General features: G+C 37.5%; 3 protein-coding genes across 4 annotated transcripts; 2 read left to right on the top strand and 1 right to left on the bottom strand.

The window, feature by feature from the left end:
• Positions 1–31,717: 31,717 nt before the first annotated feature.
• LOC139877927 (putative disease resistance RPP13-like protein 1) lies at positions 31,718–53,846 on the top strand. 2 transcript variants are annotated; one of them, XM_071865328.1, is made up of 3 exons: positions 31,718–31,911; positions 52,132–52,390; positions 52,532–53,846. In XM_071865328.1, the coding sequence occupies exons 2-3, from the start codon at positions 52,150–52,152 to the stop codon at positions 53,689–53,691; spliced, it is 1,401 nt and encodes a 466-aa protein (XP_071721429.1). In that variant the 5' UTR covers positions 31,718–31,911; positions 52,132–52,149; the 3' UTR covers positions 53,692–53,846. The 2 variants fall into 2 exon arrangements, with proteins under 2 accessions (XP_071721429.1, XP_071721428.1); XM_071865327.1 differs by lacking the exon at positions 31,718–31,911 and having other exon boundaries at positions 51,976–52,390.
• Positions 53,847–53,946: 100 nt separating this feature from the next.
• On the top strand, positions 53,947–56,395 carry LOC139877926 (putative disease resistance RPP13-like protein 1). The gene is made up of 2 exons (XM_071865326.1): positions 53,947–56,049; positions 56,326–56,395. The coding sequence occupies exon 1, from the start codon at positions 54,092–54,094 to the stop codon at positions 55,655–55,657; it is 1,566 nt and encodes a 521-aa protein (XP_071721427.1). The 5' UTR covers positions 53,947–54,091; the 3' UTR covers positions 55,658–56,049; positions 56,326–56,395.
• Positions 56,396–65,285: 8,890 nt separating this feature from the next.
• On the bottom strand, positions 65,286–65,750 carry LOC139875730 (uncharacterized mitochondrial protein AtMg00810-like). The gene has a single exon (XM_071863039.1). It carries the CDS (start codon positions 65,748–65,750, stop codon positions 65,286–65,288), a length of 465 nt encoding a protein of 154 aa, XP_071719140.1.
• Positions 65,751–72,089: the final 6,339 nt, after the last annotated feature.

The raw sequence follows: 72,089 nt of genomic DNA, 5'->3' as shown, positions 1-72,089 counted from the left end.
CAATCTACAGATGATACATGTTATTATATTCAAACTATAGATGCACATGCAGAATTATTAGAAGAATTTCCAGAATTACAAGGAACAGGAGAATGTTCTTTAGGAGAAGGTAATGAACCAATTAATGAAGCTGAAATATTAGCTACACTTATAGCTAATGGATATGAACCAACAACAGAAGAAATTCAAATGCTAAAAGAAGAAGACAGATATTGATATAAATCATCGATAGAAGAACCTCCAAAATTAGAGTTAAAGCCACTTCCAAACCATTTGAAATACGCTTATTTACATGGTGAATCTGAATTACCTGTAATAATATCGTCTCCTCTTACTGAAAATGAGAAATCACAACTCATTTCTGTGTTGAAAGCTCATAAACCAGCCATTGCATGGAAGATTCATGATATTAAAGGAATAAGTCCTTCGTATTGCACACATAAAATCCTTATGGAAGAAGGTCATAAAATGTATGTGCAGCGCCAACGAAGACTAAATCCTAATATGCAAGATGTAGTTAAAAAAGAAATTATTAAACTGCTAGATACAGGTTTAATTTATCCAATTTCTGATAGCCCATGGGTAAGCCCAGTTTAATGCGTGCCTAAGAAGGGTGGCATGACTGTCATTACAAATGAAAAAAATGAGCTTATTCCTACTAGGACTGTAACAGGATGGCGTGTATGTATTGATTATAGAAAATTAAATGACGCCACCAGAAAAGATCACTTTCCCTTACCTTTCATTGATCAAATGTTGGAAAGATTAGCCGGAAATAGTTATTATTGTTTTCTTGATGGATTTTCCGGATATTTTCAAATTCCAATAACACCCGAAGATCAAGAGAAAACCACGTTCACGTGCCCTTATGGTACTTTTGCTTACAAACGCATGCCATTTGGACTTTGCAACGCCCCTGCAACCTTTCAAAGGTGCATGATGGCGATTTTTCACGACATGATAGAAGAATGCATGGAAGTTTTCATGGATGACTTTTCAGTCTTCGGTGATACATTTGAATCATGTCTAGTTAATCTGGAACGAATGCTTATTAGATGCGAACAATCAAATCTAGTACTTAATTGGGAGAAATGCCATTTCATGGTTAAAGAAGGCATCGTTCTTGGACATAAAATCTCAAAGGAAGGAATTGAAGTGGATAGAGCTAAAGTAGATGTAATTGCTAAACTTCCACATCCAACCAATGTTAGAGGAGTTAGCAGTTTTCTAGGGCATGCCGGTTTTTACCGACGTTTCATAAAAGATTTTTCTAAAATTGCCACTCCTATGAATAAACTCCTAGAAAAGGATGCTCCATTCATCTTTTTAGATGAATGTATCAAATCTTTTAATATTCTTAAAGAGAAACTTACTAATGCGCCGATCATGATAACACCAAATTGGAATCTACCGTTTGAATTAATGTGCGATGCAAGTGATTTTGCAATGAGAGCCGTTTTAGGACAAAGGATTGAAAAATGATTTCAACCTATATATTATGCTAGTAAGACATTACAAGGAGCATAAATGAACTATACAACTACTGAAAAAGAACTCCTTGCTATTCTCTTTGCTTTTGACAAATTTCGTTCATATCTCGTTCTAGCAAAAACGGTGGTCTATACCGACCATTCTGCTCTTAGATACCTATTTTCGAAACAAGATGCCAAACCAAGATTAATCCGTTGGATCTTACTCTTACAAGAGTTCGATATTGAAATCCGAGATAAAAGAGGAGCAGAAAATCTCGCCGCTGATCATCTTTCTCGTCTTGAAAATCCCGAATTAGAAGTTCTAAATGAATCGGCCATACAAGACAACTTTCCTGATGAATATCTATTGAAGATAGATTATAATGAAATACCATGGTTTGCAGACTATGCAAACTATTTAGTATGTGGATTCCTTGAAAAAGGATTATCGTACCAAAAATTAAAGAAATTCTTCAGTGATATAAAACACTATTTTTGGGAAGATCCACATCTGTTTAAAAGTTGTCCCGATGGAATAATACGCCGATGTGTATTCGGAGATGAAGCTAGTAAAATTTTAAACCATTGTCACACAGGACCAACAGGAGGGCATTATGGGCCTTAACTAACAGCAAGAAAAGTTTATGATGCTGGATTCTATTGGCCTACAATTTACAAAGACGCACACCTTCTTTGCAAATCCTGTGATGCTTGTCAAAGGGCAAGAAAAATAAGTCAACGTGATGAAATGCCACAAAATGTCATTCAAGTATGCGAAGTATTTGACATTTGGGGTATTGACTTTATGGGTCCATTTCCAAAATCTCATAATAATCTCTATATTCTCGTAGCCATTGATTATGTATCTAAATGGGCGGAAGCACAAGCTCTCCCAACTAACGATGCACGAGTTGTAGTCAACTTTTTAAAACGTCTTTTTGTAAGGTTTGGAACACCGAAAGCTTTAATAAGTGATCGGGGTACTCATTTTTGTAATAATCAACTTGAGAAAGTTCTTAAAAGATATGGAGTAACTCATAAAATCTCCACCGCATATCATCTACAAACAAGTGGACAAGTTGAAAATACCAACCGAGCTTTAAAACGTATTCTAGAGAAAACCGTAGGATCAAATCCGAAGGAATGGTCCATTAAATTGGAGGATGCACTCTGGGCTTTTAGAACAGCCTACAAAACTCCAATTGGAACCACACCTTTTAGACTTGTTTATGGAAAAGCATGTCATCTTCCAGTAGAAATTGAACACAAAGCATTTTGGGCTTTGAAGACATGTAATCTTGATTTACATGAAGCTGGATGTCTACAGTTAAGTCAACTAAACGAATTAGAAGAATTAAGACATGAAGCATACGAAAATTCGTTGATATATAAGGAAAGAACGAAGAAATGGCATGATAAAAGAATCAGAAGTTCAAAAGAATTTAAAGAAGGAGACAGAGTTCTTCTTTTCAATTCACGATTCAAGCTATTTCCTGGAAAATTGAAATCAAGATGGTCTGGACCATTCATAGTCAAAAGAGTTTTCCCATACGGAACAGTAGAATTAATAAATTCAAATGGAATTGAATTTAAAGTTAATGGTCACAGAGTTAAACATTACATAGATAGTCCAATGGAAATCGACAACGAAGTTAATCACAATTTCGATACCACAGCTAACTAAGTGTGGGGAGAATCAAGTCTTTAAAGGATAATATGTATTTCTGTTAGAGTTAGATTTTCTGTTTTCGTGTAGTTCTCGAAAATGGAACCCGAATGGTCTTTCCCTAGCAGACCCTAAAGAACTAGTCTTCTCCCCCCATTCTGAATTTTTATTTTTTTAGGAAATGAAGACTGCCTGTGAACTAAACCATGGTCTAATGCTACACGCTTTGATCACTAAACGTAATAATGACACACTTCCGAGTGAAATAGTATCAGTAATCAGAGAAAGATTGGACGGAGTAAGAAAAGAATCCAGATGCGAAGATAATAAGTTACAATTTGGTAAAGGAAAATCAAAATCCGCAGCGAAGAGAAAAGCACGACACCTAGAAAGATGTCACAAATGCGGAAAATGGTTACATGGAGGTAAATGTTCAAATAATCAAACCTATTCAAATACCGAATTTGTTACTTTATGCATAGACGGACCGTTCATATGTTTAGAAGAAAAAACACTGAATGCTCGAGGTTACGCCTATGTAGCCATGGAAAACCAATTAAACCGACTATCTTATGAATGGGATAGATCATATAACTAAAGAATACTATCTCACAGGTAAGTCTGTACAGTTTTTATTTTTTTTTTTTTTATTTTTATTTTTAACCTTTTGATAATAAACGCTAATTTGTTCGCTATAAAGTATTAAATTGGTATTGAATAAAATTAGGTTTGGCGACCGAAATTATTGATATCATTCAAAAATTTATTACATCACTGCGAAATTTAACGTTTATTCTTAAGGTATAAATATCTTTAATCAATCAACCCAAAATATTTCAAAAATTCGTCATGAGTTAAATTAGGTCATGGAACCAAAATTACTTTACCGAAAAGAGGGGCGCATATTTTTGATAATATTTGATTGATTAAAGTGGGATAAAAAGCCAAAAAGATTTTTAATTTTATTTTTACCATGTTTTTAAAATTAATATATAAATCTTAAATTAATATTGTAAACTTTGTAAAAACAATATATTTAAAATTGTAAATATTTGAAAAATATAATATAAGTTTGGTGTGATTTTATAATATGAATTTTTAAATTAAGTTTGGTGTGAATTTTTAATTTTTAAATAAGAATTTTTAATTTTATGCATTTCAAATTTTAAGTTTGGTGTGAATTTTTAATATTAATTTTGAATTTTATGTATTTTTATTTTAAGTTTGGTGTGAATTTAAAAACAAAAATTTACTTTATCTCATTAAGTTAAAAATATGATTTTTAAAATTCGTCGTAAGTTGAAGACTAGGTCATTGAACCGAAATTGCTTTATCCGAGGGAGGGACGAGAACTTTTATTATCATTATTTTTAATCTTATTGAATTAAAGTATGCCAAAAACATTAAAAAAACCTAAAAATCTTAGCTTTTAAAACAATCGCTACAAAAAGACAAATTTTAAAATTTTGTCAAAGGACGGACTAGGACATCGATCCGAAACGACCTCGTCCTAAATAACAAGGGAAACAAAATTTTAAAATTAATTACTTAATTGTTTTAATTAGTATAAGATATAAAAAAAAAATTAGCTGAAAGTACTGTAGCCGGCACCCCATGCGATCGCATGGGGTTTGCACTTGGAACCCATGCGATCGCATGGGGACCAAATGCAGGCCAGAAACAAATAGCTCAGAGAGCTGAGTTCTTCACACCACAACACACAAACATACGAAAATACTCCCAAATCACCTCTAAAATTCGCCATTTTTCACCGTAATTCGTCATTTTTCTTGCTCTAATCATGCCTAGATTCTCATTCTTCAGCAAAATGGTAAAAATTACACCCCTAAACTCTATAAATTCCTAGTTTTTGTGATAATTATCAATTTTTTACCTAATGCAATTTTGTTAATTTCTAGTGTAATTAGTGTTAAATTGTTAGTATTTTATGCATGTATAACCTAGATTGATGCTATTTAACATGATTTGAAGCCAAAAACTTCAAAATTTTTAGAAATCTAGGGTTAGTGTTCTTGAGCAATTTGGGGCTTTTTGATATAAACAGGTTATGCCCTATTTTTGTCATGAATTATTGCTAAATTGAGTAGTGTAACATGTTTAGATAGTTAAATGATCCAAACATTGATCCTAAACATGATTTTTCGAGATTAAAGTGGACTTTTTAAGTCCAAAATTCATGAACTTGATTAATTTGATGTAATTGCCATTTGAGACTTGTTTAATTATTAGTAATGACTATTTTGACATGTTATTTGAGTTAAAAGCTTATGAACTTTGTATACATTTTCATATGTGCTTATTTGAAAAGTATAGAATTGTGAAAAATAGTGAAAATGTGTATAAGTTTAATTTTGATTTAACATGTTATAGTGATTGTTTTAAGTTGTTATTTTGCTAACACTAATGCATATTTGGATGCACAAATTTTGTGTTTAATGTGTTTTGCAGAAAGCCGATACTGGAGGTTCAGGAGCATCATCATCTAGACGACCAGCACCAGCACCAGCACCAGAACCAGAACCAGAAATGCAACACGAACAAGAACCACAACAGGAATAACAACAACAGCCTGATCAGCACATACCTTATTATGATCCGGTACAGTTTGTTGATGAATTTATAGTATTCCCAATGAGGCCGCCAGTATAATTCCCAACGATTCCTGAGCACACTCTGCATCCTAATCTGAGATTTGATAGGAGATGGAGAGATTACGAGACATATCAAAGGAACAAATTCAAATTGGTAACAAAAAATGTAGAGGTGCCAAGGGTAATCGATTGGGCCCCTTTGGAAACGGTCCATCTAGCTGACCGTGTTAGACAGCTTTTAGTTCAAAGGTATGGCAGTTCTTCTTTTACAGATTGGGAACGTCTTTTCACCATTCGTAGACCTGTATATAAGGAATGGTGTGTTGAGTTGATGAGTACTGTATCACTTGATACAAATATAGTTAGAATAGATGATAGAAGATTTCTTAGGTTTATCCTTGGCGGTAGGATGTACAGAATGTCCATGCTGGACATGGCCAGGGCATTACAGATATATACTCTTGGGGAGTTGCTATTACCCGATTGTACAAATTTGATTCATTATGGTGAAAGGTTAGATAGTAACTTTGACGCTGACGCCATTTGGAGGCGTATGTCACATTTTGATGTTTTTACACGAGCAGGAGGACACTCCTATACACATATTGACAGAGCCGAGCTTCGTATTATTCATAGATTTTTGGCTAACTCGATTACACAGAGAGGTCATAATAAAGAAAAAATTACCTTACATGATTTATTCTACCTAAAGTGTATTCGGGATCCTAGAAGCTTTGTCAATATCCCTTACTGTGTTGCTTTTTATTTATCTAAAATGATAGAGGGAATGCAGGACGGGAGTATAATAGGAGGAGGTATTTTTGTTACTCTCATTGGAGAGTATTTAGGTGTTGATAGGAACCAAGGGGGTGCATTACAGCTTTGTAGAGAACATGTTGAGCCCTTAGGATTGAAAGTTTATGTGGGTGCTAAGGTATTGAAAAGTAGACGTAACCAGGCAGTACCCTATGAGGGATCTCATCCTCAGGTAGAGAGAGGCTCAGACGAGGAAATGGAGGAGGCGGAAGACATTAGGGATGTCTTTCGAGATGCTATTCTTGACGTCCACGTTCGTATAGATGAGGAAGCAATGACGAACGCGGCCAGACATAGTATGTATGAGTAGTGGAACTCCGAGCGAGTATACGAGTATTATAGGTGACGCCAACATGATAGCTGGTTAGTTCATCAGCACCAAATCATGAGCCAGCTATCATATCAGGTACCAAATAACTATGTACCTACTCGACCTGCTCATTTTCCGCCACACAGCCCCGATATCCGACCACCCTTTAACCGGTATGACTCTAACCAAGCCTATCAAAACACCTATAACTAACAATGGAACCCACCTGACGAGATGAACTGGAACCCATATCCAGACTGATTTAGTTCCATTTGGTTATTTATATGATTTTTATGTTTTTATCTTTTTACTTATTCATGTTTAAACTTATGTTATTGAATATACTTATGTAATCTTTATCATTTTTATTATTATTGTGTACTAATATTTCACATTTAGGATTTGAAAGTGGGATATTAAGTCCCATTTCAAATTGCCATGCATGTTTATATTTGTATGTATGTATATGGTAAATTGTACAAAACAGGGTAAAACAGCGCATTTTCAAAGACTGGCATTAAGTTCAGCAAAAGCTACTAATTTTGACGACAAGATAAATGTGATGTAACAACAGATGGAATGGACAAATGATATGTACCATTTATCATTCAGCAAATAAACGCCAATATGTTTGGAAACTTTGGTAAAATTTAATCATTTCTACGCTAATCACCCTCAATAATTTAAATTGTTACTGATTTCTTGCAAATGAGGGCATTGCAAGATCTTAAGTGTGGGAAGGGGTTAAATTCTTTCGGATTTTAAAATTTTTACTTTATACACTTGGTTACCATTAGAAATACTAGTAAAGTAGTAGTTGTATTAGAATCTAGTGCTCTCTGATAATAAAGAACAGCCCTAGTCTTATATACTGACTACCCAATTCTAGCAAAATTTTTCAAAATTTTCAATTAAATGAACTCAAAATCATGTTTATACATATTTATGAACGATAAAACTAGGTGTTAACACCAAAATTATTGTTACCTCGGAAAGGACATAAATTGAGAAACAAACCAAAATGTTAAAATTCATTTAAAATGGAATAGAGGACAATAAAAAGGAAAATAAAAGCCAAGTGTGGGAAAAATTACCAAGTTATCTTAAACATATGTCACATATTTCTGTAACAAATAACTGAAAATACTTTTGCTTTGGACTAAACTAAACTATTTTACCCGATGAAAGAAAAGAAGAGATGGATCTACACGATGAATCAATTCCATCGTTAAAAGGAAGTAAAGTCTTCCGAAAAAGAAACGCGCTTCTTGATTTAGGTCATGAAGTTGTCGTCCAGACCAGCTGTAGGTTGACGAAAAACCTAGAAAAGTCATCACTAAAATCAGCAGAAAATCCACGGACCTCAGCATTAAACAGGGTCGCCAAGTGGTCAGATTTATCCTAACCATGAGAAGGATTTATCTCGTAAAATGGGGGGGGGGCACCGTGCAAATTAGCTGGATAAGACTAATGAATCAGATCCCCAGAAAGGATAATCTCCTTAAAGATTAAAAATCAGCTTTTAAGACTGATATTACTCAATCCTAGAGATTGACCTTAAAGATTGAGAATTACAAACTCATGGAATTCAATGATATCTAAACTCGAGCTTGAACGAGAAAATATTTTGATCAAATTATAAACTGATTTGTTTTCTGAAAATCCATTTTTAATGCGTTTATTACCATTGAACGTAAAATCCTAAGAATTCACCTAGAATCCATTAGGTCACCTGAACCAAATCGGGTGTCAACCGTAAGAACGGTGGTTGCATAGCATGGTCGAAGACAGGACCTTGTACCAGACCGAAAAATCATAAGGATGAGCTTTACTATTGCTCCTACAAAGGATAGTAATTGCGTCCGACAAGTTATAGACCATAATTAAAAGCATGTCAGGGGACATTGCCTTAACAGTTGCTTGTTCAACGCTTTCCTTTACAACCGAACGGTAGTTTACCGAAAGGTAATATACGGAGCAAGTATACTGGATGTGTTGCTTTCCTAATACAAGATTAGCAAGTGGGTGACACAAAACCACAGTTTTGAGCTAAAATTTTCAAATCTGAAACCCACCAAACCCACAAAAATATTTTGCAAACACCGGTGAAGGGTTATTCCGGAAAACTTATCTAGGGTAAAAACTAGATTTAATTTTCAAAAGATCAAATGTTTTCATAAAGATCCAATTTCCTTAATGGATCTAAATTTTATAGTCATGTGGGACTGTAAACCACATCGTTACTACCATTGTTTATACCGCCGTATTGAAATCACTGATGTACAAAGTGTGAAGAATAAAGAATTGTTTCTAGTATTTCAAGACTATATTGCTTGAGGACAAGCAACGCTCAAGTGTGGGAATATTTGATAATGCTAAAAATGAACATATATTTCATAGCATTATTCCTCAAGAAAGACAAGCTTTTAGTTGCAACTGTTCTATTTACAAGTGATATTCGTTTAAATAATAAAAGGTGAAGACAAAAGACAGATTCGACGAATTGAAGACGCAAACGACCAAAAAGCTTAAAAGTACAAAATACAATCAATGAGGTTCCAATTATTGATAAGAAACGTCTCAAAATTACAAGAGTACAAGATTCAAAACGCAAAGTACAAGATATTAAATTGTACGCAAGGACGTTCGAAAATCCGAAACCGGGACCAGAGTCAACTCTCAACGCTCGACGCAACGGACTAAAAATTACAAGTCAACTATGCACATGAATATAATATAATATATAATTAATTCTTAAAATTAATATATATATTATATTATTATAAATAAACGTCGGCAGAAGAAAACAACCAAAAGTGGCTCTCCCCAGCTGGCCATGCGATCGCATGGCCTGAAAGGCATAAATCCATGCGATCGCATGAGCCTCTTTTCCAGATCACATGCCTATAAAAATCGAGCTTTGGTGTAACACAAATCACATCTTTTTCTTCTTCACTCAACGTAGTATATGTATATATAATTTATATTTTAATTTTAATTTTAATTTTAAATCCTAATAATAAGGATGTATTAGCGAATGTTGTAAGGGTGTAAGTCGAAATTCTGTCCGTGTAACGCTACGCTATTTTTAATCATTGTAAGTTATGTTCAACCTTTTTAATTTAATGTCTCGTAGCTAAGTTATTATTATGCTTATTTAAAATGAAGTAATCATGATGTTGGGCTAATTACTAAAATTGGGTAATTGGGCTTTGTACCATAATTGGGGTTTGGACAAAAGAACGACACTTGTGGAAATTAGACTATGGGCTATTAATGGGCTTTATATTTGTTTAACTAAATGATAGTTTGTTAATGTTAATATAAAGATTTACAAGTGGACGTCCCTATAAATAACCATATACACTCAATCGGACATGATGGGCGGGATATTTATATGTACGAATAATCGTTCATTTAACCGGACACGGGAATGGATTAATAGCCACTAGAATTATTAAAACAGGGGTGAAATTATGTACAAGGACACTTGGCATAATTGTTAACAAAGTATTAAAACCTTGGGTTACACTCAGTCGACATCCTGGTGTAATTATTAAACAAAGTAATAAAACCTTGTTACAGTTTAAGTCCCCAATTAGTTGGAATATTTGACTTCGGGTATAAGGATAATTTGACGAGGACACTCGCACTTTATATTTATGACTGATGGACTGTTATGGACAAAAACCAGACGGACATATTAAATAATCCAGGACAAAGGACAATTAACCCATGGGCATAAAACTAAAATCAACACGTCAAACATCATGATTACGGAAGTTTAAATAAGCATAATTCTTTTATTTCATATTTAATTTCCTTTATTTTATATTTAATTGCACTTCTAATTATAGCACTTTTATTGTTATTGTATTTAATTGCACTTTTAATTATCGTACTTTTTAATTATCGCAAGTTTATTTTATCGCACTTTTATTATTCGTAATTTCATTATCGTTATTTACTTTACGCTTTAAATTAAGTCTTTTATTTAATATTTTACATTTGGTTTTAACTACGACTAAAGTTTTAAAATCGACAAACCGGTCATTAAACGGTAAAAACCCCCCTTTATAATAATAATATTACTTATATATATATATTTGTATTTTTATAAATTTAAACTAATATAGCGTTAAGCTTTGTGAAAAAGATTCCCTGTGGAACGAACCGGACTTACTAAAAACTACACTACTGTACGATTAGGTACACTGCCTATAAGTGTTGTAGCAAGGTTTAAGTATATCCATTCTCTAAATAAATAAATATCTTGTGTAAAATTATATCGTATTTAATAGTATTTTCTTGTAAAATATAAAGCTATTTTATATACACCTCGCATAATATCAGCTATACAGGGTTGAGGTTGATTCCAAAATATTATATATACTTTGAGTTGTGATCTAGCCTGAGACTTGTATACACTGGGTCGTGAATTGATTCGAGATAATATATATTGATTTATTTCAGCACATCTAACTGTGGACAACTAGTTGTAGGTTACTAACGAGGACTGCTAACTTAACAAACTTAAATCATAAAAATGTAATAAAAAAATGTTGTGAATATATTTAAATCATACTTTAATATATATGTACATATTTGTTATAGGTTCATGAATCGACCAGTGGCCAAGTCTTATTTCCAACAAAGGAAAAATCTGTGAAAGTGAGTTATAGTCTCACTTTTAAAATCTATTATTTTTGGGATGAGAATACATGCAGTTTTATAAATGTTTTACAAAATAGACACAAGTGATCAAAATTACATTCTATGTTGAATTATCGAACCGAATATGCCCCTTTTTAGCTTGGTAGCCTAAGATTTGGTGTTTATTATAATTGCCACCAATTGACGCGAATCCTAAAAATAGATCTATTTGGCCCAACAAGCCTCATCCGAGTTACGGATGCTTTAGTACTTCGATTTATCATGTCCGATGAGAGTCCCGGAATGATGGGGATATTCTATATGCATCCTGTTAAGGTCGGTTATCAGGTGTTCATCATATGAATGATTTTTATGCAGATTGCATGTTGTTTATGAGAAATGGAAATATGAAATCTTGTGGTTTATTATTACGATTTGATAAATATATAGGTTAAACCTATAACTCACCAACATTTTTGTTGATGTTTAAAGCGTGCTTATTCTCAGGTGATTATTAAGAGCTTCCGCTATTGCATGCTAATTTATGGACAAGAGTTGGAGTCAGCATGCTTGTATAATATTGTTTAAAAACTGCATTCGAAGACTTAAATTGATGTGTAATATTATTGTAAACCATTATGTAATAATCGTGTGAAAACGCTGTATTTTAGATTATCATTATTTGATAATCGTCGTAATATTTTTAAACCTTTATCGATAAAATAAAGGTTATGGTTTGTTTTAAAATCGAATGCAGTCTTTGAAAAACGTCTCATATAGAGGTCAAAACCTCGCAACGAAATCAATTAATATGGAACGTTTATAAATCGATATGAACGGGACATTTCACTAACACCCAAATCAAGCTATCTCTTTAACTCTTTGATGGACGTGTACTCCACACTCTTCAAATCCATTCTAGAGTATTAGAGATTACTTCCACTTTCAACCTAGTAAATCCAACTCACCAAAATGTGTATTGTCTGATTTCACTAAATACACCAACAAGTTTCTCATCTTCACCGATATGTGTTTCTCATATGTTCTTCTCCTCATCGTAAACATTATCTTCATCAATAGCGTAATCAAGCAAAATTCACCCTGATATTATTGTCAATAATATCAAAATCTCCATCCCCATTACACTAGAGATGGAGAAGAGTCGCTATGTTGCTTTTCAATTGATTGAACACATCATTCCTTCCTTAACTACATCTAATTCATCCACCCCTCAAACTGAAGTTGTTTCCACACCTAATCCTCAAACATGGTCTCGGCTTGATGCAATTATGACCTAATGGATATATGGCACAATCTCAAACGATCTCCTTCTCAGCATTCTTAAACCTGATCAAACCGCTCAATAAGCATGCAAACGCTTGAAGAACATATTTCACGATAATGAAAAGACGCAGGCAATCCATCTTCAATATCAATTATCTAATATCCGGTTGAAATTTTTTTCCAACGTATCTGTATAACGACTCTCATTTTTCCATTCTATATTTCTCATTTTTCCATTCAATACTTTTCCTTATTAAATGCCCAACAATATAATTAAATTTAATAATTAAACTTTAATCAATAAAGGTTAAGCGTTAAGAATTATAAAATACGATAATTAACTTTGTACAAGTTAATAAAAATAATAAGTTAATAAACTTTTGTGAGTAAATAAATAACTATAAAGACTTGTGTAATTAAAATAAATAAACTTGGATAATTAAGGTTTATTAAGCTAAATTAAAGTGCAAGGTTTAAAGTGAAAAATGTAAACCCTAATCACCCTAAACCCTAGCCGATTTTTAGAGGGTAAAATTACCCTCATACCCTCCAAATTTTCGGCACCCATCACCACCATAACCTCCTCATCAAGCCTACTTGTTCCCTAAGTAATTCCTTATTAAAACCTAATTCTAGAATCCTCCTATCCTCCCTATAAATAGAGACCTAGACTAAACCATTCCATGTACCAAATCATAAACAAATCCCTCACGCAAAAATCTCTCTCCCCCTCTCTAGATTTCGGCCAAAAACTGAAATCCCCACCACCCATCGAAATCCTCAAGGGTTTCCAAGAAATCTTCAAGTGTTCTTCGCGTTCTTCGTGTTCTTCAAGAATCTTCAAGGTGTTCTTCAAGATATTCAAGGCTTTGATCTTCCATCTTCATCAAGTTCTTCTTTTCTTCGTTAGTCATCTTCGAATCTTCAAGGTATAATAAAAACCCTAAACTATTTACATAAACTTTGATCTTTGTTAATTCATATTCATGTTATAAACATGTTATACATAGGTAATTACATAAGAACAAACCTAGATCTACATGTAAAAAAAAAGAAATAAATCTATACATATATGTATGTATGTCGACTAGGATAAAAAAAAAAGGGAAGAAACTTTGATCTTTAAAACCCTAGATATAATTAAGAGATTTGTTAGTGGTTAATTAAGGAAACAAAATAACTATATATACATATACATATATATCGACACATATACATATATACATGTAAAAAATAAATTTTTATATACATATATACATATACACGACATTATATATGTATACATACTAAAACCCTAAACCCTAATTTAAATTATACTACTTTAATTAAAACCCTAGTTTTATTAAAACCCTAATTCATTAAACCTAACCCTAATAATTTAATACCACTTAATTATTAAACCCTAATCATTACCTAATCATTACTACATTAAATAAAACCTCAATTTACTAAACCCTAATTTATGAAATCCTAGGATATTAATTACTAAACCCTAGTTAATTAATTACTACTTTAATTAACTAACCCTAATTAATGAAACCCTAATACTACTTATACTATTAATTAACATGTATACACTATTACTATTACTAGTACCTATAACCTACTACTTATATTATAACACTTAAGAACGTTTTGAGATATGTATTAGAGATGTATACATCTTCGAACTTTCTTGACGAATGGTTCTACGAGACTCTAGGCAGAGGGTTTGGATTTCTGATTTAAAGGGTCCTATAGCTCAAGCCCTAGATCTGAAATGGCCATTCGAAGGGAAAGGGGTGATTGGAAGCTGATCTAATATGACAAGTATCCTAAAATGGAAAACACTCTTTAAGTAGAAACTTTCTAAGTATAGAAACTTACTAGGAATAGAAACTTAGTGAAACAAACTATACATAAACACGTACTTAAACTCAAACATGGGTAAAACACTTAACTACTCTTAAATGTCAATAGGTTGATTTTTCTGCTCACTCGTTCAACTCTCTATTCCGAGGAATAACTCTCTCTCTACTTACTAAGGTGAATTCATAGCCCCTCTTTACTGCTAGCAAACTTACTTACTTTACTTGGGGTGAGACACATGCTGTTTTTACTTTTTGCACTTTAGACACGAGTACCAAACTGTTAAACTATGCTATACCCGGCTATGTCCGACTAAGTCCCTACAGTGATATTTTTAGTTGCTGCGGCATGCTTAATTATTGGGGGTAGGCCTATTGGGAGTAACGTCCCCGATACATTTGACTAAGTCTTTGTATTACTTGACAATGAAATTAAAACTGACAAGGACAGACACAACTTGTCATGGGGCAAACTTATACGTTTAGTCTAAATATCACGTTTTGGCATAACTTTAGATCCTGCGGGAGATCAACTTTACAAACTAAATCTTGTGGTCTAAAACAACGGTAAAATTTTTGTTAAACCTATGAACTTCACTCAACCTTTTTGGTTGACACTTTAGCATGTTTTGTCTCAGGTGCTGTTTGATTCAAGCTTACTTATCTACTGCTTATGTGATGCTACTTGGACATAGGATCAAGAGATTATCGCATATTTAACTATTGCATTAAAACATTTACTTTATTCTGTTGTAACGACATTTCATTTTCCGCTGCGTACTCATTAAAGTTAATTTTCTCATTTAGTATTGTTCTCGTTATTATAATATGTTGGTATATTTTGGTATTAAGTCACATTTCGCCCAGGCCCTAACTGGGGGTGTGATAGATTGGTATCAGAGCATAACCAGGCTATTATAGAGAACCAGGATTGCATCTTTATGTGTGCCTTATTTGCTAGCTAGGGTGCCTTAGCAATCTAGGAAACTATAACCTTTCCTGCCTTAGACTTTAAAGCACTTAGGATTGTCCTATAATCTTAACATTTATGCTTTCCAAAACTTGACTAAAAGATTCTAATCAAAGTCTCTTTCCTAATGATAGGATGTCAAGCTCAAGCATTAACAAGCCCAACAAGGCAAATCACAACCCTACTACCGAAGTAGGTGTTGGACACTCTAAAACATCAAGACCTGTTCGAAGTCCTTCTTACAGCCCTGCTTCACCAAACTATAGTCCAAATACTCTGCGAAATTCACAAAGGTCTCCTCAATATTATCCAACTCCGAGAATCGAAGATAAAGGAAAACGTCATAAAGAAGCCGGTCCATCAAGGAAGAGAGCCCGGACTCCTTCTTATAATGATGCTGCTAAGTATGAGGATTTGCTTCGCCACATGGCGAGAGTGGATGTCCGTATGGATGAGAAGGACCGCGAAATTAAGAAGTTGGTGGAGGAAAATGTTAAACTAAGAAAAGAGTTAAGGCTCCTAAAGTAGGAGGAAGAACCCAACACTCGTTGGGGGAAACAATCACTTGCTCATCTCCAGGAGGATGTTGACTTCCGAATGAAAATGGAGAGAAGCCGAGTCGACAAATAACTTGCCTTAAGGGAATACGACACCAATGCCGTTAACAGTCATGTTACCAACCTCTACGACAATCTCGAATATCTCTACGAAAAGCAAAAAGGGAAGAACGAGCGATATGATAAGTTTATCCAAGAGTCTCTCGACTCTCAAACTGAAAGGTTAGAGAAACTTGTAAGGGATAACATGGAAAAAGTGATGAAGCAGTTTGAGGACGAGAAGAAGAAATATGAAGATTATTTCAATCTTAATATTCTTTAGTTATCTTTCCTATTTATCCATCTATGTAAAGGCTATGCCTTAAAACTATTTCTAATTCCGAATCGTGTATTAAGGCTTATTTAATGCCTAGTTCCTTAATAAAATAAAGTGTTTTATTTATATCATGTGATATTAATACTTTATCTTATTCCTACTTGTAATTGCTCAACCCTATAATTTGTTAACTTATCCGACTTATATTCACTTATGTAGCGACATCATGGTTCGTCCAGCTGCACCTACTGTTAACAATATCGTCTTGACTACTGAGCAATTCCAACAACTACTCACTACCGCACAAGTTAACAATCAAGCTAACAATGTTAATCCTCAACCGAAACCTTTTTCCTACAAGGATTTTTCAAACTGTCATCCTCCTGCATTTAAGGGAACTGAGGAAGCTGTCGAACTAGTCCGTTGGCTCGAGAAAATGGAATCTATTTTCCGTATTTGTAACTGTGGTGATGATGATCGAGTAAAGTATGCCACTAGCTCATTGGGTGGTAATGCTTTAACTTGGTGGACCGCTCATGCCAAGTCCGTATGAATTGATAATGCTAATGCAATTCCATGGGACGAACTCAAAAGCATGATGGTCAATAAATTTTGCCCGATGAGTCAAGTCCAGAAACTTGAAGCGGAGTTCTGGGAACTCAAAGTCAAGGGTAATGATATTGAGAACTACACCAATCGTTATTTGGAACTTTCTACTCTATGTCCTGAGATGTTTCCTACCGAAGCTAGAAGAATTGAGCAGTATATAGAAGGTCTTCCCGAGGATGATCAAGGGAATGTTATAGCAGCCGAGAAGGTTACTCTGGATACTGTGATTCTTATGGCACAAAATCTGATGTTGGCCAAGAGAAGAAGAGCGTCAGCCAATAAGCAGGTTGAAACCAAGGGTAATGATGGTAAGAGGAAGTTTGAGCCATCTCAAGGTTCGGCTCAGAATGATAATAAGAAGCCTGCGGATAATACAAGGTCGAATTATAAGGGTACTTATCCCTTCTGTATTCGTTGTAAGAGGCATCACCCAGGGAAGTGTACTGCAGTTTGTGCGTTGTGTAAGAAAGTGGGACACGTTGCTAAGACGTGTAAGACTCCTCCAAAGGATAAGGCTATTGTTCCAGCCAAAGCTCCTCCAACCTGCTATACTTGTGGAGAAAAGGGACACATTAGTCCTAATTGTCCTAAGAAGAAGGATAATCCCACTACTAGAGCTAATGCTACTACTGTGAAGGGTCGTGCGTTTGTTATCACTGCTGCTGAAGCCCGAGATGAGGATGAGGTCATCACAGGTACGTATCTTGTCAATAATTGTTATGCAACTATTTTATTCGATACTGGTGCCGACCGAAGTTATGTGTCTAGTGATTTTTGTACCCTATTTACTGAAAAGCCTCAACCCTTAGAAACTAAACGATTAGTAGCAGTAGCCAATGGAAAGATCATGCAAGTCGATAAAATCTATAAAAACTGCAACTTAATCTGAGCCGATAAGGAATTTAAGATAGACCTTTTGCCGGTCGAACTCGGAAGTTTTGACGTTGTAGTCGGAATGGATTGGTTACGTCCATCACATACTGCTATCATGTGTTACGATAAAACTGTTCATCTTCCATTGGGAAATGGAGAGACTCTCATCATCCAAGGTGAAAAGAGTGGTTCCAATCTCAACATCATCTCCTGTATTAAAACTCGCAAATACCTTATGAAAGGTTATCCAGCTATTCTAGCTCACGTTAAAATGATTGAATCGAAAGAGAAGCGTATTGAAGATGTACCAGTGGTTAAAGACTTTCCCGATGTGTTTCCCGAAGATCTTTCTGGTCTTCCACCTCCTCGACAAGTTTAATTTCAAATTGATTTAACTCCTGGTGCTGCTCCTATTGCTAAAGCGCCGTATCGTTTAGCACCCTCCGAGATGAAGGAATTATCCAACCAGCTCCAAGAACTATTGGATAAAGGTTTCATTCATCCTAGCTCGTCCCCATGGGGAGCTCCTATTCTGTTTGTTAAGAAGAAAGATGGTACGTTAAGGATGTGTATAGATTATCGCGAACTTAACAAGCTTACTATCAAGAACCATTATCCGTTGCCGCGTATTGATGATCTATTCGACCAACTTCAAGGGTCAAGCGTCTATTCAAAGATTGATTTGAGATCGGGTTATCACCAACTCCAAGTCAAGGAATCCGATATTCCTAAGACTGCTTTTCGTACTCGATATAGACATTATGAATTCTGTGTCATGCCTTTTGATTTGACTAATGCTCCTGCTGTATTCATAGATCTTATGAATCTTGTCTGCAAGCCTTATCTCGATAAATTCATTATTGTGTTCATTGACGATATCTTGATCTATTCCAAGAGTGAGAAAGAACATGAGCAACATTTGCGTATGATTCTTGAACTCTTAAGAAAGGAACAACTCTATGCTAAATTTTCTGAGTGCGAGTTTTGGCTCAAAACCGTACAATTTCTTGGACATGTTGTTGATAGAGAAGGAATACATGTCGATCCAGCTAAGATCACTGCTATTCGGAACTGGGAGATACCAAGGACTGCGAAACATATTCGCCAGTTTTTGGGACTTGCCTGTTACTATCGAAGGTTGATAAAAGATTTTTCTCTTCTTGCTAAACCTCTTACGAAGCTAACTCAAAAAGGGAAGAAATTTGAGTGGTCCGAAGAACAGGAATCAGCTTTCATGATTTTGAAGGAGAAATTGACCACAACCCCGATTCTATCTTTACCTGAAGGTACTGACGATTTTGTTGTTTACTGCGATGCTCCGAAGCAAGGCTTTGGTTGTGTTTTAATGCAACGAGAAAAGGTTATTGCCTACGCATCTAGGCAGTTGAAGAAACATGAAGAGAACTATACCACACATGACCTTGAGTTAGGTGTCGTGGTATTTGCATTAAAGATATGGAGACATTATTTGTATGGTACCCATTTTATGGTGTACACTGATCATAAAAGTCTTCGACACATCTTTGATCAAAAACAGCTGAACATGAGGCAAAGCCGATGGCTCGAGTTATTGAACGATTTTCATTGTGAGCTGAAATATCATCCTGGCAAGGCGAATGTAGTTGTCGATGCCCTTAGTCAGAAAGACGATGTTAAACGCGTTCGTGCTCTAAACCTGAAAATCAAATCAAATCTTATCTCACGAATCTGTAAAGATCAATTGGAAGCCATTAAACCGACACTTATCGAAGGTGAAGGACCCATTGGTTTTGAGAATCAACTTCAAGTGAAAGCTAATGGTACACGGTATTTTGGCAACAGAATTTGGTTTCCTCGTTTCGGTAATCTCCGTGAACTAGTCTTGGATGAAGCTCATAAGACTAGATATTCTATTCATCCCGGTTCCAGTAAGATGTATCACGATGTGAAGCAATTCTACTGGTGGCCTAACATGAAAGCCGACATTGCTACTTATGTTAGTAAGTGTCTTACTTGTTTAAAGGTCAAGGTCGAACATCAAAAGCCTTCTGGTCTGTTGACACAACCCGATATTCGCAGTGGAAGTGGGAATGTATCACTATGAACTTTGTTACTAAGTTACCTAAGACTGCGAACGGTAACGATACTATTTGGGTCGTAGTTGATCGTCTTACTAAATCTGCACATTTCATACCGATCAAGGAAACCGACAAGATGGAGAGATTAGCATAGCTTTATATTAAAAAATCGTCTCACGTCATGGTGTTCCTATCTCGATTATTTCTGATCGCGACAGTCGATTTGTTTCTAGATTCTGGAAGACTTTACAATCTGCTCTTGGAACTCAACTCGACATGAGTACAGCCTATCATCCTCAAACTGATGGTCAAAGTGAACGGACTATTCAAACCATGGAAAATATGCTACGTGCTTGTGCAATCGATTTCGGAAAAGGTTGGGATAGACACCTACCTTTGGCTGAATTTTCTTACAATAACAGTTATCACTCCAGTATTAAAGCTGCACCTTTTGAAGCTTTATATGGACAGAAGTGTAGATCCCCTCTGTGTTGGGATGAACTTGAGGACAGACATTTAACTGGTCCTGAAATTATCCACGAAACTACCGAAAAGATCGTTCAGATTAAGCAACGTTTAGAAACTGCCCGTAGCAGACAGAAGAGCTATGCCGATAAGAAATGAAAAGACATCGAATACCAAGTTGGAGATAAAGTCATGTTGAAAGTATCCCCTTGGAAAGGCGTTGTTCGCTTCGGTAAGCGAAGTAAACTCAGTCCACGATATGTAGGACCTTTCACAATCACTGAAAGGGTCGGTCCTGTGGCATATCGATTAGAACTACCAACCGAACTCAGTCAAGTACATGATGTGTTTCATGTCTCAAATCTTAAACGGTGTCTTGCTGATGACACACTCGTTATTCCTCTGGATGATGTTCGCATTAATGAGCAAATGCATTTCGTTGAAGAACTTGTAGAAATCATGGAAGGAGAAGTCAAACAAACGCGTAAAAGCAACATACCTATCGTTAAAGTCCGGTGGAATTCGCGTAGAGGCCCCGAATATACCTGGGAACGCAAAGACCACATGAAACAGAAATATCCCCATCTATTCTCAACTGCTGATGCAAACGAGGAAACTACCTAAAAACTTCGAGACGAAGTTTTCAATAATAGGGAGGTACTATAACGACTCTCATTTTTCCATTCTATATTACTCATTTTTCCATTCAATACTTTTCCTTATTAAATGCCCAACAATATAATTAAATTTAATAATTAAACTTTAATCGATAAAGGTTAAGCGTTAAGAATTATAAAATACGATAATTAACTTTGTACAAGTTAATAAAAATAATAAGTTAATAAACTTTTGTGAGTAAATAAATAACTATAAAGACTTGTGTAATTAAAATAAATAAACTTGGATAATTAAGGTTTATTAAGCTAAATTAAAGTGCAAGGTTTAAAGTGAAAAATGTAAACCCTAATCACCCTAAACGCTAGCCGATTTTTAGAGGGTAAAATTACCCTCATACCCTCCAAATTTTCGGCACCCATCACCACCATAACCTCCTCATCAAGCCTACTTGTTCCCTAAGTAATTCCTTATTAAAACCTAATTCTAGAATCCTCCTATCCTCCCTATAAATAGAGACCTAGGCTAAACCATTCCATGTACCAAATCATAAACAAATCCCTCACGCAAAAATCTCTCTCTCCCTCTCTAGATTTCGGCCAAAAATTGAAATCCCCACCACCCATCGAAATCCTCAAGGGTTTCCAAGAAATCTTCAAGTGTTCTTCGCGTTCTTCGTGTTCTTCAAGAATCTTCAAGGTGTTCTTCAAGATATTCAAGGCTTTGATCTTCCATCTTCATCAAGTTCTTCTTTTCTTCGTTAGTCATCTTCGAATCTTCAAGGTATAATAAAAACCCTAAACTATTTACATAAACTTTGATCTTTGTTAATTCATATTCATATTATAAACATGTTATACATAGGTAATTACATAAGAACAAACCTAGATCTACATGTAAAAAAAAAAAGAAATAAATCTATACATATATGTATGTATGTCGACTAGGATAAAAAAAAAGGGGAAGAAACTTTGATCTTTAAAACGCTAGATACAATTAAGAGATATGTTAGTGGTTAATTAAGGAAACAAAATAATTATATATACATATACATATATATCGACACATATACATATATACATGTAAAAAATAAATTTTTATATACATATATACATATACACGACATTATATATGTATACATACTAAAACCCTAAACCCTAATTTAAATTATACTACTTTAATTAAAACCCTAGTTTTATTAAAAACCTAATTAATTATTAAACCCTAATTCATTAAACCTAACCCTAAAAATTTAATACCACTTAATTATTAAACCCTAATCATTACCTAATCATTACTACATTAAATAAAACCTCAATTTACTAAACCCTAGTTTATGAAACCCTAGGATATTAATTACTAAACCCTAGTTAATTAATTACTACTTTAATTAACTAACCCTAATTAATGAAACCCTAATACTACTTATACTATTAATTAACATGTATACACTATTACTATTACTAGTACCTATAACCTACTACTTATATTATAACACTTAAGAACGTTTTGAGATATGTATTAGAGATGTATACATCTTCGAACTTTCTTGACGAATGGTTCTACGAGACTCTAGGCAGAGGGTTTGGATTTCTGATTTAAAGGGTCCTATGGCTCAAGCCCCTAGATCTGAAATGGCCATTCGAAGAGAAAGGGGTGATTGGATGCTGATCTAATATGACAAGTATCCTAAAATGGAAAACACTCTTTAAGTAGAAACTTTCTAAGTATAGAAACTTACTAGGAATAGAAACTTAGTGAAACAAACTATACATAAACACGTACTTAAACTCAAACATGGGTAAAACACTTAACTACTCTTAAATGTCAATAGGTTGATTTTCCTGCTCACTCGTTCAACTCTCTATTCCGAGGAATAACTCTCTCTCTACTTACTAAGGTGAATTCATAGCCCCTCTTTACTGCTAGCAAACTTACTTACTTTACTTGGGGTGAGACACATGCTGTTTTTACTTTTTACACTTTAGACACGAGTACCAAACTGTTAAACTATGCTATACCCGGCTATGTCCGACTAAGTCCCTACAGTGATATTTTTAGTTGCTGCGGCATGCTTAATTATTGGGGGTAAGCCTATTGGGAGTAACGTCCCCGATACATTTGACTAAGTCTTTGTATTACTTGACAATGAAATTAAAACCGACAAGGACAGACACAACTTGTCATGGGGCAAACTTATACGTTTAGTCTAAATATCACGTTTTGGCATAACTTTAGATCCTGCGGGAGATCAACTTTACAAACTAAATCTTGTGGTCTAAAACAACGGTAAAATTTTTGTTAAACCTATGAACTTCACTCAACCTTTTTGGTTGACACTTTAGCATGTTTTGTCTCAGGTGCTGTTTGATTCAAGCTTACTTATCTACTGCTTATGTGATGCTACTTGGACATAGGATCAAGAGATTATCGCATATTTAACTATTGCATTAAAACATTTACTTTATTCCGTTGTAACGACATTTCATTTTCCGCCGCGTACTCATTAAAGTTAATTTTCTCATTTAGTATTGTTCTCGTTATTATAATATGTTGGTATATTTTGGTATTAAGTCACATTTCGCACAGGCCCTAATTGGGGGTGTGATAATCTGCATACTGTCAAGAACTTAAAAACTCTTACGGATCAGTTGAACAATGTTGGTGGAAACATTCTTGACGAAAATATGGTTTTGCAATTGATCTCCGATTTAAGTGATAGTTATCAAATGGTTGGAACACTCTTTTCTCACACCAAACCAACCCCATGATTCTACGAAGCTCGTTTGATGCTCATTCTGGAAGAATCACATAAACAACAATGTAATATTGTATTATGTTATTATCAATTGTTTGTTTTATATATTTAAGTGAAGTTATTTATTTGTAAGACCACTCCTAACAATTATGCTATGGAGCCACCCTCAAACATGCTATTGAGGGCTCCCTTGACATTCTCCATGATATCTCCCGCCCTCATACTCTCTCAACTGAGCCGCCCTCCACTATTTCTTCATATAGCATAATTGAGGACGTGAGTTTATTCTCTTTCTTTTTTAATTTGCATTCCCCCACTTGTACATATTGCTATTAAGTTGTAAGTTTATTTATTTAATTAATTTTGTGGGGTATGTAATAGAGAGGGAGTATGTCATGGTTGACAATGGTGTGTTAGAGCAAGGGGAGTGGAGGCTCGTCCCCCCTCCGTCCCACACCCAGTCACCAAATTTTCCACTCCCCACATCCGTTTACCCCATGTCAGTCACCTCCATTTACCCCATGTCAGTCTCTTCCGCGACGTGTTTTGAGGCACATTCATATACAAAAATAATACTACGTATTATTTTAATAAGTGACATATCCCAACTGACATAGGTCACCACTCCCCACTTTTTCTTACTCAGCAAGTCACGCCTGACATGCCAAGTGACCTCAGTCACCACTCCCAGTGCTCTTATGATAATGTTATGGGAGGAAGTGATGAGAAAGGTGGAGAGAGAAAGTTGATGTGACGCTGAAAAATGTTGAGAAAGTATGTCATGTTTGAGAGTGGTATAAGAAAAAATATTTGACAAAAAAAGAAAAAAAGTGTATAATTATTTAAAACTTATAATCAATAAACTAATTAATAATAATATAATATATAATATAATAATAATATATTATATTATAATATTATATGATGTAACATAATTAATAAATTAAAAAGAAATTATTATTATCCTGTATACTAAAACACGCGCCGAAATTCGTCGCCTCAGTTACTTTGGATTGGTCGTTTTGAGTTTGCGTTCACACTACAAACAGCCCCTCAAATTCGGCTCAATTTACACAACGGCCCCTCAATTTTACACTTTTCATGGGGTAAAGAGCGTAAATATATAATTTTATTAACATAAAAAAACTAATTACATCCGAATTTTTAACGGTCCCTCGAGATCACCGTTCGTCGCCTCAGTTATTTTGGATTGTCGTTTTGAGTTTGCATTCACACAACAAACGGCCCCTCAAATTCTGCTCAATTTACACAACGACCCCTCAATTTTACACTTTTAATGGGGTAAAGAGCGTAAATATATAATTTTATTAACATAAAAAAACTAATTCCACCCGAATTTTTAACGGTCTCTATCTTCTCGCTCGGTGTGAGTTAAATTTTTTCGAGATCACCGTTCAACTCGAAAAAATCTAATGAACACAACGGGACTAACTACACGCAAAACGAAGATTGTAAAAAAACACTAAATATTTCGGGCTATATTTCATACATATACATACACGTACAACAAACAATTCAACCTATTAGATATATTAGGTACCAAACAACGTATATCCAAAATCGACCGCGCGTTGAATACAATCGCAGCAACGCGCGGTCGAATTTTTTTCTAATATATAACAAGCGTAAAAATAAAAAAAGTCAAATGTTGACATTTTACGTTGAAAGTGATAGGCAAGCATGTGATGCCTTAATTAAATTATCATAATCCCAACTGTATATCACGGACTTATCTCGATAAGCTCACGTGCGGCACTTAGTCTCTACTAAGTCAGCCTTACTCGGACCTTATAACGATTCAAGTAACCAAAAGAGAAAATATTATAGAACAAGTGGAATTGAAGAAAATACTTATATTGCTTGAGAATGCTTTACAAGAGAGAATGTTTGAGATTTGAGGTGTGGTGTGCCAAATGAGACCACCCCTATTTATACTACTTCTAACACAAAATGGATGGCTAAGATTAATCTAAATCAATGGTTAGGATCTAAGTACTAGAAACTTTAAGTATATACATGGAGATAGATATTTCCATGAACATTCCATACCATTCCATGGAAGAACTCATGGGAAAGTTCTAGGGAGCTTCCATGATGTTCTTGGGCCTTCCATGAAGTTCTTGGGTTAAAACCCTTAATTGGGTCATAATCTTAGTGGGTTGGGCCACGAACTTATTGGGTTGTGACATTCTCCCCCACCTAAGCTCGCGACGTCCTCGTCGTGTGATCCTCGTGATACTTCTTGATTTTGTCTGTGAACTGCCACAATAAGTCTTCGGCTTCCCAGCTTGCTTCACTATCGGGCAAGTTACGCCACTTAACCAGGTATTCTCTATAGCTCGGAACACCTCGTCTCCGTACCGTTCGATGCAACAAGATATCTTCCACTTCACGATCGAACGAAGTCGCAACTGCCATTGGTGCTCGTTTGGAAACTCCTCGTTCTGGGTCTTCCTCGTCCCCATGATAAGGTTTTAGAAAACTTACGTGGAAGACTGGATGAATCTTTAACTTGGGCGGTAGTTGAACTCGATAAGATACGTTCCCAACACGTCCAATTACCGGGAATGGGCCTTCATATCTCCGGATCAATCCTTTGTGCACCTTCCTAAATGTTTTGAATTGTTGAGGTAAAAGCTTCACCATCACCTGGTCCCCAAATTTGAACTCAACATGTCGTCTTTTCTCATCCGCCCATTTCTTCATTTTCTTGGCCGCCTTATCTAGTGATGCTCGCGCCAAGTCGGCTTGTTCGTGCCACTCCTTCATCGTTCTATAAGCGGCTGGGCTGCTTCCATCATATGAAGCGGCCAAAGCATTCGGGGTCAATGGTTGGCGACCTGTCACCAACTCAAAAGGACTCTTCCCCGTGGACTCACTCCTTTGCATGTTATAAGAGAACTGAGCAATATCAAGAAGCTTAGCCCAATCATGTTGATTTGCACTTACATAGTGTCGAAGATAGAGCTCCAATAGTGCATTCACCCTTTCTGTTTGTCCGTCCGTTTGGGGATGAAAACTCGTGGAGAAATTCAAGTCCGTCCCCATGATCTTGAACAACTCTGTCCAAAAACGCCCTGTGAACCTCGGATCTCGATCACTTACTATCACATGTGGTATCCCCCAATACTTCACCACATTCTTGAAAAATAGTTTTGCGGTTTCATCCGCGGTAACTTCGGATGATGCGGCTATGAAGGTACCATACTTAGAAAACCGGTCTACCACGACTATAATACTCCCACACCCTTCCGACTTGGGTAAGCAAGTAATGAAGTCCATGGAAACACTCTCCCATGGTCCTTTCGGTGTAGGTAGCGGCTGTAATAGTCCTCCTGGTTGGCGTTGCTCTATCTTGTCTTGTTGGCATATTAGGCATGTCCGCACGTACGTCTCTACGTCGTCTTCCATCCTTGGCCAATAATAAGTGCCTTCTACTAATGCCAGTGTCCTCTTGATACCTGGATGACCAGCCCACTTTGAATCATGACACTCCTTCAAGATTGTCCGTCTAAGATCACCCCACCTAGGCACATATAACCGGTCTCCTTTGGTGAATAATAGATCACCCTTGAGCCAAAACCTTCGCGTTTTCCCATCTCGAGCCAATCCAACAAGGTTTTTGGCTATAGAATCATGCTCTAATCCCTCCTTTATACGATCTTGAAGGAAGAATTGTGGTTTTGTGATCGCTGCAAACTCCGCCTTACGACTTAGGGCATCAGCTACCACATTGGCTTTCCCAGGCTTATACTCCAACACATGGTCAAATTCGGCTAAGAAGTCTTGCCAACGAGCTTGTTTGGGACTCAACTTCTTTTGGGTTTGAAAATAACTCGTTGCCACATTATCCGTCTTGATCACGAACCTTGATCCCAAAAGATAATGCCTCCATGTCCTCAAACAATGAATAATCGCTGTCATCTCTTTCTCTTGCACAGTGTACTTCCTTTCCGCCTCGTTAAGTTTTCGACTTTCGAACGCGATTGGGTGACCTTCTTGCATTAGAACTCCTCCAATAGCAAAGTCCGATGCGTCTGTGTGTAACTCGAACGGAATGGTCACATCCGGAAGTCTCAACACCGGTTCTTCCATGACAGCTCCTTTTAACTCCTCGAATGCTGCTTGACATTTCTCATCCCACAACCAAGCTTTATTCTTCTTTAACAATTCTGTCAATGGAGCCGCTTTCGCCGAGTATCCCTTGATAAAACGACGATAGTAGTTTACTAAACCAAGAAAAGATCGTAAATCAGTCACCTTCGTTGGTGCCTCCCACTCTTGAATTGCCTTGACCTTAGCCCCATCCATGAGTAACTTCCCATTTTTAATTCTATGTCCAAGAAAATCTACCTCCTCTAATCCGAATGAACATTTCTCTAGCTTCACATACAACTCGTTGTCCCTTAGTACTTGAAATACTTGCTTCAAGTGCCTCACATGATCTTCCATGGTGTCGCTATACACGACTATGTCATCCAAGTACACCACGACGAACTTGTCGAGGAACGGGTGGAATAATTTGTTCATCAAAGAACAAAATGTGGCAGGGGCATTGGTTAAACCAAAGGGTATGACTAGGAATTCATAAGTGCCATACCTCGTCACGCATGTGGTCTTAGCCTCATCTCCTTCGGCAATTCGGACTTGATAATATCCCGATCTCAAGTCTAACTTGGAGAAGTATCTCGCCTTCCCAAGTTGATCGAACAAATCAGCAATAAGTGGGATTGGGTATTTGTTCTTGATAGTTACCTTGTTTAGTGCTCGGTAATCTATACACATCCACAAGGACCCATCCTTCTTTCTTTGAAATAGTACCGGAGCACCATACGGGGATTTTGACGGTCGGATGTATCCCGTATCCAGCAACTCCTTGAGTTGTCTTCGCAACTCCTCTAACTCGGGTGGTGGCATTCGGTATGGGGCTTTGGAAGGTGGTTTTGATCCCGACTCCAACTCGATCGCATGGTCAACCTCCCTTCTAGGTGGTAACTTCTTTGGTAACTCCTTGGGCATGACATCCTTGAACTCATCAAGGACCTTCTCAATTTCCTTGGGTACCTCTAGTTTTCCCTTATCTTCAACCGTCTCTTGCTTTGCTATCGCTAAATAGCATGTCTCATTCTTGTTGTACCCCTTCTTGAATTGCATGGCCGAAAGTGACTTGGATGCACTCTTGCTCCCACGTTCGGTTGACACCATACAAGTCTTCTCACCATCTAAGATACACAGTGAATTAGCAAACGGCATAGGGAAACCGCGTACCTTATGTAGGAACTCCATCCGAAGTACCAACTTGAAGTCGTCCATAGGCACGACTGAGAGATCAATCATTCCTTCCCATTCTCCAATCTTCACATATACGTCTTTAACCACCCCACTAATCGGTCTGGCACTCGTGTTCACCGTCTTCATCATGCCACTCTCTTTTGTTTCCTTAAGTCCTAGCCTTTTGGCTTCATCGGTGGAGATAAAGTTATGAGTTGCTCCCGTATCCACCAAAGCTCGTACCCGATCTCCACAAATGTTAATATCTACGAATTGGAGTCCTTTAGCCACTACCTTGGATATCTCCGTCTTGGCCTTGATTGCGTTGAGGATATGCATTGATCCTATGCACCACTCCTCATCCTGACAACCCGCCTTTTGAGCTTCCATAGCATGAAGGCTAGCTTTCTTCGGACAATCTCGGGCTCTATGCGGTCCATCACATATGAAACATCCATCATTCTTGTAAGAAGTTTTTATGCTCTTGTTATTCCCGATTGGTGGCTTACGTGTATTATCATTCCTTGATTGGGCGGGCTTATCTCCCCCACCTTTCTCATGGCTCACCTTCTTATCTTTTGACTTGAACGAATCTTTCCTATTAGCATGGTCGACTAGTGCCTCCGCTTGAGCAATTGCGGTGGCAAGGTCTTGGACTCCTCGTCTCTCCAACTCCGTTTTAGCCCAAGGTTGCAAACCATCGAGAAAATAGAAGAGGAGAATATCATCGGGAATATCTGGGACCTCCAGACTAAGGTTCGTGAATTCTTTAATATACTCCCGAATCGTCCTGGAATGATGTAATTTACGTAGACCACTCATCGCATCCTTTTGAGCATTCTTGGGGTAGAATTGATTCTTAAGTTCAGTAAGGAAATCATCCCAAGTATCAATAGTAACCGTACCTTTCTCGATATCTCCATATCGACGACGCCACCATAACGCTGCGGTATCCTTCAGGTAACGGGTTGCCGTCTTGATCTTCATTGCATCATCCACTATGTTGACTCCCTCCAAGTATTGTTCCATCTCCCATATAAAATCATCAACCGCTCGGGCTTCCCGCTTCCCCACGAACGGTGACGGCTTGGGAACGTCCACCTTCGGATCATTGCATCCAGTGTTGCTACCCCCACTAGCCATGAATCTCAAACAAGAGTTCATGTTGGTTTGTAAATCCAAGAGGCGTTGGTGAATAGTGGAGACCTCCCCTTCCATTTCGCCTCGCAACTTCGTAATCTCACCAATGAGCATACCCCTTAAGTCATGGATCTCACGTCGCATGTCAACGTCTAGCACGTTGATTGCACTCTTGCAATCATCTTTCAATTCGTCAAAGTCCCCGTCCAAACCATCCAAACGTTGGTGGACGTCTTCGACCTTTGCTTTCACGTCGTCCATGGATGTCTCTACATCCATGATCCTCTTGTCCAAGTTTGCGACAAAGTCTTTGGACATACCTCGGTTCTTCTTGGCTCCTTGGCGAGTCTCTACCCGACCACGAGTCTCATCACCCATCACACCACTTGTTGCGCTCACATTCTTCTCAGTCTCGGTTGCCATATCCTTGAATCGACCTTGCTCTGATACCAAATGTCACGGACTTATCTCGATAAGCTCACGTGCGGCACTTAGTCTCTACTAAGTCAGCCTTACTCGGACCTTATAACGATTCAAGTAACCAAAAGAGAAAATATTATAGAACAAGTGGAATTGAAGAAAATACTTATATTGCTTGAGAATGCTTTACAAGAGAGAATGTTTGAGATTTGAGGTGTGGTGTGCCAAATGAGACCACCCCTATTTATACTACTTCTAACACAAAATGGATGGCTAAGATTAATCTAAATCAATGGTTAGGATCTAAGTACTAGAAACTTCAAGTATATACATGGAGATAGATATTTCCATGAACATTCCATACCATTCCATAGAAGAACTCATGGGAAAGTTCTAGGGAGCTTCCATGATGTTCTTGGGCCTTCCATGAAGTTCTTGGGTTAAAACCCTTAATTGGGTCATAATCTTAGTGGGTTGGGCCACGAACTTATTGGGTTGTGACATTTAGTTGACAAAGTTATCATTATCATTATTTTTTTTTTTATGGAAGATCATATTTCAACTTCCTATTTATAGATCCATTTCTATTTAGTTCAAACTTCCTAAAATAGCTAATTTATTAGAGCGCTCCCAACCATGACAGGGTTTTTTCCAGGACTAATCAACCATTCAGCGCCACATCAGCACCTCTATCCCACTTTCTTCCCAGGACTAAACCTGGACTAAACACTACCAACAGTGACACTCCTTCCTCACCCACTATATTAATTAATTAATCAATTGTACAACACCTATAGCAAAAAGTACCACAAAATTTAGCCCAGTCCGTCCACAAATATGCTATGAACGGACGAAGTGGGAGACGGAGGAGCTGGACGAGACCCTGGGCGGGGGCCTGGACTAGCTCGTGCCATCAGTGCCCAGGCTGGGCGGCACTCCAGGACTAACCGGCCTTAGTATTTTTTAATCCTTACAATACTTTTAAGAGAAATTTAGCAAAAGAGACTACTCTCCGTTAGATCCACTTTTCAAAGTTAAAATAAATAATACCCAGCGGCCGGTGGTGAGTAATTTGATCCAACAACTCAAAAACATTGTGGTAACGTGATCCAGTGAGCATAGCTTATTCTTCAAAACCCACCAGCCAACAACTCAAAAATGTTGTGGTAATTTGATCCGGTGAGCATAGCAGATGCTTCAAAATAATCATAATTTGTTGTTGATACAATCTGCTATACCCGAATTAGCTTTAAGGTTTAAATCTTGAAAACTCAGTGTATATTAGCTTTTGATTTCTAAAATAGTTGAAAATGTTGAAATAGAAAATATAAATGGTTGTTGGTAGATGTTGGTGGTGGATGTAGTTGGTAAAATAAGTGAATGGTTGTTGGTAAGTTGTAGGTAATACTTTTCATTACCTAACTTGCCTAACTCTCACCAAATCTCAATCCTTACTACTATAAATAGAGCCATAAGCAAGCATTCAAATCATCCCAAAACACATTCTTCTTCTTATATTCTAAGAGTGTAATAGAGAGTTTGAGTTTAGTCTCCTAATTACAAGAGATATAAGCATTAGTAATTATCCTTGTAATTAGAGAGAAGTTGTAATTCCTATTATTCTTATTAGTGAAACATTTCTTTCCTTGCCCGTGGTTTTTACCCTATTGGGGTTTTCCACGTTAAATCTCGGTGTTCCTTTATTATCGTTTTCATATTATTACTAGTGGTTTGCTATAATTCGGTGTCACTTTTCTCAACAAGTGGTATCAGAGCTAAGGTCTAATATCTTATGTGTTAATCTACTTATCATATGCTCTGTGGTTGCCACGAGAGTGGATCGTCCACATCAGAAAATAAGTAAGATTATTTTCACTCGGTAAAAGTCCTTGGGTGTTATTTCAAGAAAAAATAATATTGTCGAAAAAAAAAAGATTGTAATTATAGCAATGTCTACGAAATTTGAAATTGAAAAGTTCAACGGGAGTAACTTCTCGTTATGGAAACTAAAGATGAAAGCTATCCTGAGAAAGGATAAGTGTTTGGCAGCCATCAGTGGACGTTCCGCTGAAGTCACTGATGAAAAATGGGAAGAGATGGACGGCCAGGCTATCGCAAATCTTCATCTGGCACTAGCAGATGGCGTTTTGTCTAGCATTGAAGAAAAGAAGACGGCGAAAGAGATTTGGGATCACCTCGTAAAATTGTACGAGACCAAATCACTCCACAACAAGATATTCCTTAAGAGGAAACTTTATGCGCTACGCATGAATGAATCTACTTCAGTTAATGAGCACATTAATTCTTTGAATACTCTATTTTCTCAACTCGCTTCATTAAGCTGCAATATAGAGCCAAAAGAACGTGCTGAACTTTTACTTCAGAGTATTCCTGATTCGTATGATCAACTCATTATTAACTTAACCAATAATGTTCTCTCGGAGTATCTAGTCTATGATGAAGTTGCGGCTGCTATTCTAGAAGAAGAAAATCGGCGCAATAACAAGGAGGACAAACAGGCCGGTTCACGACAAGTGGAGGCCTTATTGGTGTCAGGAGGGAGATCAACGAAACGTGGCTCAAGTGGGAGTCACAATCATGGTAAACTGAAGTCTAAAAAGAAGAGGACCTACACATGCTACAATTGTGGCAAGAAAGGTCACCTGAAGAAGGATTGTCGGAGTTTAAATAACTCAAATCCTCAAGAAAATATTGCAAGCACTTCAGATGATGGGACTGCTTTGGTTAGTGAGGCAGTGGTAGCAAATGAAGGCAGAAAGACATTTGTTGATGTCTGGTTATTTGACTCAGGAGCTACTTTTCACATGACCCCTAGAAGAGAATGGTTCAAACAATATGAACGTATCTCAGGAGGATCTGTATATAGTTGCAATGATCATGAACTAAAGATCATTGGAATTGGAGATATCATTCTGAAGATGCACGATGGTACAGTTCGTACTATTCAAGGTGTACGACACGTGGAAGGTTTGAAGAAGAACTTATTGTCTTTAGGACAATTGGATGATCTTGGTTGTAAGATGGTGATACATGAGAAGATCATGATAATCAAGAAAGGCGCGGTTGTACTTATGAAAGGAGAAAAGGTGGGTGCTAATTTATACATTCTGAAAGGCGAAACGGTACAGGAATCAGAAGCATCTGTTGCTTCGAATAGTTCAAGTGATAAAGTTACTATGACATGGCATCAAAAGCTTGGACACATGTCTGAACAAGGTATGAAGATTCTTGTTGAAAGAAATCTTATTCCTGGTCTTACAAAGGTATCGCTACCTTTTTGTGAGCATTGTGTAATCAGTAAGCAGCATCGTCTGAAGTTTAACACATCAAATTCTAGAAGTAAATTGGTTCTAGAATTGGTTCACTCTAATGTGTGGCAAGCACCAGTTCAATCCCTAGGAGGAGAAAAGTATTTTGTATCATTTATTGATGATTACACTAGGAGATGTTGGGTGTACCCAATCAAGAGGAAGGCGGATGTGTTTGAAGTTTTCAAAGTTTACAAAGCGCGGGTTGAACTTGAATCTGGTAAAAAGATCAAGTGTTTGAGGACAGATAATGGAGGATAATACACTGGTGATGAATTTGATAAGTTTTGCAAACAAGAAGGTATCAAAAGGCAGTTCACAACAGCATACACTCCTCAACAAAATGGAGTGGTAGAGCGGATGAACAGAACCTTGTTAGATAGAACAAGGGCGATGTTGGCAACTGCAAGCTTGGGAAAATCATTCTGGGCAGAAGCAGTAAGTACTGCCTGTTACGTGATAAATCGGTCACCATCAACTACAATTGAGTTGAAATTGAAACAACCCAACCCGTACTCCGTACGATAAATTTTTTTTTTTTTATAATACACATTTACGCGCCAATTAAATATGTAGACCAAATCACAAGTTCCATTAAACCATACAACCATTACCAATGTTTACAAAAGGGCACAAAGGCCATTAGTTAAGTAAATATAAGTTTGACCGAATACAATGATAGTTTATAAACCAAACGACCCAACGAGCATGGTTTGGGACTAAACTACCCAAAAGGTGGTCAACTTCCAAAAGCTCCTACAAGCACATCATCAAGGACATCTAGTGTCCGACAATCCCCTTCCCTTTATCCTCGCCTGCAACTAAAAAGATAAACAACGAGAGGGGTAAGCTAACGCTTAGTGAATGCAATAATTATACATGATCATATATAACCTACTTACTTGCATACACTTACACAATACCACATACAAGCTAGCAACTCAACCAACATGAAATCCATCATGCATAAACTACTATCCACGTTCCACATCAAGCTAGCAATAGTATTAGCATATAGTTCACAATATAATATGCTAAGTACAATTCGCACAACCATGGTTAACCAAGTATACAAGAGAACGGTACATGAAGGTCCGTTGGAGTTCATAACATCCACTAGTGTTACTTATACACCGCGTAATCACTAGTCCCCCGGGTGATGTCTTAAACACCGCGACTAACTCACCCTTACACAATGTGGCGTCTTAAACACCGCGACGAATCCACACTTCATTCAATACAATGAGTGGTGTCTTGATCACCGCGACACTTCCACTCTCATGACATTGTGGTGTCTTAAACACCGCGACAATTCCACAAGTCAATTACACAATGAGTAGTGTCTTAAGCACCGTGACAATACTACTCGTTACCTAAAATATGGTGTCTTGAACACCGCGACACTTCCACATTCATACCACACAAATAAATACATTATATACGTTCACGCATAATTATTCCACTCACCTTGACACAAGGATGATGAATATTCGCTTCCAAACTCAAAGCCAAGTACCTAATACATTAAGTACCAATTCAATACATAAACTAGTGGAATTAACCACATTACAATTACTTGGGCATTTAATGACTCAATTCGCATTAAATGACCCAACTACATCACAACCGCCCTCTTAATGGCCAAGACTCGACTTTAGTTACCAACATTAGTGCATTAAAGTCTACTAGCCTCAATTGACATCCACCTAGGGTAATTTACACCCATTTTACCCAAACTAGGTCAACTAGTACATTCTTGACCCATTTTGACACTTTCACATCCAAACTAGTCAAACATAACCCAAATGACATCTCTTTTAATTTTAACAAATGTTTAATGCTTTTAATATCATTAACACTTTCAACTCACAATTACAAGGCCAAAACCCTAGATTATGGCCATTAGGGTTTCATTACAACAACCTAACCCAAATTCACCCATTTTACTCCCAAATGGGTCATACAAGCTTCTATTAACCAAAACCCTAGCCATAATCAATTAAAACTCGAAACTTAGAGTTAGAACTTACCGAGACTATCACCACGTAGCTAGAGTCACAAGGAACAACTTTAATACTTGCTCCAAAGATCAACCCTAAATCCTTCCTCTCTCAATCTCACTTTGAATCCAAATGGGTGTTAGAGTTTTGGGAGAGAAATTGAAAGAAAATGAAAAAGGAAAATGAAATAAATGAACTAGTGGACCAGATTTAATGCACCCATCTGATCTATACGTCCATTTACCATTTTGCCCCTCAAAATCTCTTAATTTAACCTAAAACCGGGACCTGGCCAGCAGGCCTGCCGCGGCGCGGCACTAAACGTCGCGACGCGACGAATCAAAGTAAAATTCACCATGCTTAAGTCCTGTTCTGATCTGGAAACGCTTGATGGGTCGCGGCGCGGACCCGTTTGTCGTTGCGCGACATACGCCTGGGTCTGGCCACTTCGACTAGTTAGTCAAATTTCCAAGGTTTCCACAACTAATTCCTTCATTCTCGTTCCCAATACACGTCTAAGCCTCACATCTAAGTCTCACGAGACCTAACACTACACAAGCTCATTTGTACACTTATATACGCACATGTTAACTAGCACACAATAAATTATATATATACGTTTTTCTATACAATTACGCATAAGCTTCCGAATCATAACGTACAAATGGTTAAATATGTACCTTTAGTCACGTACGGGAAAAACGGGATGTTACAACTCTCCCCCACTTAGATCGGAGCGCGTCCTCGCGATCCAAGCCGCATGACAAGCCGGAAGATAAACCAAAGCAAACTCTTCGGATTCCCATGTAAACTCGGAACCCTTTCGATGTCGCCATTCACTTTGAAGGTTCTAACTTCCTTGTTCCGCAACATCTTAACCTTTTCATCAAGGATTGCAACCGGTTCTTCTGCATACTCTAACTTGTTATTCAAAGTAATCTCATCCAATGGCACCCAAGTCGAGTCATCCACAAGACACTTGAAAAGATGGGAAACATGGAACGTATTATGAATTCCCGCAAGTTCTTCGGGTAACTCTAATCGATAAGCAACCTCACCAACACGTGCCAATACCTTGAAAGGACCAATAAACCGAGGAGCTAACTTTCCTCGCTTTCTAAACCGAATCACACCCTTCCATGGAGAAACCTTAAGCATCACCATATCACCTTCTTGAAACTCAATCGTTCTTCTACCTTTATCGGCATAAGACTTTTGTCTATCTTGCGCCGCTTTAAGTCGAGCCCGAATCATTTCAATTTTACTATTCGTCTCCAAAACCAAATTTGAACTTCCGATTTCTCGTTGACCCACTTCTCCTCAACAAATGGGAGTTCGACATCTACACCCATAGAGCATCTCGTATGGTGGCATCCCAATACTAGCGTGGTAACTATTATTGTATGAGAATTCCACCAAGGGTAAGTGCTCGTCCCAACTTCCACCAAAATCAATAATACACGCCCTCAACATATCCTCTAGCGTTTGGTTAGTACGCTCGGTTTGACCGTCCGTTTGAGGATGATACGCCGTGCTCATTTTTAATTGAGTACCCATATCTTCATGAAACTTGTTCCAAAACCGAGATGTAAAGCGAGTATCTCGATCCGAAACAATAGATACCGGAACCCCATGTCTTGATATCACCTCCTTTATAAACAACTTAGCTAAAGTCTCCGATGATATCGTTTCCCGAATGGGAAGAAACAAGGCACTCTTCGTCAATCTATCAACAATCACCCAAATCGTATCGTATTGGGTTCGCGCCGTATTCGGTAACTTGGTAATAAAGTCCATGGTAATGTGCTCCCATTTCCATTTCGGGACTTCCAATGGTTGTAACTTACCGTAAGGCTTTTGGTGTTCGGCTTTGACTTGTAAACATGTGACGCATTGTTCAACATACTTAACCACATCAGGCTTCATGTCGGGCCACCAATAATCTTTCTTCAAATCATAGTACATTTTCGTTGCACCCGGATGAATGGAATATTTGGACTTATGTGCTTCATCAAGTAGCACTTGCCGGTAATCCCCCATCTTAGGTACCCATACCCTTCCTTGAAAGGACAACAAGCCACGCGAGCCCATTGTAATGAACTCTGATTGGCCAACGATTCGTTCCGTGTGCTTATTGTGAACATAAGCCTCTATTTGATCTTCACCCATCTTTTCAAGAAAGTCATTAGTGATAATCAAACGTAACGATCCCACCTTTATCGCCGGATGTGTACTCTTTCGACTCAAGGCGTCCGCAACAACGTTCGCCTTACCCGGATGATAAAGTATCACGCAATCATAATCTTTCACCACGTCCATCCATCTACGTTGACGATAATTCAAATCTCGTTGAGTGAAAAGATGTTTCAAATTTTTGTGATCCGAATATATCGTACACTTGACACCATACAAGTAATGGCGCCAAATTTTCAACGCGTGCACTACCGCCGCCATCTCAAGATCATGAGTCGGGTATCTCGTTTCGTGTTCTTTTAATTGTCGAGAGGCATAAGCGATGACTTTACCTCTTTGCATCAGAACACACCCGAGCCCATTCAACGAAGCATCACAATAAACCACCATGTCTTCAATCCCTTCCGGTAACACCAACACCGGAGCTTGACATAACTTTTCTTTCAACAATTGAAAGGCGACTTCTTGTTCTTTTTCCCAATTAAATTTAACATTTTTCCTCGTCAACTTCGTCAAAGGAGAAGCAATCTTAGAAAAGTCTTGAATAAACCGACGATAATAACCGGCCAATCCGAAAAAACTTCGGATTTCCGTAGGCGTAGTCGGTCGACTCCAACTTTTCACCGTTTCGATCTTCCCCGGGTCTACCATAATACCTTCTTGATTCACAATATGACCAAGGAATTGAACTTCCCTTAGCCAAAATTCACATTTGGAGAACTTAGCATACAATTTCTCCCTTCGCAACGTCTTCAACACTTCACGTAGATGGTGTTCATGTTCCTTCATACTCTTGGAATAAACGAGTATGTCGTCAATGAACACGATTACCGACTTGTCCAACATAGGTTGGCACACTCGGTTCATTAGATCCATGAATGCCGCCGGTGCATTCGTGAGACCAAAAGGCATAACCACAAACTCATAATGCCCGTAACGCGTCCGAAAGGCCGTTTTCTCGATGTCTTCCTCACGGACCCGCACTTGATGATAGCCGGACCGTAAATCGATCTTAGAAAAATACGTGGCACCTTGGAGTTGATCAAATAAATCGTCGATCCGAGGTAATGGATAACGATTCTTGATCGTCACTTTATTCAACTCCCTATAGTCGATGCACATTCGCATGCTTCCATCTTTCTTTTTCACAAACAAAACCGGAGCACCCCACGGCGAGGAGCTTGGTCGAATGAAACCCTTCTCAAGCAACTCTTGGGTTTGATTAAGCAATTCTTGCATCTCCGTCGGTGGTAAACGATAAGGGGTTTTAGCAATGGGAGTAGCTCCCGGAACCAACTCGATGCGAAATTCGACTTGTCTTTCCTCCGGAACACCCGGTAATTCATCCGGAAAGACATCTTCAAATTCGTTAACCACCGGAATCTTACGAATAGGTGGTGGCTCATCACGAGTATCAACTACGTGAGCAAGATAAAACAAGGCACCGCTCTTGCGAAAACGTCGTGCCCTTGCATAAGTGCACAATGGTACGAGTCTTCTCCGTCTATCGCCATGAATAATCAACTCTCCCCCATTTGGGGTCCTAACACGAATGAACTTATCATGGCATGCAATATCGGCTCTATAACGATCGAGCCAATCCATACCAACAATAATATCGAACTCACCCAAAGTCATCGGAATGAGGTCAATTTTAAACGTTTCGGTACCAAACACAATATCACAATTCTTACAAACATCAACCACTAGCGCCGTCTTGCCATCCGCTATTTCGACTTCAACCGGACGGCTCAACTTAACTAGCGGTTTATTTAACTTAGATACAAATCGAGGCGACACAAAAGACAAATTAGCACCGCTATCAAATAATATCTTGGCCGGTTTAGAGTTAACCAAGAAAGTACCTGAGACAACTTCGTTCGATTGTTTAGCTTCATCATTAGTCATCAAATAATTTCGACCCCGTCCCGTACCCGCCGCCTTCTCTAACCGCTTGACATGATCATTAACCAACTCGGGACACTCGGTCTTCTTGTGTCCTTCCTTCCCACAATTGTAACAAGTGAATTTTGTAGTAGAAGATGGTTTGGTGCAATCACGGGCCATATGTCCCCTTCGCCCACAATTATGACAAGAATAGGGGAAATCCCCCGAAGCACCTTTCTTCACACTCCCCACACTCTCGGAGCCTTTCTTAAACTTCTTGCTAGAAAAATTAGATTGACTAGTAGCTTCAAATTTTTTCTTGCCCAAGGTAAGGCTATTCTTCCTCATCACAAGCGCCTCGAAACCCTTGGCCATGTTAAACAATTCGTCAAAGCTTTTCACCACATTCACAGTTATCTTCTCTTGATAACTATCATTCAAGATCCGATAAAAATCTTCCTTTAACATCTTGTCGTTCCCGACATACTCCGGGCAAAATTGAGTTTTAGACAAAAACACAGATTTGAGAGTGTTCAAGTCCATCGACCCTTGCCTCAAGGAACGTAACTCGTCCTTTAGCCTAGTGAGATCAGCCGAAGTTCGGTATTCTTCGAAAAATTCCACCTTAAACTCATCCCAAGAAAAGTCCATGCATTGTTCTTCGCCATAGACTTGAATCTTTGCATCCCACCATAGCTTGGCATCACCTCTTAGCATGCTACAACCATACCTTGTCTTTTTATCGTTAGGGCACTCACATGTACGAAAAGCCCCCTCCATATCGGAGATAAACCGGGCACTCTTAAGTGGGTCCCGTTCACCATCAAAGGTAGGAGGTTGAGCATCCTTGAAGTTCTTAAAGAAAAAGTCTCGCCTCCCCACATTCTCTTCTTGAAGAACAATTTTAATTTGTTCCTTAACCATATCGACGACTTGTTCTTCAATAGTGTCTAGAAACATCTTCTTAATATCAACAAGAAAATCCGCCCTTTGGCGTTGAAAGATGGCCTCAACCTTGGCCGTGAACTCGGGGTCCTCGCTCGTGCCCCCATTATCGGTGTCGTGTCCGTTTCTCATCTTCATTCTATAAAACGGGAAAGATTAAACAACGAAACCAAAGACATGACACATATATACCATACCACCCCATCGCGCTCAACAATCGTCATACATCGCTCGTTTGACACGATTTGCACCCGTAGCAAGGGTAGCTAGTCATTGCTACACGAGCACGTCGCATTAACTTGCTAGTACAACGTCTATCTCGCTTGATGATTCCAACTACAACACAAAACAGTGAGTGCATGGTTAGTTCATATAAACCTACGCACTACCATTCCCGATTCGACCCGAAGTCGTACAAGTCCCGCCTAAAAGCGCATACACATAAAAGTCTAAGTCTAGGCACCTATCTCAAGTCGCCTAAATCCCTTAGACCATGCTCTGATACCACTTGAAACAACCCAACCCGTACTCCGTACGATAAATTATTTTTTTTATAATACACATTTACGCGCCAATTAAATATGTAGACCAAATCACAAGTTCCATTAAACCATACAACCATTACCAATGTTTACAAAAGGGCACAAAGGCCATTAGTTAAGTAAATATAAGTTTGACCGAATACAATGATAGTTTATAAACCAAACGACCCAACGAGCATGGTTTGGGACTAAACTACCCAAAAGGTGGTCAACTTCCAAAAGCTCCTACAAGCACATCATCAAGGACATCTAGTGTCCGACAATCCCCTTCCCTTTATCCTCGCCTGCAACTAAAAAGATAAACAACGAGAGGGGTAAGCTAACGCTTAGTGAATGCAATAATTATACATGATCATATATAACCTACTTACTTGCATACACTTACACAATACCACATACAAGCTAGCAACTCAACCAACATGAAATCCATCATGCATAAACTACTATCCACGTTCCACATCAAGCTAGCAATAGTATTAGCATATAGTTCACAATATAATATGCTAAGTACAATTCGCACAACCATGGTTAACCAAGTATACAAGAGAACGGTACATGAAGGTCCGTTGGAGTTCATAACATCCACTAGTGTTACTTATACACCGCGTAATCACTAGTCCCCCGGGTGATGTCTTAAACACCGCGACTAACTCACCCTTACACAATGTGGCGTCTTAAACACCGCGACGAATCTACACTTCATTAAATACAATGAGTGGTGTCTTGATCACCGCGACACTTCCACTCTCATGACATTGTGGTGTCTTAAACACCGCGACAATTCCACAAGTCAATTACACAATGAGTAGTGTCTTAAGCACCGCGACAATACTACTCGTTACCTAAAATGTGGTGTCTTGAACACCGCGACACTTCCACATTCATACCACACAAATAAATACATTATATACGTTCACGCATAATTATTCCACTCACCTTGACACAAGGATGATGAATATTCGCTTCCAAACTCAAAGCCAAGTACCTAATACATTAAGTACCAATTCAATACATAAACTAGTGGAATTAACCACATTACAATTACTTGGGCATTTAATGACTCAATTCGCATTAAATGACCCAACTACATCACAACCGCCCTCTTAATGGCCAAGACTCGACTTTAGTTACCAACATTAGTGCATTAAAGTCTACTAGCCTCAATTGACATCCACCTAGGGTAATTTACACCCATTTTACCCAAACTAGGTCAACTAGTACATTCTTGACCCATTTTGACACTTTCACATCCAAACTAGTCAAACATAACCCAAATGACATCTCTTTTAATTTTAACAAATGTTTAATGCTTTTAATATCATTAACACTTTCAACTCACAATTACAAGGCCAAAACCCTAGATTATGGCCATTAGGGTTTCATTACAACAACCTAACCCAAATTCACCCATTTTACTCCCAAATGGGTCATACAAGCTTCTATTAACCAAAACCCTAGCCATAATCAATTAAAACTCGAAACTTAGAGTTAGAACTTACCGAGACTATCACCACGTAGCTAGAGTCACAAGGAACAACTTTAATACTTGCTCCAAAGATCAACCCTAAATCCTTCCTCTCTCAATCTCACTTTGAATCCAAATGGGTGTTAGAGTTTTGGGAGAGAAATTGAAAGAAAATGAAAAAGGAAAATGAAATAAATGAACTAGTGGACCAGATTTAATGCACCCATCTGATCTATACGTCCATTTACCATTTTGCCCCTCAAAATCTCTTAATTTAACCTAAAACCGGGACCTGGCCAGCAGGCCTGCCGCGGCGCGACGAATCAAAGTAAAATTCACCATGCTTAAGTCCTGTTCTGATCTAGAAATGCTTGATGGGTCGCGGCGCGGACCCGTTTGTCGCGGCGCGACATACGCCTGGGTATGGCTACTTCGACTAGTTAGTCAAATTTCCAAGGTTTCCACAACTAATTCCTTCATTCTCGTTCCCAATACATGTCTAAGCCTCACATCTAAGTCTCACGAGACCTAACACTACACAAGCTCATTTGTACACTTATATACGCACATGTTAACTAGCACACAATAAATTATATATATACGTTTATCTATACAATTACGCATAAGCTTCCGAATCATAACGTACAAATGGTTAAATATGTACCTTTAGTCACGTACGGGAAAAACGGGATGTTACAGAAATCGCCGATGGAAATGTGGACTGGAAAACCAGTTAATTATTCTGACCTTCATGTATTTGGAAGCCCTGTGTACGCAATGTACAATTCTCAAGAAACGACAAAATTGGATCCGAAGTCCAGAAAGTGTTTGTTCTTGGGGTATGCTGATGGAGTTAAGGGGTATCGCTTGTGGGACCCCACTGCCCACAAAGTAGTCATCAGCAGAGATGTTGTCTTTACAAAAGACAAAGATCTTGAAGATGTTAGCACTTCAAAAGAAACTATACCGATACAGGTGGGTAATGAATTTCATAAAGATTCTTCTGAAGCAGTACCAGAGCACGATGAAAATCAAGTAGTCGTTGATGAAGCTCCAGCGACTCGTATTTCTAATCGGGAAAGGAAACGTCCAGGGTGGCACTCAGATTATATTATGGAAAGCAATGTTGCATATTGTTTTCTAACAGAGGAAGGAGAGCCAACAACTCTTCGCGAGGCACTAAATCATTCAGATGCATCTTAGTGGATGACGGCTATGCAGGAAGAAATTGAAGCTCTTCATAAAAATAAAACATGGGAACTTGTGCCATTGCCGAAAGGTAGAAAACCTATTGGAAATAAATGGGTGTATAAGATCAAGCAAAATGGTGATGATCAAGTGGAGCGGTATCGTGCAAGACTGGTGGTTAAAGGATATGCTCAGAAAGAAGGTACAGACTTTAATGAAATATTTTCTCCTGTGGTTCGACTTACAACAATTCGAGTAGTTCTAGCGATGTGTGCTACATTTGATTTGCATCTAGAGCAGCTAGAAGTGAAAACTGCATTTCTTAATGGAAATCTTGAAGAAGAAATTTATATGCTTCAACCAGAAGGTTTTGAACTACAAGGAAAAAAGAACTTGGTTTGCAGGTTAAAGAAATCTCTGTATGGTCTCAAACAGGCGCCGAGATGTTGGTACAAGAGATTTGATTCTTTCATAATGAGCCTTGAATATAACAGACTTTATGCAGACCCTTGTGCATATTTCAAGAGGTTTGGGGACAATGATTTTGTCATTTTGCTGTTATATGTAGATGACATGTTGGTTGCAGGCCCCAACAAAGATCGTATTAATAAGCTGAAGGCTCAATTGGCTAGGGAGTTTGAAATGAAAGACTTGGGTGTCGCAAACAAGATTCTAGGGATGCAAATTCACCGAGACAGAGATAATAGGAAGATTTGGCTTTCTCAAAAGAATTATTTGAAGAAAGTCTTGCAGCGCTTCAATATGCAAGATAGTAAGCCAATCTCAACCCCACTTCCTACTAATCTCAAGTTATCCTCCGTTATGTGTCCTAGCAGTGAATACGAGAGGAAGGAGATGTCTCGAGTACCGTATGCATCAGCAGTGGGAAGTTTAATGTTCGCAATGATATGTACAAGACCAGACATTGCACATGCAGTGAGAGTAGTTAGTCGGTACATGGCGAATCCTGGTAAAGAGCATTGGAATGCGGTAAAGAGGATCCTAAAATACATTAAGGGTACTTTAGATGTTGCATTATGTTACGGGGAACCGGAATTTATTGTCAAAGGGTATGTTGATTCAGATTATGCAGGTGATATGGATAAAAGTAAATCTACCACTGCATATGTTTTTACACTTTGTGGTGGAACAATAAGCTGGGTTTCAAAACTGCAGTCAGTTGTGGCGACATCAACAACAGAAGCAGAATATGTAGCAGCTACTCACGCTACTAAAGAGGCAGTATGGTTGAAGATGTTGTTGGAGGAACTCGGGCACAAACAAGAGAATATCACTCTATTTTGTGACAACCAGAGTGCCTTGCATCTTGCAAGGAATCCATCATTTCATTCAAAGACAAAGCATATACGAGTTCAGTATCACTTCGTTCGTGAGAAAGTGGAAGAAGGAACCGTGGATGTGCAGAAAATTCATACTGACGACAATGTGGCCGATTTTCTAACAAAGTCAATCAACCGTGACAAGTTTATTTGGTGCCGTTCCTCATGCGGCCTAGCGGAAACGTAAGCAACATCATTGGCAAGGAAGGATTATCGTGTGAAGATTGATTGAGCTTCAATCGAATCTTCAAGTGGGAGATTGTTGAAATAAAAAATATAAATGGTTGTTGGTAGATGTTGTTGGTGGATGTAGTTGGTAAAATAAGTGGATGGTTGTTGGTAAGTTGTAGGTAACACTTTTCATTACCTAACTTGCCTAACTCTCACCAAATCCCAATCCTTACTACTATAAATAGAGCCATAAGCAAGCATTCAAATCATCCCAAAACACATTCTTCTTCTTATATTCTAAGAGTGTAATAGAGAGTTTGAGTTTAGTCTCCTAATTACAAGAGATATAAGCATTAGTAATTATCCTTGTAATTAGAGAGAAGTTGTAATTCCTATTATTCTTATTAGTGAAACGTTTCTTTCCTTGCCCGTGGTTTTTACCCTATTGGGGTTTTCCACGTTAAATCTCGGTGTTCCTTTATTATCGTTTTCATATTATTACTAGTGGTTTGCTATAATTCGGTGTCACTTTTCTCAACAGAAAACACAATCCCTCATTCCTTCCAAATATTATAACCTCCGTCACTAGCGAATCTTCTCAAATTAGAAGGTTTTTCTTTTTTACACACGTTTCTTATTTAATAAATTTTGATTTTCGTTAATTATTTTCATTTGATTGGAAGAAAAAAGTATCTTTTTTTGAACAGAAAAAGTATTCTGAGAAGCAAGATACACAACTTGAATTGCAGAGGTAAGGAGAAAATAATCTATGTTGACAATAATGAGAAAGGTGTTATAATTCAGTAGGCTTATAACTACCTTTAGTGGTTTGATTCTTGATGTTATAATTCAGTAGGCTTATAACTACCTTTAGTGATTTGATTCTTGATGTTATAATTCAGTAGGCTTATAACTACCTTTAGTGATTTGATTCTTGATTTAGAATACTAATAATGAAGTGTAAGAACAAAGATGATAATGGAGAGAAAGAAAGAAACACTTTGTAAGTGTGAGAAATGGTGCATGTTTAATGCTTGCATTCATGAGTATTTATAGCCTAAAATCTCAATATAAAAATACATACTTTGTGTACCAAAATTGACTATATGTATACACCAAAATTGACTATCCATATCTATATTATTATTATTATTATAACACTCCCCCTTGGATAGCAATTTTATTTTGTTGAAGATCAACTATAAATTACTGCCTCGTTAAAAACCTTGCTAAAGAAAACCCAGTGGGAAAAAACTTTAGCTAAGGGAAAAAGAGTGCAGCATGGAGTTGACTCCCCCTCAAGTAGACATCGCTTCAGCTGTTACATCTTTTGAACATGTCTCATGCCAATGTTATGAACGTGTGTTCTGAAAATAGCAGTTGGAAGTGCTTTCGTGAAAAGATCAGCAGAGTTTTTGCTGGATTGAACATATCTCATTTCAATCTCGTTGTCCTTAATGAGATTTTGAGTGTATGAGAAGAATCTAGGAGGTATGTGTTTGGTTCGGTCACTTTTGATATACCCTTCTTTCATCTGTGCTATGCAAGCTGCATTATCTTCATAGATAATTGTTGGACTTTTATCGCGTTCTAGTCCACAAGAATCAGTAATGATTTGTGTCATTGATCTCAACCAAAAACATTCCCGAGTAGCTTCATGTAATGCAATCACTTCGGCATGATTTGATGATGTAGCAACAAGTGTTTGTTTTTGAGAACGCCATGATATTGCAGTACCTCCATTTAGGAATACATATCCAGTTTGAGATTTAGCTTTATGTGGATCAGATAAATAACCTGCATCAGCATAACCAACCAAATCTTGTTTTGATTCGTTAGAATAAAATAATCCTAAATCAGTAGTTCCTCGAAGGTATCGAAATATGTGTTTGATCCCATTCCAGTGTCTTTTGGTAGGAGCAGAGCTGAACCTTGCCAACAAATTAACTGCAAAAGAAATGTCAGGTCTTGTACAATTTGTAAGATACATAAGAGCTCCAATTGCACTAAGATATGGTACTTCTGGTCCAAGAATGTCTTCTTGATCTTCACATAGACGAAATGGATCAGTTTCAACATTGAGTGATCTAACAACCATAGGAGTACTTAATGGTTTTGCCTTTATATGTTGTTTGATGTACAAGTAAACCATTAGGCATATGCTCAATTTGTAAACCAAGGCAATACTTGGTTTTTCCGAGATCTTTCATTTCAAATTCTTTCTTTAGAAGTTGAATGGCTTCATAGATCTCTTTATTTGTACCTATAATGTTAAGATCATCAACATAAACAGCTATGATCACATATCCGGATGTTGTTTTCTTAATGAAAGCACAAGGGCAAGTAAGGTTATTTGTATACCCTTTGCTTATCAAGTAATCACTTAATCGGTTATACCACATACGTCCCGATTGTTTTAACCCATATAAAGATCTTTGTAATTTAATCGAATACATTTCTTTGGGTTTTGCATTTGATGCTTCTGGTACCTTAAATCCTTCAGGTATCTTCATATATATATCACTATCAAGTGATCCATATAGATAAGCAGTCACAACATCCATGAGATGCATTTCTAAATTTTTAGAAACTGCCAGACTGATTAAGTACCTAAAAGTAATTGCATCCATAACAGGAGAATAAGTTTCTTCATAATCAATTCCCGGTCTTTGAGAAAAACCTTGAGCTACAAGTCTAGCTTTATACCTTGTAACTTCATTTTTCTCATTTCTTTTTCGGACAAAAATCCATCTGTATCCTACAGGTTTCACATCTTTAGGAGTGAGAATGATGGATCCGAAAACTTTTCTTTTATTGAGTGATTCTAATTCAGCTCGTATTGCTTCTTTCCATTGAGCCCAATCATGTCTATTTTGACATTCAACCATAGATGTTGGTTCTGGATCATCATCATTATTCATGATGTCATATGCAACATTAAATGAAAATTTCTCATCAAGATTTTTCATTTCATTTCGGTTCCATAATATTTTTGAATATGCATAATTGATTGCAATTTCTGTATTGACATCATCAATCTCCTCTGCAGTAGGAGTACTGATTTGTGGTTCTTCTTGAACACTTTCTTTTACTTCATTATCAGCTGATTTTCTTTTTCGAGGATTTTTATCCTTTGAACCGATTGGTCTTCCACGTTTCTGACGTGGCAAAGATTCATGAGTGACGTTATTGCCAGCTTTTGGAATTTCAATTCGAGCTGGAGTATTTACTGCTGGTATATATGATTTTGTCACCGTTTTTGTATCTGTAAATGCATCAGGCAATTGATTTGCAAGTTCTTGTATATGCATTATCTTTTGAACTTCTGTCTCGCATTCTTTTGTGCGAGGATCAAGATACTTTAATTGAGGTTCACACCATGAAACATCATTTTCTTTATTTTTCATTTCTCCCCCTAATCTAGGGAACAATGTTTCATTAAAATGACAATCAGCAAAACGTGCTGTAAAAACGTCACCTGTCATAGGTTCAATATACCTTAATATTGAAGATGTTTCATATCCAACATATATTCCCAACCTCCTTTGAGGACCCATTTTTGTACGTTGTGGTGTCGCAATTGGAACATACACTGCACAACCAAATGTTCTAAGATGGGAAATATTTGGCTCTTGACCAAAAGCAAGTTGTAGGGGGGAATATTTATGACTTGCACTTGGTCTGATGCGAATCAATGCAGCAGCATGTAAAATTGCATGACCCCATATAGATACAGGGAGTTTTGTTCTCATTATCAATGGTCTAGCGATTAACTGTAAACGTTTAATCAATGACTCGGCTAAACCATTTTGTGTATGATGTAATCCAGAACTAAGTCTTGGCAGTTTTTCAACCACATGACTCTTGTCAGTGATACTTAAATATTTCTCATTTTCTGTTGTCACTGACTGATAATCATACCCGTTAAGGTATATGTCGGAGAAACTCAATAAATTTCTGCTTGACTTGGGAGAAAATAAGGCATCATTTATTAAAAATTTTGTACCATTTGGTAGTATGAAATTTGCCTTTCCTATCCCTTTTATCAAGTTAGCAGGTCCTGATATTGTATGTATAGTTCCTTCCGTTGGTTTTAGATCAATAAAATATTTCTCGGATTTAAGTATAGTGTGTGTAGTTCCACTGTCTGCTATACAGAGATCTCCACCACTTGATTGATGTTGTATTCCAGCAAAATTCATATTGAACTTCATATATAAGAAATAAATAGTGAGTACATTAATATTACACAATATTTTAAACGCAAATAGATAGTACTGAAACATTTAGCAAACATAATGACAAAGACAGACGATATTAAATCGTTTATTTTTCAAAAGACACACAACTTAAACATTCAAGAAATCTTCATATAAATCAGATGGTTTCTCAGTGACTGTTGGATCAATATTATCCACAAAATTTACTTCCTTTTCTTTACCTTTCAGCGAATCCTGATACATCTTAACAAAATGTTTAGATGTTCGGCAAGTATTAGCCCAGTGGCCCATTCTACCACATCTGTAGCAAGATTCTTCAGAATTTTTAGAAGAATTTTCTTCAACATCTTGTTTAATGGGCTTGTTTTGTGGTTGATATTTATATTTTCGTGGATTACTATTTCTTTGACCACCACGGCCACGACCACGACCACGTCCACGCCCATTACCATTACCATAAGGATGGTTTCTACCATAGTTATGGCTTTTGGCATGATGATGGTGATGGTTATTATAACCACGACCTTGCCCGCGTCCTTGTCCCTGTTTATAATTATTTGCAGTATTTGCTTCAGGGATTGCAAGTGTACCAGTAGGACGGGATTGCTGATTTTTCATTAATAGCTCATCATTTTGCTCTGCAACTAAGAGATATGAATTAAGTTCAGGATATGTTTTGAACTTTAGCATTCTCAAATTTCTTTGCACTGTGATGTTTGCAGCATTCATTGTGGAGAAAGTTTTCTCCATCATGTCTGCATCACTAATTTCATGTCCACAGAATTTAAGTTGTGAACATGTATTATACAGAGCTGAGCTGTATTCATTTACTTTCTTAAAGTCTTGGAACCTTAATGTTCTCCATTGTTCCATTGCAGCTGGAAGTAAAATTTCTCTTTGATTATTGAATCTGCTTTTGAGACCTTCCCATAAAACATGGGGATCTTCTACAGTCACATAATTATTTTGTAAGCATTCATCAATATGTTGATGAATAAAGCAACATGCCGTAGCTTGTTCTTTTTCAGAACAAGTGTTGTTTTCATTTATGGTTTCAAGAATGCCCATTGATTTAAGATGCATTTTTACTTTTATAACCCATGGCATGTAGTTGTTTCCAGTTGATTCTAAAGGAGTAAATTTAAGCTTTTCCAGATTCGACATTTTCTATTATCAAAAATTAAAACAAACATCATGATAAATTAGAGTCAATTTATATTCATAAGTATATAAACATTAAACATAAATTTAATATAACATAAATGATAAGTAGGTGACAGTGTCGACCATGTGTAAGCAATCATAAATAAATGTTATATAACAAAAATATAAATATTAGTAAACATAAATGAAAATTTGGCGACAGTGTCGACCATATATTTTTTCAGGTGGTATAACCGACCTATATCATTCTGGTGGTATAACCGACCATATATCATTTTGGTGGCAGAGCCAACCATATTTATTATTAAGATTATCGTGCTGATAACGTGTTATAATTCAGTAGGCTTATAACTACCTTTAGTGGTTTGATTCTTGATGTTATAATTCAGTAGGCTTATAACTACCTTTAGTGGTTTGATTCTTGATGTTATAATTCAGTAGGCTTATAACTACCTTTAGTGATTTGATTCTTGATTTAGAATACTAATAATGAAGTGTAAGAACAAAGATGATAATGGAGAGAAAGAAAGAAACACTTTGTAAGTGTGAGAAATGGTGCATGTTTAATGCTTGCATTCATGAGTATTTATAGCCTAAAATCTCAATATAAAAATACATACTTTGTGTACCAAAATTGACTATATGTATACACCAAAATTGACTATCCATATCTATATTATTATTATTATTATTATTATAACAAAAGGGTATTTTAGGAAGTTACGTATAACAAACTCTGTATTATATCCATTTAATATCCTCCACGCGAAAAGTCTACACCAACTCTTGGTCTTCTTCTTTTTACTTCATCTGCAACTATACCCTAAAAGTCTTGGTTGTCTACCATTTTCATTCATCTTTTGAAATCAACTAGATCCCTAATGTTTTGATCAGTTTCTAATTTCAAATGGCCGAAATAGTTCTTACTTCTGCTGTCACTGTGCTGTTTGAAAAGCTACTTTCTGGTGACTTGATGAAGCTGACTCGATCTGAAGGAATCGAACCTCAACTAGAAAAATTGAAGTCAAAGTGGACATATATTGAAGCTGTGCTTGCTGATGCAAGTGAGAAGCATATAACACAGGAAGCTGTTAAAGTGTGGCTACTAGATCTTCGTCGTCTAGCTTATGACATAGAAGATGTACTCGATGATATGGCTACCGAAACCTTGAGAAGAAAGCTGAATGATGTATCAAGTGGCAGCACAAGCACCGGTAAGGTATTGAAAAAGATCATTCCAACTTCTTTTACTAATTTCACTCCTCATAACTTGATGTATGGTTGTAAGATGCGTTCTATGCTTGATGAAATTACCGAAAAATTGAATGGTCTTTACGTGAATAAAAATATGGTAGGTGTAGATATCAATACGATACATGCACTTAGATCAAACAGAAATTTTGAACGAACGGGGGAAACATCACTGCTAGATCATGAGTCTCCAGTTTTGGGTCGGGAAAAGGATGAAGCAGCATTGCTCGAGAAGTTGTTGGGGGATGAATCACGTAATCAAAATGTGAGTGTTGTGTCCATAGTTGGCTTCGGTGGGGTTGGGAAAACAACTCTTGCAAGACTAATGTACAACAACCATAAAGTCAAGGATTACTTTGAACTAAGGGCATGGGTTTGTGTTTCTGAAGGGTTTGATGTGCTCGCTGTTAGCAAGGCGATTTATCAAGCTGTCACCAGTGAGGACAACACACCTGCTAGTTTAAATCGCCTTCAAGAGGCCCTTAAAGAGAATCTTTCAAACAAAAGGTTTCTACTTGTGTTAGATGATGTTTGGAATGAAGACCGACAAAAGTGGAAAGCTCTTGAAAGACCACTTAAAGGGGCGCTAGGAAGTAAAATCATAGTAACCACACGGAAGATCACGGTTGCATCAACGATGGACAGTGTTGAACGTCACAATTTGGGGCTTCTATCAGATGAAGATGCACTTTCTTTGTTGGCTAAATCTGCCTTAGACGAGCATAATTTTGACAACCATCCGCTTGCTCAAGATATAATTAAGAAATGTAAAGGGTTGCCCTTAGCATTGATAGCAATTGGGAGGGTTTTGAAAGGAAAAGGAAATGATGAATGGGATAAGTTGTTGAAGAGTGAGATATGGAGTTCAGATGATGATGAAGGTGATATTCTTCCGGCTCTCAAGCTGAGCTACTATGATCTTCCTTTACATCTAAAGAAATTATTTGCATATTGTTCTTTATATCCGAAGGACCACTTGTTCAATAAGGATAAACTAGTCCTATTATGGATGGCAGAAGGTTTTTTGTCCCAATCGAAGGGCGGTAACAATATGGAGAGCCTAGGTCACCAATATTTTGAAGATCTACTGTCAAAGTCATTTTTTCAACATTCGGCTATTAACAAATCAAAATACATAATGCATGACTTAATGAATGACTTGGCAATAAGTGTTGCCGGAGAGTTCTTCTTTATGTTGGATGATAAAATGAATGTAAATGGTAGGAACGAAGCTTTTGATAAAATCTGTCATTTTCATTTTTAGAACAACCAGATGTAGAGTTTATAAACTTCGAGGAATTACATAAATCAAGACGCTTGCGGACGTTCTTGCCGGTGCTAGTTTATTGGTGGTCACGCTTTAAAACATCAGACCATGTTCTTGTCAAATTGCTTCCCCGATTACAACTCCTAAGGGTGCTAAGCTAGTTTATTGGTGGTCACGCTTTAAAACATCAGACCATGTTCTTGTCAAATTGCTTCCCCGATTACAACTCCTAAGGGTGCTAAGCTTTAATAGTTTTTCAATAGAAAAAGTACCACAATCAGTTGTTGGTCTCAAGCATTTGCGTTACCTCAATTTTTCCAATACAAAAATAAAAAAAGTACCGGAACAAGTAGGTGAGCTTTACAATCTACAAACCCTGTTGGTTTGTAATTGCGTTATGTTGTCTAAGTTGCCTGTCAGTTTTGCTAAGTTAATAAATCTCCGACATCTTTACATGAGTGGTACTCGAAGATTAACGAAGACCCCCTTAGGTATATGTGGGTTAACGAGTCTACAAACTCTAACTAATGTTTTCATCCAACGAGCTAATAGTTTCAAGGTATCTGACCTTCGAGGCCTCGTGAACCTTGAAGGTCATCTTTCCATTAAAGGATTAGAAAAAGTGACAGATCCGCAACAAGCAATGGATGCCAACTTGGAAGGAAAGGGTCTTGTTAGTTTGGCTATGAAATGGAGTGACAAATTTGATGATTCTCGAAATTTGCAAACTGAATATGAAGTGATTGAAGGACTTAGACCTCATAATAAGTTGAATAAACTGAAGATTTTAAACTATGGTGGAATGAAATTTCCTAGTTGGTTTGCAAATCCTTCATTTGATAAGTTAACAGAGCTTACAATAAAAGGGTGCATAAATTGTGCACATTTTCATGGTATTGCATTTCCATTATTAGAATACTTGGAGGTTTCTGATATGGAAGGCTTGGAGAAATGGTCAAATTGTGATGGTCACAAAACTACTGGATCATTTCCTCGTCTTCGTGAAATTCGGATAGAAAACTGCCCGAAACTGGCTGAGGTGTCAATTGGATTAATACCATCACTTGAGGTTTTGGTTTTAAGGAATTGTTCTGATGTAATCTTAAGAGCCATTGTTGTTGTGTCTTCATTAATTCAGAATTTGGTTATTCGTGATATTGAAAATCTTACAGAACTTGATGTGGAAGTTTCAAAACATCTTGGGGCAGTTGAGATATTAGAGATTGAAAATTGTGATGAGTTGAAAGAGGTTAATGTTGGAAGTAGTAACACCAAATCTGTGCTTAGAGATGTGTATCTTTATCGTTGTAGGTCATTGGAGAGTTACAATTGTCATAATAATGTTGAGAAATTGGAGATCTCATCTTGTTATTCAATGACTTCATTGACCTTGTCACTTCTATCCTCTCTCATAGTTGTTAAAATCACAAGTTGTGATAATCTAAAGTCGATTCCTGATGAGCTCCCATCCTCTCTGGAAGTTCTTGAAATCTTGATTTGTAAGAGTCTTAAGTCATTTCCTCATGAGCATTTGCAAAGTCTTACCTCTTTGAAAGAGATGGAGATATGGAACTGTCCAAGCATAGACGATACATTTCCAAGTGGGTTGTGGCCTCCTAATTTAAGGAAGCTAAAAATAGGAGTGTTAAAGAAGCCAATGTCAGAGTGGGGGCTGCAGAATTACCCGACCTCACTTGTTCGTCTTGAGTTAGATGGTTCTGATTCAGGAGTGGATTCATTTGCAATGGAAGGAGATGAGATGAATACTGCTGCATCAACATCTTTTCTTCTTCCACCATCTCTAACTTATCTATTCATCAGTAATTTTATGGATGTTGAATCAATTTCAGAGGAGCTCTTACAACACCTCACTCACCTTCAATCACTTGTTATATATAACTGCCCGAGCATTAGAGATGTCCCACGATCAACTTCATCCTTGACAGTATATGACCACAGGTAGAAATGGTATATTCTCTATATCTCTTGGTTCTCATTAGTGTGTTTGTACAATTGCCTGTTTGATTTAAATCCTCACACACTTCCTAATAATTTGTAGTATTTGCTCGTTATTGTGAATGGCCCACCTCCAAAATAGCTGTGCTTTTGTGTTTAACGGAAAACTATCTAACATAGCTTTCACAGCTTATTTATGTGATTATTTACTTTTATTCTTTTGCGCTAAAAAATTATATGATGTTACACTAACTATCATCGTTCTCTATAAAAACTAGTTGAATTGAATTATTCTTTAATATCATATGATATGATATGAGTCCACTTCCACAGGTGATTCATCAAGTGAACTAATGTGACAAGAAAAATCAAAGTAGAATTAAGAGCTTTCAAGTCGGGGTACGTTTGCAGATATCATCATTTAGCTGTTTATAAATTTAAAATGTGACTAGGCTTTGTTACAACTTTTTATTCATTCATGCCCTCCACCTATTTGATGAATTTTGACAAAGATAGCCATTTTTAATCTTTATTTTTTTGGACATATATCGCTACTTATCATTGGGTTCTAGGGAAATTTATTAACCTAATTTTGTGCTCATTTGTGTATTCTTTGCTGAAAGATATTAATATGAGGACGTTATAACAATCATTGACTTATTTCCACTTCCACAGGTGATTCATATGTTGTACCTACGGATGTAACAAGGACACTTAAAGTGGTATTAAGAGCTTTCAAGTGAAGGTATGTTTTCAAATATCATCATGTAGCTGTTTATAACTTGAAAATCTGTTTAGGTTTAGTTGATAGTACATTTGTTATGATTTAAATTTGACAGGATTATAGAAAAGACCAACATATTGTTAGTAAAAAACTATTGGATTTAGCTTACATTTCAGTTGTCAATTCAAAATGTACTTCTCATGTTTACAAATAAGTTTTCTATTTTGTTGGACAGAATAAAAAAGTGGTTCGATAGTTACAATGCTCCTGCCAGAAGAGAAGGCTCAAAGACACGTTTAAGATGTGAGTAAGCTCTAAACTATGTGATCGTTTGTGAAGTTTCTTTTTTGTCATGTAACGACTTAAAGCATGATCGTTATGTTATAAGTGTTGGTGAAACAAAATGTTAATATACGGAAACAGTTTAGTTCATTTAAGTTTTAGAAGCATTCATTGTTTTAGTAGCGTTCAGATAACATTTAATCCATTTCCTTAACATTTACAGTACCTATTAAGTGCACTTTTAGAGTTGCCCAAAGACACTTTTGCTATAAGTACACTCAGAAATTGTTTGATATGTTCAACATGTTTAATCCATTTCCTTTAAGTGTATGTTTTAGCTATAACCCAACTGACTCATTCAATTAAAAACATAGGTAAATGGGCCGAAACTCCATAAGAAGGATAAGTAAATGATTTAACATTCATTCTTCAGAAAATTACTTGCCTTGGTCATCACCCAGCCCCAGAAATGATATGACAATTTCAGCAGATCCATTATCAAAGTAACCCTCCTGAATTTCTAAATCCACACACAAATTAAGTATCAGTATCACAAAGATGCGAAAACATAACCGAGAACGAATTGGTATCAATGATGGTTATGTTTACTTGGTGACCAATCATAATCTCATAGTAAAGTCAGGGTTAATGATGGAAAGTAAACAAGGAAGTGAGTGACTGAATAATCCTTCAAACAGTTAATACCATTAAGCTCTAAGTAAACACTTACTAGCGCCCGTAGCTAAAAGTTAATAATATGGAGTTTATAAAAGTACAATTTTATCAAAGAGCGTTTATCAAGTGTTTTAGATCACTATTTTAAAATAGCTTATATTGCAATATATGCAACTTGAGCATACAAGAGTTGGACTTATCAAGAATTGTTTTTATTACAATTTCCTCTAAAAATAATATTTAAGTGCTACTTCATATAATATTACAAACACTAATCATGTTATTAAAATAATTGCTTATGGATTTTGAATGAACGCTTATCTCAAAATTCTTTTACATCCTTTTCACACAATCGAGCGTGTGTGGCGATTCCTGTACAAATTATTTTAATAACAAGCCTTCAGAATTATCTTTAAAGTTAGTCATACGCATCAATTATTTGGGCATCAATCATCAAATTATTATCAAGTAAATATTCAGCCACGCAAATTTATGCATCTAATGCAACAAAAAAGGCCAACAACAAATCAATGTTCAAACCAAAAGTAATTTCAATCAAACCTACTAGGGCGATAGACAAAATTGTGTAAAACTAAAAGTAATTACACATGTGCCGAATACTGTTGAAGAAACATGTAATGATGAAAGTAAATTAAAAGAAACACGTAATGATGAAAGTAAATGAAAACATCTATTGCAGAACGTCCATACGGCAATTACATATCTTATCAAGGAGACGATCACATCTTGTTGAATAGACCAATAAAGTGTTATAGTGTTTGTCTGTCGATTACGGTGCATAGACAATAGAATATATATAGTACAATGTAGACTAGAGAAGCCCTAATGAATACAAATGGGCTAGTCCCAATACGAGTGGCTGCAAGTGTGGTCTAACATCCCCGCAGTTGAAGCGGGAGTGTTGCGGATGATCAATCCTTAATTAATAATGTTACTTAATTACGGATTGAGTGTAATAAGATTACAATGGAGGATGAAATTTTTGATGATTATTTTGAGCCCCGGTGATCGTCTTTCACTTTAACTATCAAGTGATCAACCACCCCGACCCGGTCTTGATTGTTAATTAGCATAATTCACCTTTGCGCGATGTAAAAATCCTTTGGGCAAGATCACAAGTGGAAATTACAAAGGCTTAGGCAAAATGGCAGAGAATCAACAACCTATAAATGAGAGGCCATGCTCCCTATTTATAGTATTCGAGGTATCCGCGGTCTGCGAGTCACTTAACTATCCGCGGAAACTCAGCGGATTAAACCGCAATCATTTGCTAGTGCGAAAAGATAACTGCTATACTTATTTTCAGTGAACACTCCATAACCTTGCATTATAGTTCGCGCAGTTCTGCTCTTGGCCTGTAGCAAATAAAACATACATATACAATGCTATGTATATGATCAAGTCCCCCCAGTTTATTATGATACATTTTCGCGAAGCAAATGTATCATGATAAACTCTAAAAATAAAGAAGTGCTTATTTAAAATATTTCACAAGCAATATTTTATAATTTTTACCGTCCATTTATTACCGTTGTTTTTATTAGGCTCAACGCGTAATTACAACAGTAACTTTCGCCATTCTGTCAAATCAATACGCTGTAACGGTTAGAAATTTACCGTTTACACGTTGCGGTAATTTCAGCCGTTTAAATGTAATGATTACCTTTTCCACTTGCTCGCCCTAATTCCAATTATAAATAGCTGAATAATCCGCATAAAAACTTTACGCTTTCTCACTCGATTTCATTTTCAATCAAATTCATCTAATCACAATCGTACTGAGCAATTAACGAATCCAACCTTTATTTTCTTCAGTTCCAACATCCGATTTATTTTCCTTATTACAAATGGCGTCGTCTTCATCTATGCATACTCCTGGAGGTTATGTTTCCTATATGACGGAAACAAAACTCTAAACCCTAAAGGAGTGGTATCCGTCACTTGCCCAATTTGTTCCTACCGCACCCGCAGCAGAATAACGAGCTGACACTCCCCCTAAGGGGATGATTACCGTATATGAGGCTGCCATCTCACAGGGCAACCTACGATTCCCGCTCACTCAATTCTTCCGCAGTGTTTGTGAGTATTATAAGATTGCCATGGCGCAGCTTCATCCCAACGCAATTAATAAAATTGTGTTGTTTGAGATGTTTTGCAATGCCACCAACGTACAACCGCTGCTAAACGTGTTTCGCACGTGTAATAGTCTGATTTTATATGATGTGGGATGGTTTTCATTCCGCAGCAAACTGGGCACAATGATTTCGCCAAAAGACTCAATCGGCAACTGGCGCGGTTCTTTCTTTTACATTAACGACACCGCCAATGTGGACAGCTACATACCAAGAACATGGTGTACAGAACTTGATCCCAATCTCAAAGAGAAGCCTGTACTTGATGATCTTGAGAATGATATTCTCAAGACACTCAAAAACGCAGGCCTAATTCTGCGAGCTTATTCGAATGTACCGCTGTACATCGGCAGAGTTTCAATTCAATGGCCATGGAGCGACTATGACGCGCTTTTGGTTGACCAGGCAAAAAATGGTATATCGCTTAAACTTATCGCATAATACTTTTTATACTTTTCGCAGTATATTTTTGCTTCACATAACACTATATGTTTATATTTTCGCAGAAATTGCTCTTGACCTTATCATGACGTCTGCCGATATCAGCAGGATCAGCCCTGCTCGTCGCCTAAAGAATGGCGACGGCGACATTGTTCTTATTGATGAGCCAATCATCAATACATGTTATATCACTGGTGGCGAGGACCGCGGCAAGCGAAAAGTTGTGGAAGGTGCCCCCACTCCACGCAAAAGACGACTGCGGTCTCTTTCTGAACAAGAAACGAGTAAGCGATTGCTAAATTCGCAGTATTTATTCATTATTCTGTTGTTATTTTCGCATAGATTTGTCATATTTACTTATTTGCTTGTAGTTGATCTTTCAGACTCAACCCCTGAAGCAACACCGCTCTACAATATCTCTGGGAGCATTCCCACAGATATTCTTGAAGAGCCCGGTCGCGAAAATTTATCACTTCCTTCTGATGCAGAAGCATCTAATCGAGAAGAGGAAGGAGAAGATGATGCGGAAGAAACCGCAGCAGCAGAACTGGCCAATCAACTATACCGCAAGCTTTACAAATTTATCCCAAAGGATACAAAAGAGCAATATCGCAATTTATCATATCCTGAAGCTGCAAGACAGCGACTGCATAATTGCTATAATGCAATTTGTCTAACTGTAGACAGCATGGAGCGTTTCACCGAGATGTCGGATGAATATGATAATGTAGTGAAGATTGCCAATGCTAACGAGAGAAGAGCGCAAAGGGCTGAGGCACGGCTCAAAAAGGTTGCGGAAGAGAACGCCATACTCAAAAAGAGGGCGGAAACTGCAGAACAAAATTTCGCACAGCTGGTCAAGTATCTCCCAACTTTCGCAGATAAAGTGATGGACTCCAATCCAGTCACTGAAATTTCAAGAGTATGCCCAAGCAGCAAAACTTGCCACTCGCTGTGAGTGGTATGATCTATTGTGCAAGCTTGGCGATCTTTCTCAACCTCTACCTTCCGATATGGCGAAAGAAATATGCGCCACAGATGATGCTCGCGAAGCACTCGAGAGAGCGAAGAAGGAGGTCGAGAAGGTCAGCATACCTGCTCTGGAGGAACTTAGTCAGCGCGAGGGCGTTTCATTCGCAGATATTGAAGCATTAGAGCTTTAAATTTGCCTTAGCTAGCTTTTGAATGTATTCTCGCAATCTTGAATTGCGTTTTTTGTAATGATCCGCGTTGTTTCCACGCTTAATATTATTGACTTATTTACAATTCGCAGTTGCAACTTCTTTTATTTATATAGCGCTTTACATTATCATATATTCATAATTCAGACTTGCCCTTTGCAATTTCCGCATTCGCTATTGTGCACATAACAAAGCGTACTTTATGCGAAACAATCTTTTAATCATTATGAATCTTCTATGTCCGACAAATCGATCCTTAGGCAAATTTAGCATTGCGAAGCATCTAAGTATTGGCAAGATCAAATACTTAGGAAATTTTATCCTTTCGCAATTATTAACACAAGTGGGCAATTTCAACACTTTGTTTTTAACAAATTATTTCGCAATGCATTTTTGCATTATTATAACATTTAAGTAGGCCATGTTTAGCGAAAACCATGCCACTTTACTTAAAGTATCCACAGAACAAACATTAACTTAGTGTTATAAAAGATAAGTAATTGTATTCTGCGAAATTATCACTACGTGTGGCCACACGCAGTGCATTCGCTTTGTTAAAGAAACAACTACTAACACTGAAATTAACTTTGCCTCATTCATTATTGTTTCGCATTACAAGGTTCAAAAATAAACGCAACGATCATATTCGCATCATTATATCATACATTGATGAAGTTTGCCTTAGCATCTCATTACAGCTTTTAAAATTTCGCACTATTCAGGATTAACTGAATGTCCTTCAATACCCATATTCGCATTTGCCATAATCATAGCGCAGAATGGCTCCATCTCCGCAGAAATTAGCGTGCCAATTCCCTTATTGGCAGAAAATTTAACCATGCCATGTATAGTAGAAGGAATAGCACCAAACATGCGCAGAGCAGTGCGCCCAAGTATCATATTGAATCGCGATTGATTTCGCATTATGTACAGATTCAATAAAGCTTGGTGCCTTAGCGACTCATCGTTGTCATCAACTAGCTCCATTTGCAATTCCAACTGGCCAACAGGCCAGGATGACTCTCCTGAGAACCCAGCAAGTGAAACCGCAGTAGGTTTCATCAAAGCTTGAATGTTCGCGGGCAGCTTGCTAAAACATTGTTCGTACATGACATCGACACTGCTACCAGTGTCCACATGTACCTTCATTATCATTATACCAGTATTCGCAATGCGGCATGAAACCACCACAGGTTTATCAACATCCGCGGTCAAGCTTGCAGGAGGAAAAGTAATGGAGGGGCACCTCCAACTTACAATCTGCTCAGAAATTTGAAGTACTGACAGTTCGCCCTGCACTTCTACCACATTAATTACTTGAATTCCGCGCTGATTTTCTTTCTTATTTACCATCTTTACCCCCAGATTTTTCACTGCGGGAGCCTTTCGCTCAACCGCATTTGATGCATTTGAGGTGTTAGCTTCTGTAGGCATTATAATCGCATTTGCAGTGTTCTGTGCGATTAAATGGTCCAGCTTGCCTTGCTCGTATGCTTCTGCAATGAATTCCGCCAAATCTCTGCAGCGATTGGTGTCATGACCATAATCGTCATGGAAAACACAAAACTTTGATCGATCGCGCCTGCTATTTTCTCCCAAAGGCTGCGGATCAGGAAAAGATTTAGCGACTCTTTCCTGTAACAAAATCTCCTTTGGTGTTTTTGTTAGCATCTGAATGATATTGAAAGATTCATTGTTCCACTTTCGCGTAGAATAGCGATCACGACGGCCATATCCATGGTTATCATTTTGACCTTGAAACCTGTCATTTCGCGGGTATCCACCGCCGCCATTTCTCCGCGGAAAACCTGATCCGCGGTAATTATCACTGTTGCCATCACGAAAAGAGTCATTGTCATCTCGCCAACTTTTGTCTTTACCCCATCCACACGCAGGGGTTATACTGCTATCCTCTCCACCGCGGAGATAATCATATGTTTCTTGTTGAACTTTTGCGAAAGTCGGCGGGACATCTCTTCGCAATCTTCGCACAAGAGTAGGATGTCGCTGTGGGTTAATAGCATGCAAAAAACCAGAAATTTTTTGATCTTCATTCAATCGTGGAATTTTTTGGCACTCGTAAATGTACCGCGTAAGTAATGCGCTGAAAGTTTCCTTGTTACCTTGCTTAATATCATGACATTCTATATGCGTCTTTTTCTGCGGTAAAAGATTTTGAAACTGCAGCAAAAAAATTTCACGCAAATCGACAAAGCCAATGATACTGCGAGATTGCAGACTATGAAACCACTCCCTTGCTGACCCTTGCAAAGCCATGGGAAACACTCTACATGCAACTGGTTCATCCCAGTTATAGGTGCTTACCACCCCTTCAAAGCATTGCAGAAAATCTAAGGGATCGGTTAAACCCGAATAGACTCCCAGAGTTGCCGGCACGATCGGCGGAGAAACAATTGGATAGTCAGAAATATGCTGGGCAAACTTGTCCGCAGCAGTAGTGATTTCTGTTGCCTTTTTTGTGCGAGTATCTGCATTCTCCGCACAAAACTTGGTAAGCATGTCTTGCAAAAAATTTGGCTGATCAAACTTATGTTGCATTGATTTTGGCGCAATGCTTCTGAAAGCATCCGCCAAAAAATTTTGGGCATTTTCTCTGCGAGCAACATCAGATGCTTCACCCTCTTCCCCATAACGAGGGAAAGGTGTTGGTGGTCGCTCTCGCTTAACATGTGGATTTTTAACAAACTCTTCCACGCTGTCCGAATCATCAGAAAATTCGCTTTCTTCTCTTGGCGTTTTCGCCATTTTTGAATTGTATGCAGAATTCAAATGAATGCGATCTTCTGCATTATCACTATCGCTATCATTACGCTCAAGAGCTAAGCGATCAACTTGTGATCCTGAATCGTTCAATGGCCATAAGTAAGTGCGCGGTATGCGAGACTCACGATTGCACTTAGCATCTTTCTTAGCTTGCTCGATAGCAGTACCAACAATTTTGTCAGTTCGCAGACTAGATTTTCCAGATAAAACTTTTACTCGCTTCCCATCAGCGATTGTTTCATCGCGATTTTGCAGCAAAGTTCTACGCACAATCATTTTCTCAGCAGCGATTTATGGCTGCGAATCACTAGCGTTGTTTACAGTGGATGTTTTAGCAATCGGTTCTTGAACCGATTTTCTCGCGGTTATACTAGCATTTGTTTGCAACGGAAATATCACGACGTTCTGCGAATCGCCAGGCAGTGCATCAGCATTCGCAGAAAGGCCAGTTTGCTTTGCATTTGTCATCATGACTGTCAAGCAGATCAACTGATTGCGTATTCAAAAAGCACCTGCAAATCATCACAACAAAAACACGAATGAAATTAAACCGACGAATTAATTGTTTGATGGCACGAAACGAAAAATTTTCAGTTTAATTTGTAAAACGTATCCCACGAATGGCGCCAATCGATCAATCCTTAATTAATAATGTTACTTAATTACGGATTGAGTGCAATAAGATTACAATGGAGGATGGAATGTTTGATGATTATTTTGGGCCCCGATGATCGTCTTTCACTTTAACTATCAAGTGATCAACCACCCCGATCCGGTCTTGATTGTTAATTAGCATAATTCACCTTTGCGCGATGTAAAAATCCCTTGGGCAAGATCACAAGTGGAAATTACAAAGGCTTAAGCAAAATGGCAGAGAATCAACAACCTATAAATGAGAGGCCATACTCCCTATTTATAGTATTCGAGGTATCCGCGGTCTGCGAGTCACTTAACTATCCGCGGAAACTCAGCGGATTAAACCGCAATCATTTGCTAGTGCGAAAAGATAACTGCTATACTTATTTTCAGCGAACACTCCATAACCTTGCATCATAGTTCGCGCAGTTCTGCTCTTGGCCTGTAGCAAATAAAACATACATATACAATGCTATGTATATGATCAGCGGATGCTCAAACAAGACCAAAACTCATCAAACAGAGCGTATGGCAGGCCTTTGGTGAAGATGTCTGTAAACTGATATCTGGATGGTACATGTAGAACCCGGACCTGTCCCTGGGCGACGAGGTCATGAACAAAATGTATGGAAATCTCAATGTGTTTGGTCCCTGGTGCTGAACTGGGTTGGTGGAGAGGTAGACTGAGATGATGTTATCGCAGTAGACCAGAGTAGCAGAAGTCAGAGGACAATGAAGCTCACGTAGAAGATTACGGATTCAGCAAGTCTCTGCAATGACATTGGCAACCCCACGGTACTCTGCTTTACCACTGGAGCGATAGGATGTGAGTTGCCGCTTAGATGACCATGAGAGGAGGTTGTTCCCGAGGAACACACAATAACCCGATGTAGAGCACCTGGTGGATGGGTAGCCAGCCCAATCAGCATTAGAATAGGCAACTAAAGTCGAAGGAGATGATGCATACAACTGTAATCCGAGATCGGTGGTACCCTGAATATAACGAATGATTCGTTTGAGGGCGTGCATATGCTGTTCCCGAGGATCGTGCATGAAGAGGCATATCTGCTGAATGTCATATAAGATGTCCAGGCGAGTGAAAGTCAAATACTGTAGTGCACCTGCAAGGCTCCGATAGAGAGTCAGATCCTTTACAGGAGGTCCATGACTAGTAAGCTTGGCACCCGGTTCGACCGGGGTCCTGCAAGGGTGGCAAGAGGGCATTCTGTAGTGACCCGAACTTTTCCATGTTTATATATATATTAAATGAAATTGTTATTTACATGATTAAGTGTTTCCAACATGTTAAGCAATCAAACTTGTTAAGACTTGATTAATTGAAATAGGTTTCATATAGACAATTGACCACCCAAGTTGACCGGTGATTCACGAACGTTAAAACTTGTAAAAACTATACGATGACATATATATGGTTATATATATATAGTTAACATGATTTTATTATAAGTATGTATCTCATTAGGTATTTTAACAATGAGTTATATACATAAAAATGAGACTATTAATTTAAGAAACTCGAAAACGATATATATAACGATTATCGTTATAACAACGTCTTACTAGGTACATATGAATCATATTAAGATATTGATACACTTGGTTAATTATGTTAAATGATAAGTAAATATATTATTAAGCGTATTAACAATGAAATACATATGTAAAAATAAGACTACTAACTTAATGATTTCGAAACGAGACATATATGTAACGATTATCGTTGTAACGACATTTAACTGTATATATATCATACTAAGATATATTATATATCATAATATCATAATAATATAACAATTTAAAATCTCATTTGTTATAATAAACAATGGGTTAACAACATTCAACAAGATCGTTAACCTAAAGGTTTCAAAACAACATTTACATGTAACGACTAACGATGACTTAACGAATCAGTTAAAATGTATATACATGTAGTATTTTAATATGTATTCATACACTTTTGAAAGACTTCAAGACACTTATCAAAATACTTCTACTTAACAAAAATGCTTACAATTACATCCTCGTTCAGTTTCATCAACAATTCTACTCGTATGCACCCGTATTCGTACTCGTACAATACACAGCTTTTAGATGTACGTACTATTGGTATATACACTCCAATTATCAGCTCTTAGCAGCCCATGTGAGTCACCTAACACATGTGGGAACCATCATTTGGCAACTAGCATGAAATATCTCATAAAATTACAAAAATATGAGTAATCATTCATGACTTATTTACATGAAAACAAAATTACATATCCTTTATATCTAATCCATACACCAACGACCAAAAACACCTACAAACACTTTCATTCTTCAATTTTATTCATCTAATTGATCTCTCTCAAGTTCTATCTTCAAGTTCTAAGTGTTCTTCATAAATTCCAAAAGTTCTAGTTTCATAAAATCAAGAATACTTCCAAGATTGCAAGTTTACTTCCAAGTTTTCTAAATCCATTCCAAGTAATCATCCAAGATCAAGAAACCTTTGTTACTTACAGTAGGTTATCTTTCTAATACAAGGTAATAATCATATTCAAACTTTAATTCAATTTCTATAACTATAACAATCTTATTTCGAGTGGAAATCTTACTTGAAATTGTTTTCGTGTCATGATTCTGCTTCAAGAACTTTCAAGCCATCCAAGGATCCTTTGAAGCTAGATCTATTTTTCTCATTTCCAGTAGGTTTATCCAAGGAACTTAAGGTAGTAATTATGTTCATAACATCATTCGATTCATACATATAAAGCTATCTTATTCGAAGGTTTAAACTTGTAATCACTAGAACATAGTTTAGTTAATTCTAAACTTGTTCGCAAATAAAAGTTAATCCTTCTAACTTGACTTTTAAAATCAACTAAACACATGTTCTATATCTATATGATATGCTAACTTAATGATTTAAAACCTGGAAACACGAAAAACACCGTAAAACCGGATTTACGCCGTCGTAGTAACACTGCGGGCTGTTTTGGGTTAGTTAATTAAAAACTATGATAAACTTTGATTTAAAAGTTGTTATTCTGGGAAAATGATTTTTATTATGAACATGAAACTATATCCAAAAATTATGGTTAAACTCAAAGTGGAAGTATGTTTTCTAAAATGGTCATCTAGACGTCGTTCTTTCGATTGAAATGACTACCTTTACAAAAACGACTTGTAACTTATATTTCCGACTATAAACCTATACTTTTTCTATTTATATTCCTAAAATAGAGTTCAATATGAAACCATAGCAATTTGATTCACTCAAAACGGATTTAAAATGAAGAAGTTATGGGTAAAACAAGATTGGATAATTTTTCTCATTTTAGCTACGTGAAAATTGGTAACAAATCTATTCCAACCATAACTTAATCAACTTGTATTGTATATTATGTAATCTTGAGATACCATAGACACGTATACAATGTTTCTACCTATCATGTCGACACATCTATATATATTTCGGAACAACCATAGACACTCTATATGTGAATGTTGGAGTTAGCTATACAGGGTTGAGGTTGATTCCAAAATATATATAGTTTGAGTTGTGATCAATACTGAGATACGTATACACTGGGTCGTGGATTGATTCAAGATAATATTTATCGATTTATTTCTGTACATCTAACTGTGGACAACTAGTTGTAGGTTACTAACGAGGACAGCTGACTTAATAAACTTAAAACATCAAAATATATTAAAAGTGTTGTAAATATATTTTGAACATACTTTGATATATATGTATATATTGTTATAGGTTCGTGAATCAACCAGTGGCCAAGTCTTACTTCCCGATGAAGTAAAAATCTGTGAAAGTGAGTTATAGTCCCACTTTTAAAATCTAATATTTTTGGGATGAGAATACATGCAGGTTTTATAAATGTAAATGATTTACAAAATAGACACAAGTACGTGAAACTACATTCTATGGTTGAATTATCGAAATCGAATATGCCCCTTTTTATTAAGTCTGGTAATCTAAGAATTAGGGAACAGACACCCTAATTGACGCGAATCCTAAAGATAGATCTATTGGGCCTAACAAACCCCATCCAAAGTACCGGATGCTTTAGTACTTCGAAATTTATATCATTTCCGAAGGGTGTCCCGGAATGATGGGGATATTCTTATATATGCATCTTGTTAATGTCGGTTACCAGGTGTTCACCATATGAATGATTTTTATCTCTATGTATGGGATGTGTATTGAAATATGAAATCTTGTGGTCTATTGTTACGATTTGATATATATAGGTTAAACCTATAACTCACCAACATTTTTGTTGACGTTTAAAGCATATTTATTCTCAGGTGAATACTAAGAGCTTCCGCTGTTGCATACTAAAATAAGGACAAGATTTGGAGTCCATGTTTGTATGATATTGTGTAAAAACCGCATTCAAGAAACTGATTTCGATGTAACATATTTGTATTGTAAACCATTATGTAATGGTCGTGTGTAAACAGGATATTTTAGATTATCATTATTTGATAATCTACGTAAAGCTTTTTAAACCTTTATTTATGAAATAAAGGTTATGGTTTGTTTTAAAATGAATGCAGTCTTTGAAAAACGTCTCATATAGAGGTCAAAACCTCGCAACGAAATCAATTAATATGGAACGTTTTTAATCAATAAGAACGGGACATTTCACATTCCAGTCCACTCAATAATCTCAGTGGCATATTGTCTCTGAGAGAGAAACATACCAGTGGCGGTGCGAGTGGCGTGGATCCCAAGAAAGTAATTCAAGGGGCCCAAGTCAGTCATAGAAAATTCCTTATGTAAGGAAGAAATAATCTGCTGAAGTAGCCCTGTAGAGGAGGCGGTCAACACAATGTCATCAACATTAAGTAGCAGGTAAGCAGTGTGAGTTCCCTGGTGATAGATGAAAATAGAAGTATCATATTGGCTTTGGTGAAAGCCAAGTCGCTGAGCATATCCGACAAAGTGCTGAAACCAAGTACGAGGTGCCTGTTTCAGACCATATAGGGATTTCTGCAATAAGCAGACATGATCCGGATAACGAGGATCCCAAAACCCTTGTGGTTGGTGCATGTAAACCGTCTCTAAAATATGTCTGTGAAGGAAGGCGTTCTTGACATCCAGTTGATGAACTGGCCAGTGTTGAGAAACTGCCAAACTGAGGACAGTACGAATCGATGCCGGCTTAACAACCGGGCTAAAAGTCTAATCACATTCGATGCCAACCTGCAGGCTGCGACAGTTAGCAACGAGTCGAGCCTTGTATCTGCTCAAATTACCATCTACATTAAACTTGTGCTTAAAGAGCCACATAGAGCGAACTATGTTCATGTCCGATGGGCGAGGCATAAGGGTCCAAGTACTGTTGTTAACTAAAGCATTGTATTCATCAGTCATAGGTTGTTTCCAATTTAGGTCAGTCAGGGCGTCCGGGTAACTGCGAGGAATGGGGGAAATGGTGGTGGTGTGGAGATTAAGGCATTGGACAGGTTTGGTGGTGCCAACGCATGTACGAGTGATCATGGGATGAGTGGAGTTAGTGGATGAAGTAGCCTCAGTGGGAGGAGGCTATGTCTCCGTGGTGGTAGCCTCAATGGGAGGAGGCTGTGTCTCCGTGATGGTAGATGGAATGGCAGTAACCTCATTAGGAGGAGGCTGTGGCTCTGAGTTGTGGGGAGTGGGTGATGTGTGTGCGGTAGCCTCTGTAGGAGGAGGCCGCGTCTCCGAAGTAGAAAGATGATATGAGCGAGAGAACAAGCTCGGTGGGGGATCAAGGAAGTCGTATGGCGGAGGTTGAGTAGGAGTCATGGAGCCAAAAGGGAAAGTGGTCTCATCAAAGATAACGTGTCTAGAGAGTATGATTTTGTTGGTTGTGAGGTCGAGGTAACGATAACCTCGATGATTAGAGGGGTAGCCAAGAAAGATGCAAGGAGTGGATCGAGGAGCGAGTTTGTTGGTGGTAGGAAGATGGGGATAGAATATACATCCAAAGACGCGAAGGGTGGAGTAGTTGGGTTTTTGTTTGTATAGGCGGTAATATGGGATGTCGTGATGGCCGAAGAAGGGAGTATATTAAGAAGGTGAGCTGCCATGTGGAGAGCTTCCACCCAATAAGTGGGCGGAAGATGAGCTTAGAAAACAAGCATGCGGATGAGATTATTGATGGTGCGTAGCATGCGTTATGACTTCCCATTTTGTTGTGTGGTATAGGGGCAAGAGAATCGGAATTGGATTCCGTTGGTTTGGAACAGTTGGTGGAAAGTTGTGTTATCGAATTCGCCACCGTTATTGAAAGGCTTTATTTCTTGTTTGAATTGAGTGCGTGTAAAAGCGCGAAAGTGTATAAATGTATTAATTGCATCTGATTTATTTTGTAGTGGAAAAACCCATACATAATGAGAATAATGATCAAGAAAAATAACGTAGTACTTTAAATTACTAAGACTAGAAATAGGAGAAGTCCAAAAGTCGGAATGGATAATATCAAAAGGTGCAGTAACATTTGAACTAGAAACAGAAAAAGGAAGCCGTTCGTGTTTGCCAAGTTGACATGCATGAAAAAATAAAGGTGACGACATTTTATTACAAGTAATATCTTTATTTGAAAGTAGTCTTCGAAAGACATCATGTCCAGGGTGACCAAGATGCTGATGCCATGTAACCGGACTAGTGAGAAGAACTTGTTGAGAAGTAGATGTAGTGATCGGGTAGAGGTCCCAAGTGCTGTCACATCGGAGAAGGAGGCGGTGCGTCAGGTAATCCTTCAAAGAAAAACCAAAGGGGTCAAATTCAACAGACACAATATTATCACGGGTAAATTGGCGAACAAATACAAGATTTTTAACAATATTTGGGGTTACGAGAACGTTGTTTAGGTGCAGTGGTCGGTGAATATTAGGTAACAAGCTATTGCCGGAATTGATTACGGGAAAGGTGTTCCCGTTACCAACGGCGACTAATGAATATTTGCAATTATTAAAAACAGTACTAAGATTATTAACACAGGAAGTAAGATGAGAAGTTGCACCAGTGTCCATGTGCCACCCGGCAGCCCCGTAGTCCTGGAGAGTCATAGCACTGAAAGCATTGGGTAGAACCGTTTCTTGAGTTTGGGTCCTCGGGTCCATAGTAAAAGACCCGTAGCTATTGGGCTGTACCGCAACTGAATTACTGAAACTAGTGGGCTGAGGTGAATGTAAGTGATTGCTAGAGTGACTGTTGGGCTGTCCAACATAGTAAGCATGAGGCCTAATATTAAAACCTGTATTCTGAGCCCCGAAATTACTGGATGCAGTAAGAGTGTTTGGGTCAGCAAAACCTGGCGGGTTTGGGAGTATTCCGGCTTGGGCCTGAGGTCGGCTCGAAGAACCCGGACCATGCGGATTAACACTGGGTTGCGAGTAGTGAAAAGGAACCCGATTACTTTGCTGAGCCAATTGTTGTTGAGTTGCAATAATCTGGAGAAGTTGGGCCTGATTAAGGCTGCTGGCCCGCTAATTATTCTGTGAAACTGAGTTTTTATTGGACCGACGTTGCTGTTGCTGTTGGGCTGCAGAATT

This window comes from Rutidosis leptorrhynchoides, chromosome 11 (assembly GCF_046630445.1).
Source record: "Rutidosis leptorrhynchoides isolate AG116_Rl617_1_P2 chromosome 11, CSIRO_AGI_Rlap_v1, whole genome shotgun sequence".
Lineage (NCBI taxonomy): Eukaryota > Viridiplantae > Streptophyta > Magnoliopsida > Asterales > Asteraceae > Rutidosis > Rutidosis leptorrhynchoides.
The sequence above is the reverse complement of the archived record's forward strand: the minus strand, read 5'-3'. Positions and strand labels throughout refer to the sequence as shown.

Bases quoted from the DNA above. Each gene is read 5' to 3' on its own strand.
- LOC139877927 (XM_071865327.1), top strand. From the start codon at position 52,084: ATGGCCGAAATAGTTCTTACTTCTGCTGTCACTGTGCTGTTTGAAAAG. The intron at 52,391-52,531 runs GTAAGGTATTGA...AAAATATGGTAG, and splicing joins AAGTGGCAGCACAAGCACCG to GTGTAGATATCAATACGATA.
- LOC139877926 (XM_071865326.1), top strand. From the start codon at position 54,092: ATGTTGTCTAAGTTGCCTGTCAGTTTTGCTAAGTTAATAAATCTCCGA.
- LOC139875730 (XM_071863039.1), bottom strand. From the start codon at position 65,750: ATGCCCTCTTGCCACCCTTGCAGGACCCCGGTCGAACCGGGTGCCAAG.